Raw genomic sequence first — 72,089 nt, forward strand, 5'->3', positions numbered from 1 at the left:
TTGAAGAAAATAACAAAATAATGGCTCCAATATCTAGTCGATATTCAGCATGAAGATTAGAAAAAATACAGATTTTGATAAACCCTATTTCAAAGGAAAAGGCAGAAACGAGCCTATCAGGCATCATTGTTTCGTCACACAAGCGCGTAGTGCGCGTTTACATCTCGCGCTATAAATGGAGCACCGTTGCAATGTAAACATTAGTCTATCGATTTTCGTGCGACTTCTCATGCTGGACTTTCCTAGCGTGCTTATTGCCTTTCGGTAAAACTAACTTTATCGACTGTTTTGCATTTCGAACATTCGAAATGGGTTGTCATCTATCAAAGACTGCCCTATTTCCATCACCATCTGGACATCGAGATGGCAAACAACAACGACGACGAAGACGTCATCTGTGGTCGGGGCGTTTGCCATTCACCAATCGAAATATAGTAGGTCTAGTGAACACTGTTTTATTTGACTTTCTCATATTTTGTTACATTTTGTGGTACATGTAAAAAAAAAAGGCCAAATGAAAAATATCAGTTCTAGAGATATGAACAATACATGTGAAGGAAGTTTTTTTTTTTTTTTTTTTTTTTTTTTTGGGGGGGGGGTTTACTATTTTCTCTCATTTTTTTCAGGTGAGACCGATTCATCTCATTCAAGATGAATCTGAAGGCATTATGACGTCATCATCTCAAGTGCCTCAACCACGCGCATCCCCCTCACGCGGCATGTCATCACCATCACCCGTGATCCCCGCGGTCTTGGGCAGCACCGCCAAGCCTGCTGCGCATGTCTGTGAGTGGGTAGAGAGTGTGGATGCACGGATGGAGGAATCCTCCAGGGTCGGAGGATGTTCTTCCTTTGGAATCGATGGATGTGCCGGCACCGTTGAGAAGAAGTACTCCCAATAGTCCAAGAGCATTAGGTCAAAATAGGCCTTAACCTGGACATTTTTGGTAACAAGCTGATTTTTTCAGGATAGGTCCAGGAATATGTCTAGAATAACATACTAAAAGTCCTCATAAATCCTCCTTGAGCGTTTTCCGCAATCCAAGATGGCGTCCAAAATGGCCGCCTCTTCTGTTTTTCTCATAACTTTGCAAGTAGGTTTCCCCAAAACACACTTTAAATGTCTACACATATGTTTTGAAGTATGAGGAAGTCATTAGAATACATCTTAAGAAATGTTGAAGTACGCAAGTACCAATAAGAACGCTTGAGTTCTTCCAAAAGTCCAAAATGGCGTCCAAAATGGCCGCCATTTCATGTTTTTCTCATATATTTGCAAGTAGGTTTCCCCAAAACACACTTTAAATGTCTAAACATATGTTTTGACGTATGAGGAACTCATTAGAATACATCGTAAGAGATGTTGAAGCATGCAAGTACCAATAAGACCGCTTGAGTTCTTCCAGAAATCCAAAATGGCGTCCAAAATGGCCGCCATTTCCTGTTTTTTCATATAACTTTGCAAGTAGGTTTCCCCAAAACACACTAAATGTCTAAATATATGTTTTGAAGTATAAGAAACTCGATAGAATACATTTTAAGAGATGTTGAAGCACGCAAGTACCGATAAAACTGCTTAAGCTCTTCCAAAAATCCAAAATGGTGTCCAAAGTGGCCGTCATTAACAATTTTATCTCAAAATTGTTTAAATATATATCATTTATTAATAACCCGTGATATTTCATCCTGAAAATATTCAACAAACATTTCAATTAAAAATGTGGTTGCTGTCCATACAGTATTCAAATCACTTTGAATGTTAAAGTCTTGAAGTGTGCTCTTAATCGCTTATGACATTACGAGGGAAACACTTTATCATCAGTTTGATGCTAAACAGACAGGGCGACATATTTTGCCATATGGTCCATTTTCGTCACCTTTCGTCACCTTTCGTCACCTTTGGATTTTGGGACGAGTTCAAGTGGTTCTATTGGTATAGATATGGTTGTTTCAAATTTGCGAATAAGAATTTATCTAGATTCCTTGACTCCCATAACATTTATAAAGACATTTTAGTGTGCGTAATTGGGTTACTTAGTTGAAGGGTTATGAGAAAACAACAACAGGGAAAGGGGCATTTCGGGCGCCATTTTGAATTTCAGGATGACCTCAAGTGGTTTTATTGGTAAATGCGTGTTTTTAAAAAATATCCAATAAGTATATGATTCATTTCATTGAGTCGCAAAACATATATTAAGACATTTAAAGTGCGTTTTGAAGTACGTTGGTGTAAAAACGGAAACGGCAGCAATTTCAGACGCCATTTTGGATTTCTGGAAGAGCTTAAGCAGTTTTATTCGTTTTTGTGTGTTTCAAAATCTTCCGATATGTATTGTATTGAGTTCCTTATGCTTCAAAACATATATGTTTAGACATTTAAAATGTGTTATAGGTAAACCTACTTGCAAAGTTATGAGAAAAGAGGAAATGGCGGCCATTTTGGACGCCATTTTGGATTTTTGGAAGAGCTCAAGCGGTCTTATTGGTACTTGCGTGCTTCAACATCTCTTAACATGTATTCTAATGAGTTCCTCATACTTCAAAACATATGTTTAGACATTTAAAATGTGTTATATGGAAACCTACTTGCAAAGTTATGAGAAAAACAGGAAATTATTTGGATGCCATTTGGATTTTTTGGAAGAGCTCAAGCGGTCGTATTGGTACTTGCGTGCTTCAACATCTCTTAAGATGTATTCTAATGAGTCCCTCATACTTCAAAACATATATTTAGACATTTAAAGTGTGTTTTTAGAAAACCTATTTACAAAGTTATGAGAAAAACATGATGTGGCGGCCATTTTGGACGCCATCTTGGATTGCGGAAGAGCTCAAGCGGATATATTGGTACTTGTGTGCTTCTACATCTCTTATAATGTATTCTATTGAGTTCCTTGTACTTCAAAACATATATTTAGACATCTAAAGTGTGTTTGTGGGAAACCTACTTGCAAAGTTATGAGAAAAACATGATGTGGCGGCCATTTTGGACGCCATCTTGGATTGCGGAAGAGCTCAAGCGGATATATTGGTACTTGTGTGCTTCTTCATCTCTTATAATGTATTCTATTGAGTTCCTTGTACTTCAAAACATATATTTAGACATCTAAAGTGTGTTTGTGGGAAACCTACTTGCAAAGTTATGAGAAAAACATGAAATGGCGGCCATTTTGGACGCCATCTTGGATTGCGGAAAACGCTCAAGGAGGATTTATGAGGACTTTTAGTATGTTATTTTACACACATTCCTGGACCTTTCCTGAAAAAATCAGCTTGTTACCAAAAATGTCCAGGTTAAACTCTAATGCTCTTGGACTACAAAGGGATGTAGACGATGCCATTGAGCGAATCTTGACCCATGTTCCAACAGGTAAATGGTCATTTTCCAAAGAGATCAAACTTCCATGTATGGAAATCGAAATCTTATCTGACAGATAAATACAGTTTCGCTCATGTTGCTCAAACAATGGAGAAAAGGATATCTTAGTATCTGATGAATACTTTCAAAGTAAAGCTATTGTATAGTAACAAGCATGACAAGGTGTATGTCCTTCGCAAGAATTGGAGTATTCCTTGGCATTTGATATTTGATTTGAACATTCTTCTGATTCTTTTGTTGTTGGCAGACGTGTTGACATTTGACCACTCAGGAAGCGGTGTCACCACTACTTACCGAGCAAACCCCATCCCCGACATCCCGGGTACCGTGGTCAGCCCTGTCGATGATGTACATCCATCTGTCGAGCCATTCTACCCTTCTCGCGTCAGGACAACTGGACCTCCACCCAAACCCAGAGTCCGATGGCGTTCTTTCCACTGTCCAGAGAAGGTCGGAGATATGGCGAGTAGCCAGAGCCGTGCTTCCGTCCTCAGAAATGGAAGATGCCAGACGCGGAATAAGCATTGCAACGTGATGAAATTCACGGCCAAACCACCAGGACAGACTCAGGAAGACAAAAAGGTGAGATGTGATTGTAGGTGATATTCCCTTCAGAGATATAAAATCACTTGTCTTAGCTGAAGACTTTCGTATTAAAGTATATCTCTGAAAACTAGCATGATATTGTGTGACCAAGTCTTTGCTTGTTCTCTTTACAGGAGGAACGATGGGCGACCAGGAGAAAATTCTTCTGAAACAAGATTGAAAAGGATGGAGTGTCGCCCTCAGCCGGCCGTCCCTGCATGAGAGAGAAAGATGAAGGAGAGAGATAAGAAAAGTATTCTTGAGAGAGGATGTAATATACGACAACAGCGCATGAAGCGATGATTAGCAGACCGGGAATATTTGAAGGCACAGAGCACTGGTTTTGATGGCGATGACAGTACTCTGAGGCAGGATACTATACTGGCTAAGATGAGAGGGCGAATGAATAGCACACACGTGCCATGCCTTGAAAAGATCAAGAAGGAATATAGTTTGAGGAAAAGGAACAAGAAATGTTTGTAGATGGCCTACGGAAAAAAAGGCAAGAGAACAAAAAATCAATGGAGAACTTTGGTGCGCTCCTCAGGTCTTGAGGACACTGGTCTTGGATGGAGATGAGAGAACTCTGGTTTGGATGTAGATGACAAAGTGCTATGAGGCAGGAGAACGTAGGGCCTAAGAACAGAAAGAGAATATGGATCGCAAACATGCAGTGAGAAGAAAGAAGGAATGCAATTTGAGGAAAAGGGAACAAGAATTTGAAGATGGCCTGAGGAAAAAACAAGAGCACAAAAAGTCATGGGAGAATTTTCCTGCAGTCCTCAGCTCTTTGAAGAACATCTGTCACGGGCATATGAAAGTAGACTAGAAAGCTGCAAAGTGTTTGGAAATGCAATAAACTTTAATCAAAATTTTTATGCAAGGATGATTCAAACACTTTTGTTATGTTTTCCCAAAAGTTGTGTACGAACTGCTGAAGTGTGTACGATTTATATTTTGAAACCAAACTCTCCATTCAATCATCTTCCATCTCTCCCTCTCTCTCGTTCTGTGTGTGTGCGTATGTGTGTGTGTGTGTGTGCTTTACAAGTACGTGTAGTCATGTTTTTGTTTGTGTAGTTTAGGTGCGTGCAATTGAGTCGCTGTGTGTATCAGTTTGCAAACATATACATTTCTAGAATAAATCATTTCCTGTGAAACTGATTACAAAGTTCATACGAAGATTGAGAAATACACACACACACAAACACACACGCACAAGTACACCATTTTCTCTGTTTCTTTCTTTCTTTCTCTCTCCTCCCTCTCCCTCTTTCTCTTCAAACCTCTCCGACAATCTTATAACAACCCGTATACAAAGTCGCCGCACATTTATATTGTGCAAGAACAAGCTATTGTCAAGGCAATTTCATTTTCAAATTGTTGTCTTTATTAGAAAGATGTGATGCATTATTCTACTGATTTTATATTTTAAAAAAAAAATGTCTATTTACAATGACTCGCATTGCAACAATCACAAGATTCATTCCTATATACACCTGGAGGAATAAATGCTTGATTTCTTCGTTTTCTTTTCTCGATGGGTAGCTGACTGAAACTGACGAACAAGGTTACACACACACACACACATACACACACACACATATATATACACACACACACATACAAACGAAATCCAAACAAGTGCAGAAATGTTCAGATTAATTGCAAAAAAAAATCACATTAAAAATCATACAGCAGGATACAGATTGCACGAGAGTACTAGCATGCATCAATTTCCATAAATCAATTAATCTTCGTCTTCTTCTATCACCGTATGACATCAATTAAGTCATGATTACTAAAAAAAAAAAAAAATATTACTCTACCCGCAAATCTTACGCTCTGAAATACAAAACATTTTGTCTCCCCCCCCCCCCAAAAAAAAAGAAGCAATTCGCTGCGCAATCTCTTGTAATACGTAAGTAGGCCCTATAGGCCCATACAGGTATGACTATTATTTTTTTTTACGAATATTGCTTATAGGCACATGAAATTTCCCTATCGATAGTAGTCGTTCAGGTGGTTACTAAGTGAGTAAATCTCCATGCCACGTTAGTCTAAATCTAAACATTGGCAATAAGCAAATCATCCCTATGATAAAGAATTATCAGTTTAGGCGATGGGTAACTATATGTATGATAGTAAGTAAGGTAATCCAAGAAACGTAGATTTCAGTGGAGTAATGACACCAACAATTCATTGAACATACGAGAAATAAGATGTGAAAGTTTCACAAAGCACCCACGATTCGCAAAATGATATAATCTATACGTATCGCATGTATGGTTGATGCGATCTCGGGTAAAAGTCTAGTGAAGTTCTCGAGAAAAAATTGAAATTTATGTCAAAAATAGCACTCATCCACTCGACATCTTTAACAAAGGTGATTTTCCTCAAATATAATTATGTCATCGCATACATTGGGATGATAGCATTTATATCGACATCTCTATTCAAAACTTTAGACGGTAATACTACTTTCATTTATCGATTTATTAATTGACTTATTGACTCATAACATTTGTTGATTCATGTATTCATGTATTCATGTATTCATTCATTATTAATCTTTTATCAGGGTTTCCCATTCACCAATAAGTAGTGGTCTTCTATTAGGCCCTGAATAATATTTATAAACATGCTTTCATTAAATACCAAAACGTATAATACAGAAGAAATTCAAATAGAAGTCCATAATGAAATCTCAGAGATGAATAACAAAGTAACGTTAGTATGCCAAAACATGAGCTCAATAAAATGGCGATAGAAAAAACTGAGAAAAAGATTAATCAAATTGCTACCATGTCCATAAATCATTTAGATATTACAAAATATGCACTACATGACGTTTAACTGTATCTACAAATTACAACTCTGTTTACACCCAACAATCTTTTAAATGAACCGATGGCAGAAGTTGTTCTGATCGAATCATCTAGTCACCCATTTAAATAAATTGCTTGATATTAAACTACACGAGAGAATAGGTACTCATCTAAAAGGAGATCTTTCATTTTACTTATTGTTTAGTCATGTCATTACAAACATTCTTCAGTCTATGTTCATATCTACACAATTCAAAACATTGACACATTTATTTCATCTTAATACCTATTGCTTACAATACTAGTACTTTATGGACCCTACTCTAATATACATGCATACCATGACAACGGTACTCAATGGCAACGAAAGTGGTTTGAGGCGCCTGATACGCTGTAGAGACTACGCGAAGTGCAAACTACGTCACAATCCCGATATGTGCATTTCTGAGGTACTCTTCGAAGTCTCTAATGAAAAAACAAAAGAACAGAAATTATTCAGTCTTGAAGAAAATGAAATAATGACTACGATATTTATTCGATATTCAGCATGAGGATTCGAAAAAATACAGATTTTGATAGACCCCATTTTAAAGGAAAAGGCAGAAACGAGCCTATCAGGCATCATTGTTTCGTCACACAAGCGCGTAGTGCGCGTTTACATCTCGCGCTATAAATGGAGCACCGTTGCAATGTAAACATTAGTCTATCGATTTTCGTGCGACTTCCCCTGCTGGACTTTCCTAGCGTGCTTATTGCCTTTCGGTAAAACTAACTTTATCGACTGTTTTGCATTTCGAACATTCGAAATGGGTTGTCATCTATCAAAGACTGCCCTATATCCATCACCATCTGGACATCGAGATGGCAAACAACAACGACAACGAAGACGTCGTCTGTGGTCGGGGCGTTTGCCATTCACCAATCGAAATATGGTAGGTCTAGTGAACATTGTTTTATTTGACTTTCTCATATTTTGTTACATTTTGTGGTACATGTAAAAAAAAAAAGCCAAATGAAAAATATCAGTTCTAGAGTTATGAACAATACATGTGATGGAAGTTTCTTGTTGGTTTCACTATTTTCTCTCATTTTTCAGGTGAGACCGATTCATCTCATTCAAGATGAATCTGAAGGCATTATGACGTCATCATCTCAAGTGCCTCAACCACGCGCATCCCCCTCACGCGGCATGTCATCACCATCACCCGTGATCCCCGCGGTCTTGGGCAGCACCGCCAAGCCTGCTGCGCATGTCTGTGAGTGGGTAGAGAGTGTGGATGCACGGATGGAGGAATCCTCCAGGGTCGGAGGATGTTCTTCCTTTGGAATCGATGGATGTGCCGGCACCGTTGAGAAGAAGTACTCCCAAAGGGATGTAGACGATGCCATTGAGCGAATCTTGACCCATGTTCCAACAGGTAAATGGTCATTTACCAAAGAGATCAAACTTCCATGTATGGAAATCTTATCTGACAGATAAATTTATACGGTTTCGCTCATGTTGCTCAAACAATGGAGAAAAAGATATCTTAGTGTCTGATGAATACTTTCAAAGTAAAGAATTGTATAGTAACAATGTGTATGTCCTTCGCAAGAATTGGAGTATTTGATATTTGATTTGAACATTCTTTTGATTCCTTTGTTGTTGGCAGACGTGTTGACATTTGACCACTCAGGAAGCGGTGTCACCACTACTTACCGAGCAAACCCCATCCCCGACATCCCGGGTACCGTGGTCAGCCCTGTCGATGATGTACATCCACCTGTCGAGCCATTCTACCCTTCTCGCGTCAGGACAACTGGACCTCCACCCAAACCCAGAGTCCGATGGCGTTCTTTCCACTATCCAGAGAAGGTTGGAGATATGGCGAGCAGCCATAGCCCTGCTTCCGTCCTCAGAAATGGAGGATGCCAGACGCAGATTGAGCATTCCAACGTGATGGAATTCACCGCCAACTCACTAGGACAGCCTCAGGAAGACAAAAAGGTACGATGTCATTGCAGGTGATCCTTCCTTCAGACATGAAGTCAGTTGTCTTTGCTAAAATTTTTCGAATTAAAGTAAACCTATATGAAAACCAGCATGTCATACTTTGTGTGACCAAGTCTTTCCTTGTTCTCTTTGCTATTGTACAGGAGGAAAGATGGGCAACCGGGAGAAAATTTCTCTGAAACAAGATTGAAAAGGATGGAGTGTCGCCCTCAGCCGTCCCTGTATGAGAGTGAAAGATGAATGAGAGCGAGAGTTAAGAAAAATGATTTTGGGAGAGGGTACGAGAACAGCACTTGAGTCGATGATTAGCAGACCGGGAAAATTTGAAGGCACAGAACACTCCTGGTCTTGGATGGCGATGACAGTGTTGTGAGGCAGGATATTATACGGTATAAGACGAGAGAGAGAATTGATCACACACGCGCTGTGAGAAAATAGAAGAAGAACAATTGAATGAAAAGGGAACAGGAACTAATTGAAGAGGGCCGACGGACAGAAGGGCAAGAGACCAAACAATCGGGGGAAAATGTTCGTGCGCTCCTCAGCTCTTTGAGGACACTGGTCTTGGATGGAGATGAGAGAACACTGGCATAGATGGTGATGCTCTAGTGCTATGAGGCAGGAGAACGTGGGGCCTAAGAACAGAAAGAGAATATAGATCGCAAACATGCAGTGAGAAGAAAGAAGGAATGCAATTTGAGGAAAAGGGAACAAGAATTTGAAGATGGCCTTAGGAAAGAACAAGAGCACAAAAAGTCATGGGAGAATTTTCCTGCAGTCCTCAGCTCTTTGAAGAACATCTGTCACGGACATATGCAAGTAGACTAGAAAGCTGCAAAGTGGTTGGAAGATGCAATAAACTTTAATCAAAATTTTTATGCAAGGATGATTCAAACACTTTTGTTGTGTTTTCCCAAAAGTTGTGTACGAACTGCTGAAGTATGTACGATTTATATTTTGAAACCAAACTCTCCTTTCAATCCTCTTCCATCTCTCCCTCTCTCTCGTTCTGTGTGTGTGTGTGTGTGTGTGTGTGTGTGTGCTTTACAAGTCCGTGTAGTCATGTTTTTGTTTGTGTAGTTTAGGTGCGTGCAATTGAGTCGCTGTGTGTATCAGTTTACAAACATATACATTTCTAGAATAAATCATTTCCTGTGAAACTGATTACAAAGTTCATACGAAGATTGAGAAATACACACACACACAAACACACACGCACAAGTACACCATTTTCTCTGTATCTTTCTTTCTTTCTCTCTCCTCCCTCTCTCTCTTTCTCTTCACACCTCTCCGACAATCTTATAACAACCCGTATACAAAGTCGCCGCACATTTATACTGTGCAAGAACAAGCTATTGTCATGGCAATTTCATTTACAAATTGTTGTCTTTATTAGAAAGATGTGATGCATTATTCTACTGATTTTATAAAAAAAAAAATATGTCTATTTACAATGACTCGCATTGCAACAATCACAAGATTCATTCCTATATACACCTGGAGGAATAAATGCTTGATTTCTTCGTTTTCTTTTCTCGATGGGTAGCTGACTGAAACTGACGAACATGGTTACACACACACACACACATACAAACGAAATCCAAACAAGTGCAGAAATGTTCAGTCTAATTGCAAAAAAAAAAATCACATTAAAAATCATACAGGATACAGATTGCACGAGAGTACTAGCATGCATCAATTTCCATAAATCAATTAATCTTCATCTTCTTCTATCACCGTATGACATCAATTAAGTCATGATTACTTAAAAAAAAACCAATATTACTCTACCCGCAAATCTTACGCTCTGAAATACAAAACATTTTGTCTCCCCCCCCCCCCCCCCCCCCCCCCCGCCGGAAAAAAAAGAAGAAGAAGATATATTTGATGCGGTTTTTCGAATTCCTCCAATTCGCTGCGCAATCTCTTGTAATACGTAGGTATAGGCCCATACACGTATGACTATTATCATTTTTTAACGAATATTGCTTATAGGCACATGAAATTACCCTGTCGATAGTAGTCGTTCAGGTGGTTACTAAGTGAGTAAATCTCCATGCCAAGTTAGTTTTAATCTAAACATGTGCAATAGGCAAATCATCCCTATGATAATGAATTATCAGTTTAGGCGATGGGTAACTATATGTATGATAGTAAGTAAGGTAATTCAAGAAACGTAGATTTCAGTGGAGTAATGACACCAACAATTCATTGAACATACGAGAAATAAGATGTGAAAGTTTTACAAGGCACCCACGATTCGCAAAATGATATAATCTATACATATCGCATGTATGGTTGATGCGATCTCGGGTAAAAGTCTAGTGAAGGTCTCGAGAAAAGTTTGAAATTTATGTCAAAAATAGGACTCATCCACACGACGTCTTTAACAAAGGTGATTTTTCCACAACTATGATTATGTCATCGTATACATTGGGATGATAGCATTTATATCGACATCTCTATTCAAAACTTTAGACGGTAATACCACTTTCATTTATCGATTTATTAATTGACTTATTGACTCATACCATTTGTTAATTTATATATTCCTTTATTCATTTGTAATCTTTTAGCAGGGTTTCCAATTCATCAATAAGTAGTGGTCTTCCATTAGGCCCTGAATTATTCATAAACATGCTTACATCAAATACCAAAACGTATAATACAGAAGAAATTCAAATAGAAGTCCATAATGAAATCTCAGAGATGAATAACAAAATAACATTATTATGTCAAAACATGAACTCAACAGAATGGCGATAGAAAAAACAGAGAAAAACATTAATCAAATTGCTACCATGTCCATAAATCATTTGAATATCACAGAATATGCACCAGTTGACGTTCAACTGTATTTACAAATTACAACTTTGTTTACACCCAACAATCTTTTAAATAAACCAATGGAAGAAGTTGTTCTGATCGAATCATCTATTATTCTACCATTCAAATAAATTGCTTGATATTAAACTACACAAGAAGATAGGTATTCATCTAAAAGGAGATGTTTCATTTTGCTTATTGTTTATTTATTTCATTATAAACATTCTTCAGTCTACGTTCATATCTACGTAATTCAAAACACTGACACATTTATTTCATCTTAATACCTATTGTTTACTATACTTTATGGACCCTACTCTAAAATACTGTAAATGCATACCATGACAACGGTACTCAATGGCAACGAAAGTGGTTTGAGGCGCCTGATACGCTGTATATAGAGACTACGCGAAGTGCGAACTACGTCACATTCCCGAAATGTGCATTTCTGAGGTACTCTTCGAAGTCTCTAATGAAAAAACAAAAGAACAGAAATTATTCAGTCTTGAAGAAAATGAAATAATGACTACGATATTTATTCGATATTCAGCATGAGGATTCGAAAAAATACAGATTTTGATAGACTCCATTTTAAAGGAAAAGGCAGAAACGAGCCTATCAGGCATCATTGTTTCGTCACACAAGCGCGTAGTGCGCGTTTACATCTCGCGCTATAAATGGAGCACCGTTGCAATGTAAACATTAGTCTATCGATTTTCGTGCGACTTCTCATGCTGGACTTTCCTAGCGTGCTTATTGCCTTTCGGTAAAACTAACTTTATCGACTGTTTTGCATTTCGAACATTCGAAATGGGTTGTCATCTATCAAAGACTGCCCTATATCCATCACCATCTGGACATCGAGATGGCAAACAACAACGACAGCGAAGACTTCGTCTGTGGTCGGGGCGTTTGCCATTCACCAATCGAAATATGGTAGGTCTAGTGAACATTGTTTTATTTGACTTTCTCATATTTTGTTACATTTTGTGGTACATGTAAAAAAAAAAAGCCAAATGAAAAATATCAGTTCTAGAGTTATGAACAATACATGTGATGGAAGTTTCTTGTTGGTTTCACTATTTTCTCTCATTTTTCAGGTGAGACCGATTCATCTCATTCAAGATGAATCTGAAGGCATTATGACGTCATCATCTCAAGTGCCTCAACCACGCGCATCCCCCTCACGCGGCATGTCATCACCATCACCCGTGATCCCCGCGGTCTTGGGCAGCACCGCCAAGCCTGCTGCGCATGTCTGTGAGTGGGTAGAGAGTGTGGATGCACGGATGGAGGAATCCTCCAGGGTCGGAGGATGTTCTTCCTTTGGAATCGATGGATGTGCCGGCACCGTTGAGAAGAAGTACTCCCAAAGGGATGTAGACGATGCCATTGAGCGAATCTTGACCCATGTTCCAACAGGTAAATGGTCATTTTCCAAAGAGATCAAACTTCCATGTATGGAAATCTTATCTGACAGATAAATTTATACGGTTTCGCTCATGTTGCTCAAACAATGGAGAAAAAGATATCTTAGTGTCTGATGAATACTTTCAAAGTAAAGAATTGTATAGTAACAATGTGTATGTCCTTCGCAAGAATGGGAGTATTTGATATTTGATTTGAACATTCTTTTGATTCCTTTGTTGTTGGCAGACGTGTTGACATTTGACCACTCAGGAAGCGGTGTCACCACTACTTACCGAGCAAACCCCATCCCCGACATCCCGGGTACCGTGGTCAGCCCTGTCGATGATGTACATCCACCCGTCGAGCCATTCTACCCTTCTCGCGTCAGGACAACTGGACCTCCACCCAAACCCAGAGTCCGATGGCGTTCTTTCCACTATCCAGAGAAGGTTGGAGATATGGCGAGTAGCCATAGCCCTGCTTCCGTCCTTAGGGATGGAGGATGCCAGACGCAGATTGAGCATTCCAACGTGATGGAATTCACCGCCAAGAATGGAGGATGCCAGACGCGGAATAAACATTGCAACGTGATGAAATTCACCGCCAAACGTCCAGGACAGACTCAGGAAGACAAAAAGGTGAGATGTGATTGTAGGTGATATTCCCTTCAGAGATATAAAATCACTTGTCTTAGCTGAAGACTTTCGAATTAAAGTATATCTTTGAAAACTAGCATGATATTGTGTGACCAAGTCTTTGCTTGTTCTCTTTACAGGAGGAACGATGGGCGACCAGGAGAAAATTCTTCTGAAACAAGATTCAGAAGAATTTTGATCATCGAGAATTTTCGTGCGCACTTCAGCTCCTTGAGGACACACTGGTCTTGAAGGGAGATGAGAGAACATTGGCTTGGATGGAGATTATAGCGCTGTGAGGCAGGATATTATAGGGTATAAGAGCAGACAGAAAATGGACCGAACACATACAGTGAGAAAGAAGAAATACAATTTGAGGAAAAGGGAAAAGAACTTCAAGATGACCTTAGGAGAGAAGGAGAAGAGAACAAATTAAGGTCATGCGAGAATTGTCGTGCAGTCCTCAGCTCTTCAAGGACAGTTTGTCACATCACGCAGATTAAAGTAGACTGGATTTGGATCGAAAGCTGCAAAGTGGTTTGGGATGCAATAAAACTAGATTCAAACATTTTTGTTCTGCTGTCACAAAGATCTTTCACGAGCTGCTGAACTATGAAGAATTTATACATGTATTCTGAAACCAAACTCTCCTCGCTACCCCCTCCATCTCTCTTTGATCTCTTAGATCTCTCTCCCTCTCTGCATGTTTGTATTTGTGTGCGTGTGTGTGTGTGTGTGCGTGCGTGTGTGCGTTTGTATGTGTGGGTGAAGTGTTTTCAAGTCCGTGTAGTCATTTTGTTGTTGTGAAGGTGTGAGTGATTGAGTCGCAGTGTGTGTCAGTTTACAAACATATACTTTCCTGCAATAAACCATGTCATGAAAAGCAAATAACAAATTTCATTTGGGGATTGAGAAATACACTCACAAATACACACTCAAACATGCACACATACACACGCACTAACATACCATTTTTCTCTATTTCTTTCACTCTCCACTCCTCCTCTTCCAACCTCTCCCACATTAAGACAGCTCATATACAAAGTCGTCCTACATCAAATGTTGTGCAAAAAAAAAAGCTATTGTCATGGCAAGTTCATTTACAAATTGTTGTCTTTATTAGAAAGATGTGATGCATCATCTACTGATTTTATACAGAAAATGACTATTCACAATGACTCGCATTGCAACAATCACAAGACTCATTCCTACGCCTGGTGGAATAAATGCTTGAATTCTTATAATTTTCTTTTATCACTGATGAGTAGCTGACCAAAATTGATGTACATGGGTTACACATACACACAAACGAAAACCAAACACACACAGAAATGTTCAGTCTAATTGAAAAAAAAAAAAAAATCACCTGAAAACTTAAGACAGCAGGATACAGATTACATGAGAACAGCAGAAGGCATCATCTTCCATAAATCAATCAATGAAGTCATGGCAACTCAAAAAGACAATTGGTCACTAATACTTTAACCTATATGCTCTTCAATGTGATTATCTTTTGCAACGCATGGTACAAGAATTCAGCCACTGGCTACGCTTGAAGACCATTCCATGTGCTATCGGCATCTCCGTTCCAAAATTGGAAAACATGCAGAAACAAGAACCCATTTTTATGTGTTTCTGTCAGCGTGAGCTCCATTTGGCATTAGTTATGTTCGTCACGGATGAACTAGCTGACAAGATCTTTTTTTCCCCTAAAGTTCAAAAGGACAGTGAGCTTTGTGAGCCTAATGTCAGCCCAGGTCCAAAAGCAAAGCACTGTAACTGCTGTCAAGCAGCTTATCAATATTATCACGCAACAACCTGTAAATTTCCTACTGCAATGTACAGTAGTTAAAAAACAACAACACACATACACAATCAGAACCCCTAGTAACAATCTAGTGTCACTCAACCAAGACTGCAAACACACAAAAGTATCTTTAAAACGAGGCCAAAAGTAGAAGTTACAAATGAGGACATACTATCATTTCATTTCACACTTCAGCCTGAGATCAATACTGAAAGAAATAACACCAAATTGTTGAGCAAGATCATAAACATCAGGTTGGACGTATCTCTGTTAGGCTTGGAAAAGAAAAGAAAAAAAACAACAACAATGTTTGGCTCTCCAATCAACAGCATATGTGTGCCAGTCAAATATGATAATTGTACACATCCTACGCCTACACACATCTGGCCTTGGAACAGCCATGAAATGAGGTCAATTGTCTTGTAGAGCTTCCTTTTGAAAGCCGTTTTCCTACTGGCCATATGGAAAGGAACATTATGAGAGTTTACAGACTATCAATTCTGAGCCTAATTAAGGCTGAACAGTTTGTCCTATTTGTCCTAGCAGGAATCAGTTTTACCCATGTGTCGATTAATGAGTCATTGAAAAGTCCCAGAATGAATCATTAATTTTTCCTAAAACATGGTCGTTTTCCTAATTATGCATTTATAATCATGCTAATTTATGCATAGCATTTTTTGTGTATCAAATTTTAAGTTGTAAATCCCTTAAAAAAAGCTTCAAATGGGCTAATTTTTTGGCTGAAAACTCTTTGTAATATCATAAATGAATTTACGTATAAAATTGCCGTATCAAAATTATTTTGAAATGTATTTTGTTGTGTATAATTGCCAGGATACCAGGATAAAACATTCATCTGACACTTCCTGTAAAACTCATATATTGTACACACAAAAGCCATTGGAAACTACCATTTTGGTGACATTGGTCATGAAAATGTGATATATTTCAGGGGAAAAAAAGAAATGTTTTACAATTATTGCAAAATAGAATTTTACAATAATAGTAAAAACATTTTCAAGGGGGGGGGGGGGTTATTTACCTTTATCCCCCCCCCCACACCTTCATAATAGAACTAGGTATCGCAACAAGAAACCTACAATGTGTAGTGGTTTGTTTGTTTGTTTTTAACTGCCATGTGGAACAAACCAGAATGAATTTCCTGCTGCCAAAAAGAAATTTAACAGATGAATATGGAAGCATCTATGTCAAAGTCAATAAAATCATGCTGGCAAGTGCAAGTTTGAAAAGGAATTCAAGAAGAAAAACTCTTCAGCTCTTGTTCCTGTTCTCCTTGCCGACATCACCACGCACTCTTGACTTGCAGAAAATCTTGCCTGCAAGCATTGCTTCAGAGTTTGCACCTGATATGGCGTATTCCACATCAGGGACAATGATAACACAATGACCTTGTCCCTGTTGAACAGCTAACAGAATCAAGCTTGTCCTTAATATTCTGGCTGGCTGGACTGAAGTTTGAGCGCTGATGTCCTCTCTGGAGCATCTAGAGATCTTCCACACAGTCCTCTCTTCCTTCGCATCATGCGAACGTCCGCCTGTTCATTCCATTCCTACCACACTCCACCTGTGATCATGACAGGAACACTGGATACCTCGACTGGCAGAGGAGCTATAGAATGGTCCAGACTCGGGAGGTCTTTGGGGCCCTGCAGGTTGTCAGCCAAATTATAGCTAGCACTGCTGCTCAGTGGCAGAAATCGTTGCTTCTCGCCCGCTCACTTCCAGCAGTGCGATGACGTCTGAGAAAAGTCTCCTTCTCATGGTGTACACCATTGATGTACTCCTAGCTGACTTGGAAGAGGGATAACATATGCTGCTCTATCACTCGCTGAACTGTAATGGTGAAAAAGAAAATAACAAATACATTGTATGGGGGATTGTGATATAATCTCACTAACTAAATAATTTTCAACATTGCTGGAAGAGGCTTTTTTTTTTTTTCTGTGGGTAAAGTTAATCTTCAAGAATGTGGTGTCATGAAGTGCAGGGAATCAACTTGTCTCATGAGAGTGTACTCTGATCTGTACCTCTTTTCTCATTAGTCTATCTTAGTCCAGGTCTATCCTTAGCCCAGAGTACTGTAAAACGAGGAATGTTCGCGCGCATTTTAATTTCACCAATTTCGCGAGAGCCAAGATTCGCGAAATTAAAATGCACACGAAAGTTCTTGTCTACACTATTTGCATCGAATGTTAGAGGCAACTCGCAAATATTTCATGCTGCGAAAAAGGCCATCGGCTCCAATTCGCAAAAATTTCATGCTGTAAAAATACCGTGTTATACAGTATTCCCTAGCCCCTTTTCTCACTTGCATTCGCTGCCTTCTGAAGCTTTTAATCATTGCTGTTTACGCTTGCAAATTCTTATCCCTGTACACTATAATGATATTAATAATACTAATAAATGATGCATTGAATTTGCAGTACCCTGGTATATCATACACCACCCATATACAGCCCTAAAGATTGGTCAGTACAAATAAATGGATGGGTAAGATTAAACAAAGATACTAGACTACTTCAAGCTCCTTATTTCATTTTGAGTGCCACAAACACTATACCGGTAACAGCAGTTATACACCCAATGCAACACACAATGAAAACTGCTCAAGAAGTAGTCACATAAAAAAAAAAAAAAAAAAAGAAATGCACACATTTCAAACTTCACTTTATTTGAGTTGCAATAATGACCTTGTTTATGTCCCAACGCCATGGCCAGACTCAGCGGAGTGTGTCCAGACTCCATCTCGACCGTCATGTCTGCTCCTGAATCGAGAAGTAGCTGGACGACCGCTGGATGGTTGTGGTACACAGCATAGATGAGAGGAGTCCCTCCATTCTGCAATGGTGAAATATTCAAATGCAAAATCACTCTACAGTGTAAGGCTAAAATCACTAACGTTTAACACGAAACACTATACAAGTACTGAACACCAACTTCCAACATGCATCTCTAAACTACTTTACATTACAGTCACAGACACAAATCATATCACAAATTACGAACAAAATCTTACACTTTTGTTTTAACCAATACAATGTGCATGTACGTATATTGTACGGTAGACATTAACTTTAAAATTAATAAGATTAGATTAGGACAATTGCACATGAAACTGCCGGTTTTATTAACTGTGTGGATCATAAAGAGCGTCCACATTCAGACTGAACAGACGCATTTTTTTTTTTTTTTTTAACCAGAAGAGAGCAAGTAAAAACACGAATTTAAGCTATCAGAATGTGTCCACACAACCATCACACTTTCCCCCAACCAGAAGTGCACTAATTGCCCATTTCCACGTTGTACAACAAGAGGAAGTGTACTATCACAGTGATCCTTTACTGTCATTATCTCTGATAAATTCATGATTAACCACACCAGTACAACATCAGTATCTCACTTAGAAGATTCTTACAATTCTCAAAGCTTCTCTGCTAAGTGTTAGGTTATCTGTGCAGCAAGTAACAGCTACTTTTTTTTCTTTTTCTTTTTCTTTTTTTGCAGAAAAAAAGTCAAGTGGCCATTTATAATCAATCTTATTTCAATTTGTACAAAGTGCATACGTTCAGGTTTCTAACACTTGCTCTCAGCAGCTGGTTGTTCCTGAGACTGATATAATTATACAAATCCACACATCAAGTACTCACATAGTCGTAGACATCTACAGAGGCCTTCTTACTGAGCAGGACGTGCACCATTTCCAGGTTGCCGATGCTGCAGGCGAAGGCCAGAGCCGTCTCCCCGTCTGTGCTGGTCTTGCGCGGGTCCGCCCCGTTCTCCAAGAGGAACCTCACAGTGTCCGTCTGGTGGTGTTGACACGCCCACATGAGTGGGGTGTGTCCCTGTGAGTCCGCCTCATCGATGTCCATGCCTGCCTCCAGCTTGTCGGCTATCAGGGTCTGCTCGCCCTGGGCCGACAGCTGGTGAATGTTCTGCTCAACTGCATGAAACAAGAGGTGGGTGGTGAAAAGTCATATAGACAGCATTTCAACAATTTAGGACTGCAGTTGCTGTGGCCACAGCATCTACACATGCCATACTCTTGACGTACGATAATCTTTTTCTGCATGAAATGCTCTTGGTCTTCTTTTTACTCGTGTCCACATGTGTGTTCAAAATTACAATCTTGGTTTTGCACATTAACTCATATGCAGACAATGTATACCACTGAGACATCTATTCTGTTTTGGAAATTTGAGCAGTGGCATTTCTTTGGCCAATTGCATTCGCATCTATGTATGCACTAAATTTACGGTGATGTATTTTCTATTTTAAAGACTTGTTACACAGTGTTTGCTACCATTAACTATTGCACACCATACCAAATTACTACAGCTCCTACTACTTCTACTACTTACCACATTACTTCACTATAACTTCTAATTAATTTACGCTGCTGAGATAGCATACTCAACGTCATGCCAAATATCTCTGCCCATCATAACTGTTTGCATACATTAAATTCATGCCTAATATCTTGTGTTAAAATGCAATCAGATTTATACAGGTTCTGGGATATAAACCTATGCAACGCTATGAAGTACAGAGCACACAAAGCACGGCTTGGAACTCGCGGTGAGTGTATGTCAGGAAACAAAATGATACATGTACATGTAATGAGTATTAGCATTTCCCATCTCAAAATTTGAACATATTGTTGATAAAAGTTGACAATAATATCCACTCCCTTACATCACAGCCCTGGTGAATGATATTACATATACATGACACTACATCATCAATGATTTGGAACTGAACATAATTCAATTGATCAAAAAGGATTACATTAATGCATAGTATTGGTAGCACTGAAGTGTAACAGAGTACCTGGATCCACTTACCGAGAGTGAATGGTGGCGTAGTGGTCTGTGTATTGCCTCGCTTTGTGTTGGTAAATGTGGTAGATTGCTGCATGGTAAGATAAAGGGGGAAGGATACACAGAAGCCGTAAACTTACAGAGAATATCAGTGAGACTGTTATGTGAGCTTGTGTATACATGGAAGCCTGGTTCCGACGGATGGCGTACTGAAAAATATACCATCACAGCTGCTGGTAGCAATGCTCCAGCTTACCGGTGTCCTTGGTCCCCATTGAGGGGGCTCCCATTACGGCATCAAACTCCCTGACAAAGTATCAAATTTGACACAAACACACAGGAATAGTGCTGGTGGTACTTTGCAGTACATTACAGACAGTACTGCTAAGTAACCCTCACCTTCATGGATCAAAAAGAAATGACCTCGCTCAGGCAAACAAAGCTGTCAGAAATATTGTACCTTTTATTTGGGGCCCAAAATTAAATTGATGGTAGATATCTAACGTCACTAAGAGTACAGCTATATTTGAGGGCTTCATTACTGAAGAGCAAATAGAAGACCAATGTGATAAGTGCCAAGTTGATAAAACAATATCTTTAATAACTGTATCAAAATACACACTACAATGGCAGTTACACCCAGTCAGGAGGAGAAAAAAGTTTGTTGTCTCCTAGGTTGTTGCAAAAGCTCTAGATACCATACAAGTGTAAAGCTAGCACCGGTCTGACTGTTCCAGACCATTAAAAATTACTGTCAGGCCAGTAACTTTTGGGGAATTGCCAAATTTACTAGTCCGACATGACCAGTAAAAATAAATAAATAAATAAATAAATAACACTGTGTCAAGTCCAGTTGAAAGAAAAACGGTCTGGTAATTTTTTAATTAAATGCAACTGCTTGACAAATTGCCCTATATGATACTACATCTACATATTATAAGCACCGAATTAATCAGTATTAATCAACTCAACGTTAAAGTTTCATGAATTTGAAGGACCAACTGGTATACTTAAGGTTCGGACGAGTACAACAATTGAAAACCAGGTTATCTTCTGGTCTGACAAGGACAGGTCGGACCAGCAGAAAAAAAAAAAAAAATGACTACTGTGCAGCTCTGCATGCAGTATAGTTTGATTTGTCTGTGATAAACATCTGTACAAAATTACAGAACAAAATCCTTCAGGTAGAAAGCTCACAAGCAGACCCTCAAAAGTCAAGCTTTCTGTGTGTCAAGGCAGAGCAAGGGAGGGCGCTATCACCAAATGTTAAAGAGAGCTAGATTTTTTTTTTTAATGATACATCTTAACAATAAATTTGAATGGAATCCGTCAAGGGATGCATCCCATATATCACACACAAAATGACATGAATATAATGACCTTTGACTGTATAAAAAAAAAAGGCGGAAGTGTTGGGGGCAGAATCATCAAAAACACTAAGGGAGTCCAATTTAAGTTTCATCATTATGCATATATCCATGAGAGTTCTGGAAAACAAGGGACCCAGGGGTCTCATGCTCACTTGAGTATCTGAAGTTCACTTTCCATATATTTTTACAGACTGTTAACCAAGAAGAATAAACAGTAATGTAGCAAACCTGGGGAGCTTTAGGGGACCTCCAGGAGGGCATGGTGTCCATTTTAGAAAATTTGACAATGCATTTTCAAGAAGATTGAAATGTGAAAACTGGCCCCAGTGGCGGATCCAGGGGGGGGGGGGCGCACCCCTTGGTTTGTTTTTTGTTAAAGCAAAAGGAATAAAAAGAAAATGGGGGGGGGGGGGATTGGTTATTGGAGTTTCAGATTTGTTCATGGAGGATCCAGGAATGCCCCACCATGGTCGAGGGACCTCAAGTTGAAGCCCCAAGCTGAGTCCTAATTTTTACATCGTATCATCCACTTCTTGAAAATGCATGATCCAATTTTCACCATACGTGGTAGGACTTTCAGCTAGGATGATAAGACTTTGCACAAACAGGCACTATGCCCCACTTGGGGGCCCCCATTGGCCAAAAAACACCCAATTTGAGAATCTATTATTAAAAAAAAAAAAATCTTAATCATAAAACCAGAAATACTGTGAGTGCAAGTAAGTGCAAATGTATGTGCACATGAGTGAATAGCACTTTCTGTGTGGAGTTTTTTTCTTTCAGGCCCAGGGGTGGCCCAGCTGGGGTCTGGGGGCTTGGGGCTTCAACTTGAGGTCCCTCGACCATGGTGGGGCATTCCTGGATCCTCCATGAACAAATCTGAAACTACAATAACCAATGTATTTCAAAGCGTCTATCCCTTTTGGTTCAAGTGATTAAGATATTTTTCAAAAGGACACCATGTCCCTCCCCACTCCTTAATGGGGGGGGGGGGGGGGGCAGTTTGACCAACAGGGGGCCTCCTAGGGGGTGTAGTGCCAAACAAATTAAGATCCTATCACCTTGGGAATGCTACCTTCCATGTTACGTAAAAATGCAGTAATCGAGTTTTCATGAAGAAAACCCTGGATCTGTCATGAACAAACTTAAGACTGGGAAAAGTCACCAATGTACTACTCACTCATAGCACCAACTATTACAACCTCCAACACTTCTGGTCCTTAAGAAAATTTCGAAAGATTCCTAATGCCAGGGGGTGGGGGTAGGGTGCCCATTTGAACAAATAAAGTTCCTATCCCGCAGGGGATGCTACCTGCCAGGTTTGGCGAAAATCTGTCATGGGGTTTTCAAGAAGTTAAATATGCACAATGGACGTCAGACGATGAATAATCGCAATAGCTCACTTGAGCCTTTGGCTCAGGTTAAAGGCTCAAGTGAGCTAAAAATCCATACAGAAATGTTGAAGGTACAGTTGTAGGGCATACAAAAGAAATATTGATGGTGGCAACCTTTGACCCTGTAAAAGGCAAAACATTGGGAGCAGCACTACCAAAATTACAGAATTTTAAGATATGTTTATGAAAAATATCTGTACCACAATTTGAACAAAATCTATTGAGAACTGTTGCAAGTAGAGCGAACAAAAGCACACCCTAAAAAATCAATCTATGCCTGTATACAAACAGAACAAGGAAGGGCACCATCACCAAAAGATATGATTTTTCACAAAACACACCTCCATATGAATTTGATGAAAATCTATCAAGGGAAATGGCCAGTATCATGCACACAAATGTGGCACCGTGGCAGCATAAAAGCTGCGTAACATTAATAAAGCCCTTTTTACACTTTCACGGATCGCATCACAAATTTTCACGGATTGTCGATCCGGGATCATCCGTACAGTTTCCGGCATGACCGTGTTTACTCCATGAAGTCATCAGGCATTATCCTTGATCTTCCAGCATGTACATATGGAAAAAATCAAGCTTGCTTAATTTTTCATCCTGGAGATCACGGATGAAAATCAGTCCGCACTCTTCATTGTAGACACCGTCTACTCAGTGTTGCCTCTGTGTTCATTTCAGGACAATCCATATAGACACAGTGTTGTAGGGACGTCCGTACTAGCATTGGCTCTGTCTGGGATAAGAATTATATGTTTTGTCAATGCGAAGGAACATCTGACCATATACATTGGCATGTGACAGGCACAGTACTTTGAAGATAGCAACAGACGTGTCAAGATGTCCACAACCAGAATGGCCACCGAATCCATCTCCATCTCATCTGTGAGTGAACACGATGATGGAACGGATGAGGAGGAAGAACCCACAAAACAGATAACGACGGAACAGCCAGCTGCAAGTCACCCTTGTAACAGATGGAAAAAGACACTACCCCTGTTCCTTTCCGATGTGCAGGAGCAGGACATCATACAATGGTTCAGGTCAAATGAGATGTTGTATAACAGGCAGGTGAAGGAGTACAAACAGGTGGACGTGATAATAGATTGTAACAGGAGAAAGCTCCTGGCCTGGATTCCCCATGCACCTCAAAACAGCTAAAAGTGTGGCTCAATTCAATGCCTACACTACACACCTGGGTAAATTGACAAAAGAGAAAGTCTGGACAAGGAGTCAAAGACTACACAGATAGAGAGAAATGGATTCTTGAGAACTTTGGATACCTGACATATCATATCAAATGTATTGGCGCCGACAAAATGAAACAAAGCGGCCAGGTACTCAGTATCAAGACCTTCCTTCTATTATACATCAAATTTTTGATGCGTTACAACGAAGACAAGAGAGAGGTCATTTTTTTTTCCAGATATCAATTTTCATTTTCGAAAAGATTATGCTGCTTTGTGATATCAAAATTACCATTTTTTTTGACACTCTCAGAAATTTTGAGAATGATTTTCAAAAACTGTCCTTCCTACATGCTCTGTCCTCATAAAGAGCTTGACTGGTCAATCTACTTTGCATCACTTTTTTTGGTCTTTAGTCTAGATGTCAACTGAGAAAACAGAACGTATCTTCTTAAGAGCTAAAAAGATATAACTGAATGTGATTGAACAACAACGTATAATATACCAGCAGTTGCACTGCTTGCAGTCTACAACGTTAAGAATGCATTCTAAACATTGCGGAGTAAATGTTCAAATTTCCCTGTAGGACTATATGGACATAAAGATATTTGTTATCATATTACTGTGTCATGGTCTTCCATGGTCTTTCATTGCAATATTATGTCAAGTGCATGCAACAACATGCATTAAAAAAAAAAAAATCTGCACTGATCATTATTCCCAGGAAAGACTTACCCTCATTGGAGAATAACTAGATTTGCTGGAAGCTTTGCTCGAAGATGATGACCTACTTGGGCAGATTCTCTTCACCGTTGGGAGCAACCCTCGGCTCTCTGCGGCAGAAAATGACAACAAATTCTGGTAACTTTATGAATTACGATCTCACAGACATTGTAGTGACACATCCAAGTATGTTGTGTGTGTCTGTGTCTGCGTGTGTGTGTGTGTGTTTGAGTGTGTCATTACTGTTGTTGCTGTTGCTGTGTTTGTTGTTGTTGATGTTTATTACCTCCGCCAAGGGAGGAGGTTAAGTTTTCGTTACCATTAGTTTGTTTGTTCGTTCGTTTCTTCGTTCGTTTGTCTGTGTGCAAAAATAACTCAAAAATTTGTTTAATGGATTGGGATGAAACTTGCAGGAAAGGTTGAGAATGACACAAGTAACAAACGATTAACTTTTGGTAGTGATCCGAGAATTTGGGGGAATTTATGGAGGATTTTTGATATTTTGGCAGACCTAGGGTCAATGAACTTGGGTGTTCAGGTTGCGTGCATTTGAGGTTTGCATGCGCGCACTAAAGTGTGTGCTCTAGTTTCTGCTAGGGAGAGGCGCGCCGTGCAGCTGAGGGTTTATGACGTAACAAAGGCTTCTATATTGGGAAATTGGGCAATTTTTTTTCAGCATACATGTATGCCTTTGGGTGGAAATCACTGATCTCTATGGAAGAGCACAAAGAGATTTTAAAAATCTCTTTGGGAAGAGCAAAATCATTGGTGGAAAGTAGCTGCTTGGCGGGGATCTGCGCTCTCAGAGTGCTTTTCTAGTTGTTGTTGTCATTTTAAAGGGTTCGGAAAGTGGGATGTTGGTCTGGTGATACCTTTTGCTTTCACTTTCTGAAATCTTGGACATTCATTTGGCTGCACATTTATGCCATTTGGGGAACTCAGAAGTGAGTGAACTAGTAAGACAAGCAACTGATTTAAGGAGACATCAAAGGAAGAAACAGAATGTGGATTGATTGTATTTGTATCAACGAACATGAAAAAGGAGTATGCCTAGTAAAGGCTGGTGATGGGCAAACAGGAGGAAAAGTTGACAAAGAGACAAGACCTCCAACACTGATGGGGTTCAAAAATTGATAGCATACAACCCACACCTGCAGCTACACAAATGCTGTGTAGCAAATGCTTTCTACGAATACCAAGCTTAACTTGATCATAAACATTTTTTTCCCTCCTGAAGGAACACTGCTACAATATTCACTGGTGAAATCAGTCTTGGTCTGGGCAATTAAATTGTATTCTTAAGTCAAAAATTGCAACTACAAACCTGGAAACATCACAGCCTGGACCTCTAGATCCATGCTTGCTTGGTCTTGGTCAGAGAACGAGTTGAGCACACTGGAGTACTGGGACATGTTTAACCTGGACTCCTCTTGGTGGCTCTCGCTTAGATCTGCATCCCTCCTTGTCGCCATGACGAGTGATGATGGATTCCCCCTCTCGGATATCTGCTGGATGGGGGTAGTCGTGCCGGCATCTCTTGTCGTTACCATGACTACGTTGGCTGGGGTGACCGACTCTGATGCCAGCTGAATGGTAGCAGCATTGGCATCGGCTTGGATGTTCCCTTGCGTTGTGATGAAGACGCCCGCTTGCTGGATCAAGTCGCTGGACAGGTGGATTGGGTTGGTGGGACCTCCGTGGCCAACTGACGCGGGGTTGAAAGTCAGTGTGGTGCCAGTGACCACTGGGATTGCTGCATTCAATTTCTGGATGGGCGAGTGGCTGGTCACTCCTCCCAAGATGGGGCTCGAGTTGGCTTGGACGGGAATGTATGTTATCTGAGTGGCACTGTTCTGAAGTTGTGCTGTATCCATGGTGCAGTCTGCATGGGTATGTGAATATCAAAACTTTTGAAGAGCCATAAACTGTGGTATGATCCAAACTTCTCAAGGGAAAGTAAAACTTATTATACAGCCATCTTTAGCAGTATCAGAAAAGTGAAGACCATTTTGTGTCAACATATTTAGAATTTTCCATCTTTTCTACCCACTGTGACTTTACACATTTGGAGCTTATTTCAGAAAAAAATTAGCATGTTAAGGATTGTTTTATAGATAATTTGACATAGACTCTACACAAAAGCTACACGTATCAATGTAGCATAATCAATGATATCCATCGTGATCTAGTTTCTATCATCACTGTCATTTTGTACAAATTTAAATTACAAAATAAAATCTGACATGCACTTTTCTGCTTTAAAAGATCAATCCAAACAAGCTACTTTGAACACCGTCTGTATTTCATGAACCACACACGCAGCTATAGCTAGACAGCCCTAGCTCAATGACATATCATTAATATTCTTCAAAGAAGGTAGGGCATAAATGTAAGGCTGGGACTTCCTTGGCTTGGAATCATTTGTGACCTGTCTGAACACGGTGTCAAAACCAACAAAAAGTTACCAAGCAGCATTTTTGTTGTTGTTGTTGTTGTTGTTGTTGTTGTTGTTGTTGTTATTGTTGTTGTTTCACTTTGGTCTGACTTTAAGATTTTCAGCTTGAACAATTGACTTAATGTTCTCAAGTTTCAACCGTAGGCCCCTACTAATTGATTAATTAATTAAATTAACATGTTTAATTAACGTTAAACGTTTACTATAGTATAGGCCTATAACATGTTAATTTCAACTTGTAAGTTAAATTTCATATGTCAAATGGCAATGAAATGCTTCTCAAAATCATCATATCTAACGTTAGCTAGATTCTATAACAATCAATGCAAATGTACATCAGCTGATAGGGTCTTTAGACGGACTTTTTTTTTTAGTTTTAATATGGGTATTTATTGAACCACCAGCTTGCAGTATGAACTGATGAAGGCCCCTGCCCCTGCCTAGGCAGCGTGGGCCCTGGCCTGGATGCCACCCTACTACCTGGCAAAAAGTGCTATAGTGACAGCATCAGAGGTGTGCAGCAGAAATCGCTATGCTGATGATGACAATTGAATTAGCTGGACACCTGCACGCACCTTGCAAGTACAAGTCTACTTTGTTTTTCTATAGACTAACCATGATAACTGTGGGTTAGTACATGTAGGGGCAATTAATTGTAGGCCTACTAGTGCTACTTACCATCAGTTCGATTGGTTGCTGGTAACAGAGAGATCTCAGCCAACTTCTAGCCTGGGAGTTCAGTCAGTACCGTACCGACGTGACAGGATCAAGGAAAATGATCACGCGATTCATGTTTCTCATAACATGCAATCTCATAGTCATAGCATCATGCATGCTACTACTGTAAGTACCTCGAGAGAGAGAGAGAGCCCTCTCGCGGTAGCGACCCTCAAACCCGGTTGAGCCGGGACGCGTGTTTTTTTTAGACGGCACAGATTGGGGAAACTAAAAATCTATCAGGGACCCTATCCCTAAACCTAACCCTAATCCTAATCCTAACCCTAACCATTAAACCCTAACCCTAACCCTAACCCTAACCCTAACCCCAACCCTAACCCAAACCCTAACCATAACCAAAAACCCTAACCCAACGTTTTTCCCATAGGTTTAACACGCACCATGCCCCAATCTGTGCCGTCTTAAAAAAAAACGCAGCCGGGACAAGTCCACATCAAAACAATTCGGCATTATGATTTCGGCGCATGATCACAGGATACAGAATGTCAGATCAGGGGCGGATCCAGGAATTCTTTAAAGGGGGGGGGGGGGGGCGCAACTATCATTTCTGGTGCCACTTACGGGTTTCATTTCATTTTTTCTTTTTATTTCTCTTGTTTTTAACGAAAAATAAAGGGGAGCGTGCACCGGTTGCGCCCCCCCCCCCCGATCCGCCACTGCAGATATTAGTAATTCCCCAGCTAACATTTGGACGTTTTCCCGGATGTTCTTGAAATGTTCCAAGTTCGTTATTTGGACATTTTGTCAAAACGTTTTCAGAACGTCTTTTTGTGGAAGGTTTTCGACGTATCTTAAAGGGGCATAGTCCCGGTAGTGTAGATGGCGCTGTTGATGATACTGCCGAAGATTACCGAAGTAGAGCTGTCATCAAGAGTAAAGTGCGTAGGTGTTGCTAAGTAACGTTGCCTTTGTTGTCTTCTCTGCGCATCGCGCAGTCTCTAGTAATGCCAGGGTGCGTGCATATGTGCTTGTTATTATGACATCACAAAAGAAGTTTGCTAAAGCTGTCATCCCCCTCAGCCGAATCATGAGCCGAACTGTGATCGGACCACTGACTACAGTGAATCGGACTTCTTCGGACTCGGGGAAAGTGGGCCAAAGCGTAAGCGCCAAAAGAAGTCGATAGCGTAGGTCTCTATAGGAAACTTGCGCCGTGCGCCCGCGTACTCATTTGACTAAAACACGGGGACCATGCACCTTTAACTGTTTCAAATGGACGTTATAAAAACGTTTTTAAACGTTTAAAAAACCAATTAAAAAAAAAAAAAAACCTTTCGGAATTTTTAAGGACCTGCAGAAAACCTTTTGGACGTTATTGACCGATTCTGTGACGCGCTATGTGTATTTTTGGCATGGACGCAGCCATAGTGGGTGTATCAGCCAACCCCCCCTCCGCACCCCTCCCCCCCCCCCATTACCCCTCTCCCTACAGCACGCGCGCAGAATGAAAAACTGCTTTAGCCAATAGGCGTCTCGTACTGAGTGCGCGAATGCTTGCTTAGTGCGCGAACCTTTGTTACAAGTGCGTGATAAACATGTTGCCCGGGGGTGGGGGAGAGCAGGGGGGTCGGCTGATACACCCATTATGGCTGCGCCCTGTGCCGTAAAATGTCTGCTGCCCTCAACGAACCCGAATCGGTCAATAGACGTCAGTAAAACCTTTTAAGAATATTCAAAACGTTCTGTGGACGTTCTGCGGACTTCCAGGAAACCTTTGAAAACCGTCTAGAACGTTCAAAAAACGTTTTAAGAACGTCTAAAAAGTCTTATGACCCGTTCCAGAACGTTTAGAGAACCTTTCATATCCGTCTAGAACGTCCAGGAAACCTTTTAAGAATGTCTGTTTATTTTTTAATGGGTATTAAAAAAACAACATAGTTATTAGATTATACAGGGCACAATCTGGGATTAATGTACCCTAATCCTAAACCTATGTAATCCTATCTTAACCTGTTCCTATGTCCTACCACTTATACCTATACTACATCCTGTTCCCAATTGATGAATGTTGTTGTTGAGTTTATTGGCGTTTTTCAGTCAGACTTGACTATTTACGCCACTCTGTACGGTGAGTTTGCAGCTGTGCTTGTACAGTGGCTGAGGCTGGGGGTGGGTCTTTGATGAATCTGTATCACATTTGATGAATCTTTTTGATGAATCTGATGAATTCTGTATCACAATTGATGAATCTGTATCACATTCTTTATATACCAGCAAAATGTTGTAATGCATGAAGACATATTGTCGGTTACTAATATTAAATCACACACACCTTAATTAGGCCCATTAAAATATGAAAATACCTCTTCATAACACAATTTGAAACTGTGAATAACTGGATAATGACGTATATAGGTAAGTTTATTTTTAACACAGAAAGTTTGAACCCAGCATAAATATTTAGATTTCAATGTCTTTTATCTATTTCCACTAGTTTTCAAATCTCATATTTTCTTATTTGAATATTCATAAATAGGCATGAATATTCATGAAATAAACCAATGACGAACACGTAGCGGACCAAATAAAAACGTTTTTAAAACGCCCAAAAGACGAAGTCGACGTAGCAGACCTAATAAAAACATCCGAGTTTTGTGGACGTTTATAAAGGACGAAGACGTAGCAGCCATAATAAAAACATTTTGTAACGTCCATTGACGTTTTTAAAACGTTTTCCAAAAAACCTGTGCTTTGCGGTAAATGCGAAGTCCCATGCACTTTGACGTTGTATGTACGTTTTAAAAACGTCCATTTTATACGAAGACGTACGAAACCTCAAAAAAAAAAAAACGTTTAGGAAACGTTCTGAAAACATTATGTGTTTGCTGGGTCTATGGCAAGACAATGACCTCGACTTCACAACTCATTTGTGGAACCCATCTACCCTGAAATCTTCTTACACACATGCATATGCCATGGGGGGGGGGGGGGGGGGGAGCTTGACCGCTCAAAGGTCCTGACTGCCCTGCACCCGGCCTCCCCTCGCCCCCGCGGACCCGTATTTGCGTGTATGTGTGTGTGTGGGGGGGGGGGGGGGTGGGGGGGTGGGGAGCAGGGGGCAACATAGGCCTAGGCTGGTTCAGTTGCCACGCCCATAATTTACAAAATCATTTTTGAAGTCTTAGCGAAGGTACAAAATTCTATTCACTTTACAGGAAAAAAAAAAATACAGTAAGGGCCTATCTATTATAGGCCTATACTTTCGTTCTGTTTTTTAAACACTGGTGGAAGAGATGTTTGTCTAAAATTGATAGGTAGATTATTACAAAAATTTAGTCGACTCAGTCAAATTTTATTTCCCGATCCAGCAAATATATTACTCTCTCGCCCTTGGTGACGTAACCCGCTCTATCCATTATAGAGGCCTATGTGCTAAAAAAAAAAAGAAAGAAATACACACACACACACACACACACACACACACACACACGGAAACGAAATACTAATTTGTGCATTTCTGCATGTGCTCGATGTTGTGTCTGATGTGAAATATTCCAAATCATGCATATAAAGCGCTCCCAACAAAAAAAGTGTGCAGGGATACTGCAACTTCTCATTTACAAATGCTGAAATCCAGAATGCAGGTGAAATTTTTTATACCGCATATGGGGCAAACCTCTCGTAAGTTTTCTGATTGCATGTACACATGAGGTTTGATTATATCGTATATGGATTACATTTTGTTGCCTGCAAACTTCTTTATGCAAATCAGCAAATCAGGGAAGACACAGAGGCCGGGGAACAGGAGGTGCCCGCCGGAAGCGGGGGGAGGGCAGTTGCCCCCCAAATAAATGTTGGGGGGGGGCAAATCCCCCCCCCCCAGTGCCCCCTGTAGCAAATAACTAATCAATTATTTAAAGACCAAAATGAACAATAAAGGCATTTTTCTTGTCTAAAAGTTGTCAATTTCATAACTGAAAATGCGAAATTTTCGCCCCTAACGGGGCGAATATTAATAAATAACAATTTACATCATCTTTACAGTAATGTTAACTTATGAGCAAATTTAGTGTATACATGCATGGTAGCCTCGCATCCTCGAGTGTGCCCCCTGAAACATACCTTTAGTAAACCTTACCTTTTTCCTTTTCTTCTCTGCTTTCTAGCAGTATAAGAATAGTTTTTATTGCTCGAACTACGCGATCACCTTTAAGCTTTTAATGAATACATTTCAGACGAATGGCAAAGTGAAAGAGGCTCGCTCGCTCTGCCCGTACTTAAAATAAAATGAATAGTTTTCATAGTTATGATCATAGTCCATCGCAGTGATTTCTTTTATTACGTTTAATTCCCCAAAAAGTGATTTAAAATGCTCTGTAAATGCGACTTATATATACTCTGTTTTTACAAAAAGTTAGACCGATCTCACACCGTCACATATATGTGCCAGTAATGTTATAATCATAGTCCTTTGCAGTGATTTTTTTCCCTATGTTTAATTCCCTAGAAATTTGCTTTTAAATAATCTATAAACGCGACTATACTCTGTTTTTACAAAAAGTCCCTACCGTGGGAGGGACTTAACTCCCTCCCACACCCACTCAGTCGCTTCGCTCCTTCGCCGAAGATCTCACACCGTCACATAATGTACCCCCCCCGTATGTTATGATCATACTCCTTCCAACTGATTTTTTTAATATGTTAATTCCCTAGAAATTTGCTTTTATAAACGCGACTTTTGTACTCTGATTTTACAAAAAGTCCCTACCGTGGACCCTCCTCCCACACCCTTCCCCAGCGCGGTCGCTTCGCTCCCTCGCCGAGGATCTCACACCGTCACATAATGTACCCCCCCCCCCCATGTAATAATCAGTCCTTCGTTTGTAATAATCAGTCCTTCGTATTTATTTTTTTTACTACGTTTAATTACTTAGAAATTTGCTTTTAAATGCTCTATAAACGCGACTTTTGTACTCTGTTTACAAAAGGTCCCACCGTGGGAGGGGGGATCCCCCCTTCCACCCCCCCCCCCCCCGCTCGGTCACTTCGCTCCGTCACCGAGGATCTCACATCGTCACATAAATGTGCCCCCGTCGAGATTTTGCCCCCCCCCCAAAAAAAAAAAAAAAAACCAAACAAACAAAAAAAACAAAAACAAAAACAAAAAAAACAAAAAAAAAACAAAAAAAACCCAAAACAAAACAAAACAAAACAAAACAAAACAAAAACCAGAAGTGTTCCGGCGCGCTTGGTAGGCCTAACATACCTTGACCACCCCCCCCCCCTCCATCCCTCCCCCTCCCTCGCCAACACGCACACACACACACTCAGTATAGAGTGACTGAAAGACTTTCCGCGGCCCCCGAATATTTAGCTTCCCGGGACAAAGTAGGCCTATACCAGGGGCGGATCCAGGAATTCTGTATAAGGGGGGAGGTGAAATCATATTTCTGGTGCCACTTCCGGGTTTCATTTCATTTTTTTCTTTTCATTTCTTTTGTTTTTAACGAAAAATATAGGGGGGGGGGCTTGCGCCGGTTGCGCCCCCCTCTAAATCCTCCACTGTATACTATGACTTGAGCTGTTCCTGCAGTTATAGGGCCTACACTACTTTTGATTTACAAAAAAAAAAGTGCCTGAAATCCGGGAAAAGCTTTCATGGATTGTTTCTACCAATTGTTCTTCAAGAATAGGCCTATATCGGGACTCTGGATACGCATCGTCACTTGGGCTGGGCAGTGACCACAAAACAATGCCAATAAACAGGCGGCGAAGTCATGTGACAAAAATCTTTTGGGCTTGAGAATGTCCACATGAGTAGAAAAAAAAAAGGCTATAATAGCCAGTCAAAAAAAAAAAAAAAAAAAAAAAAACCGATTGAAGCTCTGTTTCTTGTTATTGTTGTTTTCAAAGTTCTTTGAAATATGTAAGCCTGATGACAGACTTTGAGAGCTAATAACCAGGACAATAAACAATTAAATTGCAAAAAAGAGATAAACAATATTTTTGCATGGTTAAAGTAATGTCATCATCAAAGAAAGAAAAATAGAATTTTTCAATGATACTGCATTCTATAAGGTCTGCCGACAATAAATAATTTATCACAAATGTTTTCATTATTTTCCTTCTTTTCCAGCAGCTTTAATCTCAAATATTTGAAATTGTTACATAATTAAGGGGCCTGTATTTTTCTAATTCAGACTCTTCAAACAGTTTGCTACTATTGGGCCTATTCATCCCCGTGTTATCACGCATTCGTCTGGCAAAGGCTTTTGATTCAAATGTCACTACGTTTTAGCAGTGCCGATGTGTTTTAATAAAGGCCGACAATTTGAAGGCCGACTGGTACGGCATCTTCGCGATGGATAACTATCGGATTTCCACACAGACACGCATTACACAGCAGCAGCACGCGTTTCTGCACTAAAGGTGAGGCACACACACATACAGTACACAGAAGTGTTGTGTAGTCTCATCTGACACATAATTTAAACCATATCTCCATCATTTGATTTTGAATTCAATATATATGCACCTTCATGTGCTCATAATATTTCTTTTATTGCACTGAAGTGGAGTATTCATGCGAGTACGAATGGTACATTTTCTAATCCAATTTAATCAAGTATTTGTACAGGACGACTGTAATTAGACAACGCCCCCAATCTTGCCTTGTTCTTGTAGAATTGTCACATACTCGTGAGCAACATGGCTGACGACAGGGAACCTCCTCCCCTTTTCGACGACGACGAAAAGAGTGAAGAAAAAGTGGCAGAAACAAACAAGGTTTGAAAACGATAACCAGTAATAGCAACCTTTTGAAATTATGAGATTGTAAGGAATGTATGTGCGTTTGTAAAACAATATGTTGAGGTGCGCGGTGCGAAGTGAAGTGCAGTGGAGTGCAGTTTGACTGTGTCTGTGAATGATGAGGTGAATCATTATTGCTATAATCTACTGCAACTGGCAGAGCTGCGCTGCTGGTGCATAAGTAGTGGTTAGTAACGTTAGACAAACTAACGTTAACTGTGTGTTAGGAGTATTAAAAAGTCGGAAGAATTTGTCCAGATTTTGTAAGATAATTATGTCGAAGTTTGACTAGAATCATTTTTAGTAGTGCCAAAACTGTGAAGTGTGTCAGTTCAGTTGACACAGTGGGTGATTTCAAGTTCGGTGCTAGTGCTAGTGCTAGTGCTATCTCAGCACTAGCACCGGCGATAAAACCAAACTTGAAATCACGTCGGTGTTGGGAGTTGACCTCAAAATTATGACGTATTTCCGGTTGCTGGTGCTGGGCTCGGTGTTGAATGTCGTCTGCTGAACCGAGCTCCGCCGATTGTGTTAGCGATTTACGTGCTTTTTCGCCATTGACTAACACTAGCCCCTAGGGATTTCAACATTTTCGTCATTTCAAGTTCGGTGCTGGTGTTAGCGTTGCCTTGCGAGACTCATATTCACGTCCATAATTAATAGATGCACGTTTTACGTGCAAAGTCTATGCTAATGCAGTGGTCGCCCACGTAACGTACACGAACACTCTCGACATGGCTTCATAAATCTGAGCCTGGGAGCAAAATTAAGATAGTTGTATTTTGGGGAGTGGATGAAATTTGTGGCATTTTAATATTTCTTCCCCACTATGTCCCTAAAACTAAGCAATTTTGGCTACATCTTTTAATATTTGACTGTAATCACGCGCAATCACTTTTTTCGTCGCGCAATTCTCGCGGAGCTCGCGGTGCTGTGATTCCAACACCACCTAGTGCTGGTGATCGATAATTTTGATCGGTATCGCCTCGTTAATCTGACCGTCGGTGTTGGAGCTCGATTTAACGCTGTTATTCGGGGGCTAGCACTAGCACTAGCACTAGCACCGAACTTGAAATCACCCAGTGTGCTCTATTTGTTGTTAAATCTTGCCGATATTATATTGATTATACTAATTTATAGGCCTATCCGCCTAAACTTTTTTTCATGTTATAATATTGTATTCAAATTTTATGTGTTGTGACTGCCAAAGATTTTATCTTTTTTATTGTGTGTTTTATACTGATTCTATTTCTTCCATGCCCCGGGAGGGGCGTTTTAAGAAATAAAATTCATTGTCACTGTCATTGCCACACTATCATGATTATAGGTTTTGTCCTGTATTCCAAATGAGTGGAACTGTTGTAACGTACATTAGTGTCTGCAATTTTGTACTTGTGTAACGTTAGTAGTGTTGTCATATTGACGTAATAATGGTAGGGTTCCAAATGGGAAAAGACTTCCTTACTTCCCCCATCCCCTACTAGTGTCTACTAACAGTGGTAATTTTTGCGGTGTGGAAATTTTGCGCTTTTTGCGCAACCAGAGCCTTCCTAGAGGCAGAACAGAAATATTGTTGTGCTCTTTTTTATTTTTGTGCTATAAATAGCATCTCTGTGGAGATGCTATCAGAGATGCTATAGCACAAAAATAAAAAAGAGTACACAAATATTTTTACATGTTATGTTACAGTAATCAACATCCTGACTCCATAAAATCAATGTAGAAATTCATAGTCAATAATGTATAAAATTATGTGATTTTACATGCGATGCTTATTGTTATGTTATTATTAGGATGCCAAGGTAGATACAATTGATACAATCTACACTGTAGCCCATCACCCATCATGGTATAAATAGAGCCATATAACGTTTGTTAGATGTTCAACTTACCTAACAACTAAAAACAAAAAAGGCAATTGTTGGATTTTTAGGTCAAGGGGGTAACAGAAAGGAAGAAATACAGTGCTACATATATAGTACTACTAGAATGTTTATTCTCACTGTCCTACACTGTCCATTGTCCAACTTTGGCATTCAATAATGGAATTGTAGATGATAAAGAGGCTAGATAGTTAAAATATTTCATTATAGAAATATTGTATGGTCATAATTGTCGAACAACTTCTGAATTTCAGTCACCAAAATGTGAAACAATGTTCTATCATAATGTCATCCCCCCCCCCCCCCGCTCCCATTTTGAATAGAAAAGGAAGAAGGGCCTTGAACAGAAATGTTTCTCTGTAAAAGTATTTTCATTTACATGTACTTCATTTCTAAATGTAATCTAGCTTTTCCTTTATCAATTTGGACATTATTTGTATCTTCTTTTATCCTTTTTGAATTTTCAAGGAGTCTTCAGAACCTGCAGCTCTAGAAGAAGATGATGATCTCTTTGCAGGTGTGTATGTTATTAACCCATTGAGGAGTGGCTGATTTTGCTACAACAAGCATTTCCCATAGGCACCTGCCCGAGTATACTCAGGACTCGTCCTCAACGGGTTAAACTGCTGAATAAGATATCTTGAGCCAAAGCAAAAGCAGCAAGTGACATACATGGTACAACGTGTATGTAAATATACTGCATTTAATGTACTGTGTGTTGATGGAATTGAGATCAACAAAAAGATTACTCTTGATGTTTACAATCATTCTAGGGACCCCCCCCCCCCCCCGATCAAATTCAAAATCATACAAGTGTTTTATGCGATCTTCATTGTGTCAACTTTTGTTACTGAGAAGAATATTTTTGTGTGTACTTGATAAGGGCTTTGATGTTCTTACTGGACTTGACTAAAGATGTCAGACTTTTTGAATACAGATGCCCCATCATTTTACATGATGCTATAAAACGATATTCATATCTACATGTACAGTATCTCTTCTGATCTCTGTATACAATGTTGAGAAATATCAATCAGGTGTTTAAACTACATAATTCTGTCACCACACTATCATTCTGGGAAATGAAGGAATTCTCATAACTTACAAGAAATTGTCAATGATCCTTGCATTCTGTATGAAGGCGGTGGAACTGAGGTTTCCCTAGATGACCCCCCAGAAGGGGACTCATCGCAGCCAGCCAAGCTGGATTCCGAACCGGCCAAGCTGGACGCGGAGCCCTCGTCTCCTCTCGCCAAAGACACGGAGCCATCCGACGCTGCTGCAGTGAAGGAGCCGGAGGGAGCTGCTGGGGGAGATGGAGATGGTAGCCAGACCAAGATGGAGGAAGAGGATGTGAGTTGTGCCCTTCTTCCGGTGTTTTCTGTCCTTTCAAAGGGGCATGAACCATGCACTTCCATCTGCATCAGTTGGTATTGCTAGACTTTGCATTTTGAACCTGATTATTGAAAGTGGCATTACTGTATCCAAATATTGGACACTTCCACTCCATTTTTTGTTTGTTTATTTGGTACTTTTTTAAGATCATGAACCATATCATGCCTCTCTTTGCATCTAGACATAACAATTTTCACCTGTTTCAGTGGCATTACAATCCAAATGTGGGCTCTGCCAAACTGTAGTTTACATGTATAACATATTTCTTTTCTCTTGCCCTTTTACAGGATCATGAAATGTATGCTTCTGTTTACATTGTTGGTTAAGTTGGTGAAGTGAGACGTTGCATTTCTTCCGCGATAGAGTGGCATTATATCCAAATTACCAATGAGAATGTTGCATTTATCAAAGTCACACAATAACATACAGTTACAGTACCTTTCACACAAACAGCATGCACAATATATTTACATATTGTACAAGTATACAGTACCTGCGCAACCACCTGACTTGTTCAGACATACTCTGTACAGAAGTCTTATAGTTTCCCCAGTGTTTTATAAATTTATCAGATAGAACTCAGCATTAGATTGAGAGAAAGTGGTCTTTCAGTACTTAATTAAAAACCATCAGAAAAAAAAAACCAAATACATTTGTAATCAACTCTCCTCTCTTTCTTCAGAAGAAACCGCTTGCACGCAAGGTAATGTATCTCTGCCGTGTGTAAGGAACAAAGCAGGAGTGTATGGTGATGGTTAACACATGCTAGTGCTGAGTTACAATACAGTTTGTGACTCTGGGATATAGTACTGCGGTGCTGTGGTCTTGAATCTGACACATTACTATGTTGACCTCTAGAATAATGCTTAACCTGTGACTTTCCTCTAAAAATTTTCAGAAATGTTGATAATTAACAATTTTTATACCCCCGCCAAACGAAGTTTGAAGGGGGTATATAGGAATCAGCGGGCGGTCGGCCGGTCGGGCGGTCGGTCGGGCGGTCGGTCCGTTGCAAATCTTGCGTCGTGAACTACTTCCTCAGTTTTCAACCGATTCCCATAAAACTTGGCACAGGTGTGTGCCTTGGGTTGTAGATGTGCAAGACGTATTTTTTGACAGTACCCAAAAGTACGTTGCCATGGTAACGGCATATTATGGGCAAAAATGGGTACAAATCTTGCGTCGCGAACTCCTCCCACAGTTTTTGATCAATTTTTATGAAATTAGGTACAGATGTTCATCTGAATATGTTAATGTGCAAGACACATATTTCCGCAGTGGCAAAAAGTGCGTTGCCATGGTAACGGCATGTTATTGGTAAAATATAGGGCAAAATGCTTCATGGCAAAACTGCTTCATCAGTGTTCTTCCAATTCTCATGGAATTCATATTGAATGTTTGTCTTAGGATATAGGTCAGCATGACACATTTCTTGACAGTGACAAAAAGTATGTTGCCATGGTAACAGCTCACATATTATGAGCCGAAATGATGGAAAATTTTGTGTTGCAAACTACTTCCTCAGTTTTTGCCCAATTTCCATGAAACTTGGTACAGATGTGTGCCTTTGGTTGTAGATGTGCAAGACGCATTTTTTGACAGTACCCGAAAGTACGTTGCCATGGTAACGGCATATTAATGGCAGAAGATCAAGGAAAGATCTTGCGGATTTAACTACTTCCTCAGTTTTTTGACCAAAGCTTATGAAATGTGGCACACACCTTGATCTTGGTGGGAAGATGTGGAAGACATATTTTTCGGACGTGTCGGAAGCTGCGTTGCCATGGTAACGGCATATAAATGGCAGAAGATCAAGGAAAGATCTTGCGGATTGAACTACTTCCTCTGTATTCGACTGAAGCTCATGAAATGTGGCACACACATTGGTCTTGGTGGGAAGATGTGCAAGACATTTTTTGGACGTGTCGGAAGCTGCGTTGCCATGGTAACGGCATATTAATGGCGGAAGATCAAGGAAAGATCTTGTGGATTGAACTACTTCCTCAGTTTTTGACAAAAGCTTATGAAATGTGGCACACACAATAGTCTTGGTGGGAAGATGTGCAAGACATATTTTTCGGACGTGTCGGAAGCTGCGTTGCCGTGGTAACAGCATTTAAATGGCAGAAGATCAAGGAAAGATCATTCCTTGGGTAAGACTGTCGTCACGGGGCGGGGGTATTAATCACCTTCAGTGATATTTCTAGTTTTTATAGTGCTTGCTGTGATGTTTGTTGTAAAAAAAGAAAAATGATAATGATATAGATATGAAATGCATCGAATATATTTCCTTTAATGAAAGACACTACCCCACAATGAGGCGAAGACACTGTTTAAAGGGTGTGTACAGTTCTGGTTGAGGTGAGGATTTAGCTTTTAACGTTTTGTGAGATATTCAGAAACCTCTCTATAAGATGTCAAAGAGCATGCAATTCTAAGGGGTATCAAAAGTTTATTTGATGAAAATCGGTTTTGAAATGGCTGAGATATCCAAAAACAAGGTGAAACAAAGAGATCCTAATAAAGTTGTGGCATGTCGCCTTTTATTATTATCACTTTTTTGGATATCTCAGCCATTTGAAAACCAATTTTCATCAAATAAACGTTGAATCCTTCTTAAAATTACATGCTCTTTCATATTTCATAAGATTCTTTTCATTATCTCACTTAGGAATGTTCAAAACATGAATCCCTGACCTCAACCAGTACTGTACAGTCCCTTTAAACTGTACTTTCGTCATCCTACTTATCTCACTTGATAAGAATATGTTGCCCTGCAGTGACTCTTATGGTAATATCAAACCTTAACCTTGGAAAGAGTACTGCATGCATTTAATGCAAGGACCATAACTTCAATCATACAGTCCCATTTCACTCCCATTAAATGCCTGAATCTGGTGGTATAGGAACTGCCAGTGCAACTAACACAGTAGGACTAACAGGCACCTTGTTTGTTCCTTTAGGAAGCTTTGTTGTGTGTGTGCAATCTTCTCTAAAACATGTTTGGTTTGAGAACTAATCATAATTTCCTTGACAAAGTGGCTTTTCCAAATGTAGTTTAATAAGATATGCTGCCAATAAGCACCAACACATTGACTTAAACAGTCAAGCTAACTGTATTTCTCCAATGTTGTATTTGAGCAGAAGTATGAGTAAATACAAATGTATGCTATATTTCATATCAATTGTGTTGTTTTCTGAATATAATGAATCCAAATTGTGAAGATTTTATACTTATGCTCCAGATAAAGATACCTCAAAGCTGATGCTAATAATATATATTAAAAAAAAATCCACACATTTTCCTGTTCAAGCAAACATCAATGTCTCCTATAAACACATTATTTTATTATTCATTCACAGCCATTCATCTCCATATGGAGCAGGTTTCTCAGTGAGTCTTAGCATGACTCATTTCGGAAAGGAAACAGTTCTTGCTATTTGATGACATCTACTTGCATGTGTACTTTGGGACCAATCTTTATTTTATTCTGATGTACTTTTTGTATTATGCAGGAAGTGGATGACGATGAGAGCAGGGATAAATTTGACCTAGAAATTACCATAACAGAACCACAGAAGATGGGTAAGTACCGTCATATTCAATCCATCTTATAATATATCCCCACCTTTGTAAGTAGTTATAATTGTTTCCCCCTGTAAGGGAGTAAATGTAGTGCAACAATTTAAGCTTAAGTCGGGTGTGCTAATATCAAGATCATATCACAGCTTAGATGTTTTTTATGCTTTAGATTTGAACGTGATATAAACTTGCAGTGTACGTAGTTTGATGTGAAACTAAACCCGTATACCACAGTCAGAGCATTGTGACTCAAACTTAGTTCATGAGAATTAATCATTGCGAGGGTTTGTGAAATCTTGATTTGGCATTACAAGAACTGTTTCTCTCATGTATCCTTAAAGGGCTGTGTGAGAAGGCTCTTACATGGCAAGTGCCTTTTCATATTTTCTTGCCTAAATGAGTTCTACTTCAGGAAAGTGGCCTTCTAATACCCATCTGGTGTTATATATGCATGATGATTGGCGACATAGTATTGATACTTTTTAGAAGTTGGGGGTAACATGTAAGAAGGTGTCCTTGTATAGTAGGGAACTCTTGAGAAAGGGACACACAAGGTACAATGTATGTATGTGTACCAGGTATTAGATATCATCAGGATGATTAAGTACATGTATACTTGGCTGTCATCTTGGTATATGAAAACAGATCAATAATCTGAATGATGTTGAAGGAGCTATAGGAAAGTTGAGTAAAAACTGTTCAAAATGTAGTGTGTCATCTGACACTGTTTTGAGAGCCCCCCCCCCCATAATGTCACACGTGGTCATGTGCCTTTTGTATCTCACATATAATAACCTATATTACTTTGCACACAAAATGACCCCCCAAAATGTGATTGAATATCTCAAATTGCACATTTCCTTTTTCACAACATGACACTTGTCTTTGATTTGTGCAACATGTTGTGGGATTCTTAACTATTTAATCCATGATGAATTCATAGGCTTTCAAAAGGCATGACCCTCACTGTGCCAAGTATACAGAGCGCTTCATCCAGTTTTTAGAACAGTGTGACATCACTATTTTTCTTTGAGAAAGTACAGTGATCTTTTGATAATTAGTGTCTGATCATCCCTTTTCATGCATTCCTGCATATTAGTCCAGATCTGAATTAATAAATTCACTCAGTCAATAACAACACATTTTCAGCTGAAGACCATAAAGAATTAATTGTTTCAAATGTAAATTGGTTTGAATACATGTCACACTTAGCAATAGCTCCATCAAATCTGCATCCAAGGTTAACTTTTGAAAGTTTGTGTAACTAGTAATGAGCCACTATATTACACACTTCCCCAGATATAGCCTGCAATCTGCAATGAGCTGTTCAGCAGTGCGCTGCATACAGTTTATGTGTGACTACTTGAGGACACATGTTTGTTTTGCTTGTTTACAGGTGATGGAATGAGTGCATATATGGCTTATAAGGTTACCACAAAGGTAAGGGCGCCACATGTGATTTATGTTCATTATGCATGTATTCCATGTGTTCATATTACATACTTGTATCGCGACTAAGCATGCAGGCTCCACATTGTAACTAGCGTTTTAGCATATGCATACCAATCACGTCATACCATTTATTTTACTGAACAGTTTGCCGTGTTACATCGGCTGAATATAGTGCATACTGAAACATCATTTCTTCTATGTTCAGCAATTATAGTATAGTGGTGGCTAAAAAGACAAATCTATAGCTTAAATTGCTTTGCTGCAAAATACATGAGACAGCAAGAAATACAACGTCGAAATTGAGGGGGAAAAAGCATAAGAAATGGAGATTTTCAACACAATTGAATCTGTACCCACTATATGATGATAAGTTTGGGAGAGGACTTACAAAGAAAATTTGAATGTAAAGTAGAAGTTCTTTTAAGAAATCATTGGTACAATGTATTTAGAGGCATTGGCCAGTATTTCATTATGTTTAGACACTTCAATGTATATAGATGTAGGCAATGTTAATGCACTTGTATTGCTACGAGAGTGACATTCATCCTCTGTGGAAATGTTGATCACCATTGTTCTGTAATTTTTGCTATATCTTCTACCTGGTAGACTAATGACCCATCATTCAAAGGCAAGGAGATGTGTGTCACAAGGCGCTTCAGCGATTTCCTTGGCCTTCACCAGAAACTGGTTGAGAAGCACACATGCAAAGGTCGCATTGTACCCCCAGCTCCAGAGAAGAGTGTCGTAGGTCAGTTCACAAAGTTGGTATTTCATGATACTATACCAACACAAGAGCACAGAAATAACATAGTGGCGCACATAAATATCGAATAGGTCGTTATGTGATGTGATGAACACATTAGCATCATTTATTTGTGGCTGTCTTTGTCTCAAGTCTGGCAATTTTTGAATGTTGGGTATTCAGGTATATCTGCTTGGATTTAGATGTAAAAATTTGGTGAGAGTGCAAAGTGAATGCATCTCTGAAATGCCAAGGGAAATGAGATTTTTATTTAATTTATTTATTTGTTCATTTTTTAGATGGGATCAAAATGTTGATTGTACATAAGGCAGGATAAGGTTACAAGGTAAATGGGGAATCAGAGTCATGATTGTATGCTTGATAGTGGGAAATTTGCATCCTTATTCAAAATTGCGTCGCATAACAAATTACACTACGAAGAAACTTGATACAATTTGTAGCTTATTGCACTGTCTGTGTATGCACTTGATGTTTAAACAATATGGGAGCTGAATAGTATCAGCATGCCACAAAAACCCTGCCATTCACCCAGTGACCTTAAAGGACAAGTTCACCTTCATAAACATAAGGATTGAGAAAATGTAGCAATATTAGTAGAACACATCATTGAAAGTTTGAGGAAAATCAGACAATCCGTTCAAAAGTTATGAATTTTTGAAGTTTTTGTGCAGTACCCGCTGGATGAGAAGACTACTGCAGTGTATGAATAACTTAGATGTCACATGCGTACAACAATATAAGGAAAATATAAAGAGAATTTCACAAAATTCCATCTTTTGAAAAAAGTACACATTCCCCTGACTCGTTACCGACAAATGTTATGGGTAATATTTTTCCCCCTGCCTTTAGAAAGAGGCAAGTCAAGTGCTCTTTTATTATGCGAAAAAAGTGAAAATATGTTGAATTTTCTTTTACATTTTCTTTATACTGTTGTACGCATGTGACTCACAAGCTGTAGTAGTCTCCTCATCCAGCGGTTCCAACACAAAAATTTAAAAAATTCATAACTTTTGCATCGATTGTCCAATTTTCCTCAAACTTTCACTGATGTGTTCTACTAATATTGTTGCATTTTCTCAATCCTTATGTTTATGAAGGTGAACTTGTCCTTTAAAGAAGCTGAGAAACTACCAAGCACAGCCAAACTTTAAATAGCGAGTATCTTTGCTTCTTTGCTTCCAGGAATGACCAAAGTGAAGATGTCCAAGTCGCAGGAACAGACCAACTCCATGGAGTTTATCGGGAAGAGGAGGGCGGCGCTGGAGCGGTTCCTCAATCGCACTGCGGCTCACCCCATCCTCTACACCGACTCTGACTTCAGAGAGTTCCTTGAGAAGGATGATGTAAGTCATACTGGAATGCATAGCTACCAAGTGTCCTGGATTTTGGAGGAGGCTCCCAGGGGGTGGGGGGATATTATTTCTTCATGTCCAGGCAAATGATGTGAAACTTTCCCTGATTGTGAAATTATATTTGCCAATTGAGATTTATGTAGATTACAAGTGTTAGAATGTTACAAAATGTTTGAAGCTAGTGAATTACTAGATTGGAATGTGAGTTGATAATGTTGTAGGCAGGGCTGCACACTAACCCATTTTTTTTTCTTCTTGTGTGACCTGTTGGTCGGGCCGGTAGGTACCCATTTTTTCATTTACTGGTCCATTCCTGTTACTGGTCATGGACCGACAGACCAGTGCCATTGTGCAGCGTTGTTGTAAGAAAGTGTTCCCATGCTATGTAAAAAAAAAAAAAACCACACACACAGTGCTATTTTTCTGTCATTAGTGTAGAGTTCATCAGGAAGTATGCTGATAATGTAGTCACTTAGAGTGACAAACTTCATTGAAGACATGACTATACGGTCCAGGTCTATATGTAGGTGGAAGTTTGCCAAAGAGCAGTCTCAGTCCAATGTACAGCAAGACACTTTGAAATGCAAGGAATATGGTAAAACCAATGAAAACTTGCATGTACATGTAGGAGCTGTGTATGTGCCAAAGCCACTCAGCAAAAAAAGGAAAGGAAAAAAAACCAACAATGCCACATGACTTTTTTCATGAAAGCCTTTCCACTCATTTAAAATGCAAAGAATTTTAGTGATATTTGATCATAATGAATCTTATGTGAATTGTTTTTAGATGAATTGGATATAGTGTACTCCCGTTATACCAAAATTCCAGTTACAACGAAGTAACAATTCAGGCCGCAGCATTATCAACTCTATGTAGTTTCATTGTTTATTTGTTCAGTGATAACGAAACTTCGATATAACGAAAGAAAAATGGCAGTCTCAAGGAGTTCGTTGTAATGGGAGTCCACTATATTGTAAAGGTTTAAATGTAGGGTAACATGTAGACAATAGTCAAGATATCTAAGTGTAAGTATGTAAAGTACCATGTGGCTTAGTAATACCAGAAATGGTTTGCTGTTATTATCAAACACCATATTTGATCTTTATCACTTGTTTGTATGTTACTGAGAAAATATCTGAAATGTTGTACATATTCCTGTGTCAAACACAGTGGCCGACATAATAGAGGAGGAAAACATAGCATACATTAGCCTGTGTAGACAAGTACACTATACACAAGTAAGATAAGAAAATTATTTAGGCTCAGAAAGAGGGAGAGAGAACATAATATTACGAGGGAGCCTATTAAATAGTCCAGCTTGTAAGCTGTAAGTTCCTTTTGGAGAGACCCAGAAGTCTCTGTTCAGTTGATGTGGTGTGTGGATCAAGTGATATCTCTTTTCTCTACTCTTTGTGATCCCCAGCTGCCCAAGGCCACCAGTACGTCGGCTCTGAGTGGGGCTGGAGTCATGAGAGCTTTCACCAAGGTGGTTGACAGCGCCTCCAAGGTCGTCTCAAGGATGAACGAATCCGATCAGGCAAGCTTGCTCTAGAGGAAATTTTGTGTTTATGGATTATGTTGAATTTGTATTTATTACCTCTTCTAGGGAGGTTATGTTTTTGCTACCACTAGTTTGTTTTTCTGTCTGCAGCTTTTCAAGAAAAGTTGAAAATGACAAAAGGAACAAATGATTGCACTTTGTTGTTGATCTTGGTCAATGTAGGGATCCTGCAGGTGGAAATGAGCTGCTTGGCAGATGTCTGTACTCTTTGAGTGCTAAAGTCTACTTAGCATTTTGATAATCGCCTATAACGTACATTTTACTTTGGGTGTATTTGAATAGACTGTGTCGTAGAAAGAGATGCTATTTGGTTCTTTGTCAAAACATTTACCTAGAAGTACAACTGTATGCAACAAAGTTTTGATAATTATGTCATTGACTTCAAAGTGAGTAGTTTAAAATCAAATCAACGATTGAAATTTATTCCATGGACTAAAACAAGAGAGTGTATATTAAGCATGCATGGGATACACATTTTTTAGGGTGTTAGTATGCCTTGCTTATTAACTTACTTTTACTCATCAAAATCAATTAATTTCATGTTCTTTATGATCAAAATAGTGTTGCCGATGATGTCCATAAAAAAGAAAACAATAAAAAAACCAAAAGTCGAAAACAATGAAATATATAAGAAATTTTAAAAACAATAAAATACATAAGAAAAAAAGTTTGATGCCGCCGTTTTTTTAATGTACACTCAGTAAGAATCCTACACAGAGTACTGTATACGCTATATATTTCGCGGGGGTTTTATTTTCGCGAATTTCGCGAGTCGGGAGCTATTCGCGAAATTAACAACAGTCAACACGCAAAAATATTACCTTCCAAAATGAATCCCTTGCCTTGATGATACGAACATTTCAGTACTAGTATACCATGTCATGGCTTACCAAACAGACCAACATATACTGGCTAAGCTTGTGTACGTACATATTTAAACACGTCTACGTCTACTTACGAATACTGTAGAGAGCCAATCCATTATGGCAAGGGGACCACTCGTCAGAAATCTAGCGCGATGGACTTAACCACTTCAAAAATGTTGAAATCTAACTTATAGTTCGCAGAGTTTGGTAAGTTTTTTCATGCAGTGTATAACGAGTATCATCCTTATTTGCTAGTAAGTTGAAAATTCACACTTTCTTTGCCACTTCATATTTTCTCTGGTCCCCCAATCGCGAATTTAACCACTCGCGAAAATGTGTGACGGCGGCAATTCGCGAAAATTTATGTACGCGAAAATTATAGCGTATACAGTACCTTAACCAAAAATTAGCAGTTTTGGACCTTTAATTACCAATTTACAGCCATTTTTTAAAATTCATGCATAAATTAGCATAGTTAATTTATTAAGACAAGTCCACCTTCATAAACATTAGGATTGAGAGAATGCAGCAATATTAGTAGAACACATCAGTGAAATTTTGAGGAAATTCGGACAATCTGTTCAAAAGTTATGAATATTTTCAGTATCTGCGCAGTCACTGCTGGATGAGGAGACTAATACAGTGTATGATGTCACATGCGTACAACTATATGTGACCGTGCATCACAAAACAAACAAAAAGTCGCACCCCTTGATTTTACGTGAGAACTCAAGAAGGGTGAAATGGGTGAACCGGGTCAATGTTTAGTTTTCCATATTTTCTGAAAGAGCTATTCTTCTTCTACATTATTCCTGAGTGGGGGATCATAAATTGAATGGGGAATGGGAAAGTGGGTTTTTCAGCAGTTTTTCTACAACCCTTTTTTTGGTAGAGTATTGTGATCAGGTTTTTCTTAGAGCCACCTTTTATTTCTTGAAAATCCTTTGCACCCTCTTCACTTTCAACTCTTGAAAGGATGATGCTACTGCTCTGAAAGTTGGCGTTTATCATGGTCAGAATGTGGTAGTACACCATGCTCAATTTCAGCTTAATCTGATAATCCCTTAATTATTGGTGCTATACAGTGGTTAACATCATGTTTATGTCCCAGTCATGGCACAGGTAGCACGGCTTAGTAAAGATTAAGCACTTGAATAGACCCTGTACTTCAGAGCCTATTTTCTCAGTTAACACTTTCCAGAGTGTGAAGAGTGTGTATAGGTTAAGAGAATCCATTTTAATTGAGTTATACATCATTTTAAAGCTTAGAGTCTGCTCTTTCAGAATCTACCCTTAACTAAAAATCCATGTCTGGCGACTTTTTGTTTCTTTTGTGGTGCAGGGTAACATATAAGGAAAATAAAAAGAGAATTTCACAAAACTTTACTATTTGAATAAAGTGCACATTTCTTCGACTTGCTACTGATGTATGTTAAGGGTAATATTATTCCCCCTGCCTTCTGAAAGAGAGAAGTTGAGTGTTCTTTTGTTATGCGAGAAAAATGGAAATATGTTGAATTTTCTTTGTGAATTGAAGAAAAACTTTCCTCACTGTTTTCCAGAGTTTGATCTTTAAAAATGTCCACTGTTTTACAATGCATTATCTGTTGAAGAGCTGCATTCAGCAGAATTACGTAGGAAGGTCACACATGAACAAATAGCTGTTGAAGCTAGCACAATACAAAGGAGCAGAATACAGTAGATAATTATGATCGTGTGAACATCACAATGTTATGCAAGTTGTGTCCCATGAGTTTTTCAAAAGGATATTCTAAGTTTTCAGACTGAAGGATTTATTCCTCTCTTAAGAACCTTATTCATGGTCATCTTTAATCAAGGTAGACTCTTAGGGAGTGCTTTATTTGTGGCTATGCTAAAGCTTAACCCTAACTAGGCCGGGGGGGGGGGCCTCTGAGGCCCCCCTCAACGTTCCGCGCGATGTATCGCAATCGCAAAAAGCTATCGCCGCGACGTTTCATGACTTTTTTCTTTCGAGTCTCCTGCATCTTTTGACACCAAATTTGCAACGCCCGGGCGCGCGGTTCCGAAGTTACCCATAAATATGTACATGCATGTCAGACCAAAAATTGCTCAAAAACGTTAATTCGTGTACAATTTCAATGCAAACTGTGCTTACTGGCAAATTTCATAAAAGCATGATTATTTGGGTGTTTTATTGATTAAAATCAAAATGAATAACAAATTTTCTTATTCGGAGCGATGTCGCGGACAAATTTCATCGAAAAAACAATGAAAAACATAAAGTCGAAAAAACAAAGAAATACATAAGAAATTCAAAAAACAATAAAATACTTAAGAATTTTTTCTGATATCACAATCTTTTTTAATTACTTTTGCTAAGGACACTAAAAAGAATATTTACACAAAAAATGTGCCTGTTTTGAGCTTTTTTGTGTGATTTATACCAAATAGTCTGATTTTATGCATCATCATGCAGAAATTAGCATAATTTAGCATAAATGATGATTTTTTGAAAAATTAACTTCATGGTATTTTAGATTACATCATAGGCAATGTGTGTGCCAATTTTCGTTGCGATCGCGCGGTCGACGGCCGAGATCTGGAGGGGGGGCCTGGGAGGCCCTCCCCCCCGGCTCTATCAACTACCTAAATAGCCCGGCCTAGTTAGGGTTAAGCTTTGTCAATGTACTGTATGAATGAAAAGAGCTCTCTGATAGAATTTAAATATTACTTTAGATTTTATTTAGTATAATCTGTAACTGTGTTTATGTTTCATGGTTTCAATTGTTAGTGGTTTGAAGAGAAGCAGCACATGATTGACAGCCTGGACGCACAGCTAAAGAAGCTTCATACCAGTGTAGAGAGCATGGTCACTGGACGGAAAGGTGAGAAGAGTTCATCCAACTTTTCTGATCCTGATATGCCAGGTTTAACTAAATGGGGGGAAAAAATCCATCTGAATTACAGGCATGCATGGAATTGGGAAATCAAAATCCCTGTAAACATTTGTGACCCGCTACAACAAAAGGATCCGAAAGTCGGAGGAGGACATTTTTCTGAAAATGGCATGACATTATTCCCTTACTCTTCTACTTTAATTTCATATATAACACAACTCATAAAAGTACTCGGTTGCAGAGATACCTATGATTTTATTAGCGCATGTCAAGTGGTTGAGGAAATCAGAGTTTCGAGAAAAACGCCTTCAAAGTTTTCCTACCAATGCTATCATGATCAAGTGGAGGCGAGACAGTTTTCACCGCTTGACAATCGAAGGCGTGCTCCTAGAGACCTTCGCAATGTTCATTCAAGCTTAACACCAGCGGTCTACGCGCGACCAATCAGTAATCAGGATGCCACGCACTGACCAATAAGATCATTCCCTCGTTGCTAGGGGCGGAGTCTAGCTGCGGCACTAAATCCAAATCTTCGGACATGTCTCTGTTACGTTGAAAGTCAGAAAATCATGGCCCACAAAAACGCTGATTTCTTGCCTTTCCTTTGATCATTTAGCTTTGAAATTTCGCCAGATGATAGACAAAACATTAGTCTACAAAATTATGCCAAAAATAGAAATCTGATTGTTTTGACCAATTATGATGGTGTGACTTCAATCTCGATTTTCTCGGCTCAGCCATCAGCGACTTTAGGATCCTTTTGTTGTAGCGGGTCACATTTGAACAGAATGTGTGCCCACATGCTATAAGAAAGTCTTACTAGTACCTGAATGGACACCATCAGGCCGTTTGACTGAGGTACAGAGATGTGTACAGAATAAAGTGCAGAGCAAGAAACTCTCTGTATTTTCAGGACAGTCAAAATTGTTGTGAGAGATGTACACTCTGCTTTTACTGATGGAGTTTGAATGTGTTCTTGTCCTTGGCACCATTGCTTGGAAATGAACATCCTAGCAAATCTGATTTTTTTTTTTCCCCTTTTGTCTATCAATATCAGACTTAAAGGGACTGTACAGTACTGGTTGAGGTAGGGATTCATGTTTTGAACATTCCTAAGTGAGATAATGAGAAGCCTCTTTAAAAATATGAAAGAGCATGTAATTGTAAGAAGGATTCAATGTTTATTTGATGAAAATTGGTTTTCAAATGGCTGAGATATCCAAAAAAGTGCTAATAATAAAAGGCGACATGCCACAACTTTATTAGGATCTCTTTGTTTCACCTTGTGTTTGGATATCTCAGCCATTTCAAAACCGATTTTCATCAAATAAACTTTTGATGCCCCTTAGAACTGCATGCTCTTTGACATCTCATAGAGTGGTTTCTGAATATCTCGCAAAATGTTAAAAGCTAAATCTACACCTCGACCAGAACTGTACACACCCTTTAATGTATACCTGTTCAATCTTGGTTTTGTGTAGAGTCATGCCCTCTCTTTCTACACAGTAGCTCTAGTTTTCTTGTTCCATACACTGCGTGTGGTTAATTTCTTGCCGCACCTTGATTATTATTAAGGATGGCTTTAACCTGTCACTATTATTAGTATCTCATCAAGAGCTTGGGAGGAATGGGAAGAAGCAAGGGCAGGAGATATATATAGCTAGATTGAGCAGTCTCTCCAAAGCAATTAAGACACATTTTAACATTGTTGATGCTCCAGTGAAGACAACATACGTGTATATATTTCTAAACTTAAACCAAAGGTCACCAGGGGTTATGCCAGTGTGTATCGTTTGTTTCATGCTGTCATATATAGAGATGTGGAAATTAAAAGAGCAGTCAGTATACAGTATTTAGCCCTTTTCTATGCTGAGAGGAGTACTGTTACAATGTATGATTACTTAATTTGTGATATTCCCCTCTCCCTTTCTCCATTTCTATCAGAGCTGGCCAGCACCACCTCAAGCTTTGCCAAGAGTGCAGCCATGCTGGGCAACTCGGAGGAGCATACTGCCCTCTCCCGGGCCATCTCCCAACTAGCTGAGACGGAGGAGAAGATTGAGGCGTTGCATAGCAACCAGGCTGCCACAGACTTCTATGTACTCTCAGAGCTCCTCAAGGACTACATTGGACTTCTTGCAGCAGTGAGGGTGAGTATAAGGCTATCCTTTTAAAATTTGCATACATGTAGCTTCCATTTGGTTCATACCTGCACCTTCTTTTAGGGGATTTTATTTTGTTATGTAAAGAGGGGCCAACAGTGCATGAAATATTCTGCTTGATTTCTGTCTAGTAAAGTATGATTTATCTTTTTCAGCAAAGAGTATTCTTGCATTTAGTATGATCCTACAACATTGTCATTTTACAATATTTATCATTATTGTTGTAAGTTATTATCACTGCAGTTGTCCAAAGGTTATTTTATGTGTTCTCTTTTCTGAATGTTATATTTATATATTTATATGGTTATATATAATTCATAATTATGTGTAATTTCTTGACCAGAGGATCAAATAAGTCTTCCTCATGAAAGAAAGCTGTGTATTTCTACCATTTCTTTTATCTATTTCATTTTTTTTAAATCCAAAGTAAACATGTACCATATTTCTGTGTGACTGAATCCAACCTCACTCATATTTATAAATCCTAGGAGGCATTCCGTGAGCGTGAGAAATCTTACCTGACATGGCAGAATGCCCAGACAACGCTGTCCAAGAAGCGAGATTTGGAGGCCAAGCTCAAGGTCAGCGGCAAACCTGAGAAGCTTCAGCAAGTCCAGGAAGAAATCAAAGATGTAAGTTTTTTTGTTTGTTTGTTTGTTCATTTTTCCTTTCTTTCAGTACACAAACAAAAAAATTGAGATGAATACAAACTGTATAAGTACTTTCAATGTAAGTGTAATAGTGAAATAATTCAAAATATTTGTTTTCACACTACGTATCTGAATACAAGTGATTCATTTGTACATGTGTAACTTTCCAGGGATGTGATTTTTTCCCTTTTTTTTCTTTTTTTTAAAATTCTGTTTCGAAAGGAGAGATACAATCTGTGATGAAGCCTTTCTGAACAAATATCATAAATACTCATGTATAATGTAGTCATATTTGCATGTAGAGCGCTTTGGGATTTATGCTTTCATAAAGTTTTTAAAAAAAGTACTGAAGATGAGTCCATCAGAAAGAATGCCTTAGAGGATGATTGTAGCATTTATTTTATTGGAAGTCCCTTTCCGTATTGCTAAAAGGGAAATAAAATAAGAGAGAGTGCGATATGAGCAGGGGAAGTTCAGCAGTAGTGCTCTAAAATCTATCATTATCTCTGTATGGCCCTGCCATTTTTTGAAAGGTTAGTATACCAAATGGCAGATGGCAGTTGACTGTGTGATAAAAGAGATGACTGTCAACCAACACTTTGTGTGGCTGTTAGTAGTGTTCAAAATTCTATTGATGTTTTTTTTTTCTCTCTCTCTCTCTCCTGCAGTGGACAAATAAGGAGGTGAAAGGTCAGGAAGACTTTGAAACGGTTTCCAAAACACTACGAAGAGAGATCAAGAGGTTTGAGGTAAGGCTGCCATGAACCAATCCATCAGCTGTGCCGAAACTCATTAAGTGATGTACAGTAAACATTTTAGTAAATTTTGCTGTTATTTACAGAGAGCGTCCATTTACAGAAATCTGGGCCCAACATGCTATGCTTGAAGGCTGACATGTGATGTTATGAAGACTTTTAAACACATGCTCTTGATTTTTCAATGAATTGAAATCAGAGTCATGTAATTGAAGACTTGGGGTACCAGAGGGAACATTCATTTAGTGTGTGTGTTCCTCGGAATGCAAGTCAATTTCGTCAGACCAGAACTGTTACAGTATAGTGTTTTTGTACCAGGTTTTTGCTTTGGCCGAGTTTCTGCATCCAAGTTGTGCAATTGTCAATCCATTGAGGATTGTTCTTGATGCCTGAAGATTGCATGACATATCCACTTAACATGATATCTTCATATACTTCTTGAGTACTAGCTTCAACTATGTCACCTAGATGCCTTAAAAAGATGATGACTAGCATGGGAGAGAACATGTAGAGTACATGTTCTGTAAAGGTGGATATTTTAGGTGTGAGTAATTTTTCGCGCTTTCAAGTATTTTTGATTTCGCAGAATCAAGAAATTGACATATACTGGAGCATATAGCAAGCAAGAATATTTGCATGCTTTTACTTTCGGCAAGTTTCTGGTTGCGCAAAAGGGATAAAATTCCAACACAGAGAAAATTTCCACGTTTACACTATGAAAAGTATTTTTATATGCTATTGAGGAATGTTACAGCTGCCAAGTCCAGAGGTGAACTGATGGGGTTTGCAATCTTCCATGAATGTACTTTTCTTTCACTAACCCATGTAATATTCATGTACCTAGTTGTAATTTGACCTGTCATCAGCAACTTTATTTAGTACTAGGTATGGATAAAATGTAGAATTGAGAATTCTATTAGACTCTGAATATGACATTCACCCATGTCAGTCACACCTGATTTTATGACTTGAATGATGTGAATTAGCTTTGTTTTCACTCCAAAAGTAACAAGTCTTTTCTGTTTGCTTGCATCCTCAGAGCAACCGTGTGCGTGATTTCCGTACAGTGGTCATCAAGTACCTCGAATCACTGATGAACCATCAGCAACAGGTAGGTGGTTCAGATTGGTCTGGAGGAGCAGCTCCACAGCATGTTCAAATTTTAGCTTGATGAAATAGTGTGAAGTAGAGCACTAAAATAATAGGTGCTTTCTCAAAATCAGGCTAGATGCAGAATTGATGGAATTTTAAAGCTGCTCATATATTTTCATGTGCTGATGTTAAAGTTAAGCACAGATCTTTAAAATTAGAAAAGGTTATAATGTCATTAGCCAACAAGCCTGCCATTGAAGTGCATGCAATCCCTACTGAATTGAAAACTTGACTTGTCACATCAAGCATGTGTGAAATGCAAGAACTTTACAATGATAAGTTTTAAGGAGAATGGGTTACAACTGCTATATCAACCCAAAACGTGAGTTTTGCTTCCTTCACGGAATGATCTCCCAACATGAAGTCTCATATCTACCATAGTCTGTGATACTGAATTTCTGCAGCCCGTGCTTCATTTGTTCTGTCTGTTCACAGTTTACTGGGGCATTTCGAATTGATGGATGTTCTATGTGACAAAACATTTATCATTTTGTTACAATGCAAATAACAAAGTAGTTTGATATAATTTGGCCCAGTACAGCTTTCTCCTACTGTAAACTCTTTTTTTCTCTTTGTCTGTTAAATTCATCTCCAGCTCATCCAATATTGGGAAGCTTTCCTCCCTGAAGCCACAGCCATCGCATGATTGAGTCCCACCTGGCGAGGCCGAGTTGTGCACACCCTTCTTTCGTAATGGAAGAAGCCAGAGACAACTTTGCACAAAGTGGATGGGAGCGAAACTGGACACATCCATTTCTTTCATGGGGGAGGGAAGGGGGTGGGATTGCCATCATAGTGAGTAATATAATGCTCACAGCAGTGTTTTCAAGGACTGCGCAGTGCAGAAAAAAAAAACACCTCACTTTACCATCACCAATGTATCAAAGACAGGTTGCAAAAAGAAAAATGTTTCCAATAGAATTACATGTGTCTTTGTAGAATGATTCCAGGAAAGGGACATTGATTACTTGTACCGTAACTCTTGAAAATCATTTCTGTGAAATTGCTGTGGAAGAAAATAACAGAAAACATATCCTATGTATATATCAGCATTGAAAGATAACTATATTCTTGCATCTTTTATTTACGAGTTTGATTTCAAATATAGTCTTTTTTCCCCCTCCATTTTTCTAAAAGTAGCTATGGTACCTTCCACATTCACACAAGTTGTCTATATTACCTGTTAAAATAATGTGTGGTATTTTGCCTTCAAGTTTCTGTAATGTAGAGGAAAAATTAGATCTGCTCTGAATGTGCATGATCCAATGAAAAGATGTGTATTTTGTGGAATAAATGTGAATCACTGAATAAAGAATTACTAGTATTAGTATGTCACACATTTCGCCTTCAAGTTGGTGATACTGTTTGGTCACAAAATAGTGTGGTAACAATATGTCATGTAATTGTGGAAACACTTGGCACTGTTATGTGTCTTCTTCTACAACAGTCATAGATTATTGCATTGAGGTTGTTATATGCCAAGAAACTGTATATGCTATGACTGTTAGGTGGATCACATATTCATAGCCTGACGTTTGGGAGGAAAAATAGAACAGAAAACCTGAAGCTCACTTTCATATCTAATCTAAAAGAGTAGCAAGTCAGTTTAATAGTTGTTTTTTAAGATGTTGATAACTTTTGGAGGGAGAACGTGACCTATGTTCACCTGTAATTGAGGAGTGCCCATTCCAAGACTGTAGCTGTCCGCAAGTGCTCTCTATCGTGTTCCATTTCTTGCATACACCACTTAATTCACTCACCAGCATGCTAACTTTTTGAATAAAATGTCTTCTAAAACCCCCATCATGAATGGATAGTGCATGATTCAGTAGCATGATGCACAATGATGATATTGCTTTGCATTGGTCCTGCGCTCTTCTCTCATTCCTTCAAGTGGAGCATGCGATTTGAGTTGACTGAATGCCGACTGGTTTTTCTGCAATAACTCAGCAGTTTTGAAATTCATTCATACATGTACACTGTACCCCATTATTCACAAGGTAATGTGGATTTTAAAAAAATGAAGACGACAAACGAACGCACACATATGCACCACACTCGCATGTACTGTATGTACACAAACTCTGACATGAAATCATGGTCATGCACCAATTACACATCAATAGTCCTGAACCACACAAAATGTTAGGGGGCAAACATTCTGAACTGACACTACACTGGGTCACATTGAGTGCAAGAGTGGAGATCGCATGAACCTACGTGTAATGAAGTTCTCATGTGTTGAGTTTCACTGACAAATACACTGAATATATCTCTTTGCCTATAAAGTGGAAGACGGAGATGTTTACATATGTCATTTTTTTTTTCTCAGACGTGTTTCCTTTGCATGTTTTGTGAGTGCATGTTTGTATGCATTATGTCTTTGTTTTCATCTGATTTTCTTCCCTCAGTATGTTGCTGAGAGATGTTAAACAATCCAGTATGTGTTTATGTGAATGTTGGCAGTTGATGAACAGTTATTAATCTGAAAATGTTGTGACAATTCTGCTTGTAAGCAGAGGTCACAGTGAGGCAAGCTTGTGTGGTAGATAACAGACCATTTCTGTCCTGTATGCATGCAGTGCTTGTAAGACAATTGTGCCGGGCTGTGTGCTCCACTCTACTGTCTAATGTCTGAGAATTGCACTGAGATTTCCAATCTGGAAGTGCCAACGTAGCATAAATGCATGAATAGATTCATTATGTTACACCAACCCTCTCACCCAGTTTTGATGAATAAGTGGAAAATGACCATGTGGTGTACTGTTCTCTAATTGTGCAAAGTCTTTATGCATTTGTGAGAGAGTTCTGTTGACACAGGTGGCAAGATAGTTGCTTCAGTCCAAACTGATTTATATATTCATACTAATTTGATGCACCTCAGTTTGAAGAATGAATTGAAAAATGAATGTTTCATGAAGATTTCCACACCTCTTTGAAGGTTACACACATATTCACGTGGTCTCATTTATCAGTCCAGGGAGAACCACTTCACACTTCAATATTAACACTGATTCACAATTTCTTAGAAGTGAATCATGTCCTTTGAAAGGCTACATTTTAACTGTGTGATAACCTTTGTAAATCTAAAAGGTTCCTTATTGCCACACTGTCATGACATTAGATCTAGATACGTTTGTAGTTTTCTTTTTTAAAGTCATTTTTGTTACCACATTCCATCATTATTCTCAGTCATACATTATTGTACACTGAATTCTGTGTTTTCTAAATCTTGTGTGCTGCCATCATAGTTCTGTTCAGAAGCCATTTTCGTTTTGATAAGGCAGAAATGTGTCATGATATTTCATACTCTTGTCTGCTCATTTGAAATTAATATTATGCAATCCGTGTTTGTTTGTTTTTTCACTGATGCATTCAGTTCCATTATGTGTTCCACTCTTTATTGTTGTTGTTTTGTTTTTTTTTTGTCTCTAATGCCTCAGAAGCTTCCAGACACACAAGAAGGGAAGAGCAAAAGCAGTGTCAGTGTTGGTGCAAATAGGAACTTTATATCCTTGTAACATATTGTAAGTAATGTCAAGGTGGAAGTGCTCAAAAGAATACAAACATCAGAATTAGCTTGGCCCTTCTGATACTGGAATTGCAGACACATTTCAGGACATAGAATTATGTCAAATTTATACTTTGTCTCAAGATCATGTCAAAGTGTTTTGTAGTTAAGTAGATACTTAATTGTATTTTTTTTTTTTTGGTTTTATTTTGCACATATCTTGTAAAGGAAGAGGAAAATGTTTATGACAGAGAATGAAAACATGTTTTTGCTTATGTAGTAAACTTTGAATAAACTGTGGTAATACAAATGTTGTGCATTGATAGTTTAATTCACGCTTCCTTTCCTTTCCACATTATGGAAATCCCGTATTGCCTTCAATTGTGTATTTGCAGTGGCATGTTGAATACAATGCAGCAAGTTGGTAGACCAAATCAGATGTTGAACTGCTAAAATATCAATCAGTTTTAGTGTATTATTGATGTGTGTCTTTTATGTAGCATGCATGTGTTGGGGTGCTGTGAGGATGTGTATACATGTGTGTGTGTGTGTGTGTGTGTGTGTGTGTGCGTGCGTGCGTGAGAGAGAGAAAGAGAAAGAGATAAATGCATATTTCTTTATTTAAGAATTTGAACATCAAATTGAGTAGATTTTCAGCATGGAAAGATAACTATAATCTTGCATCTACACTCAGCAAAAAAAAAAAAAAAAAACAGAATGAAAGTAAACACTTTTTCGAGTTCATAATTTTCATAGAAGATTTAATTGAAAAGCAATGTATTATATACCATATCAAAGGTAATTTCATTGGCTATCAATCTAGTAGGTCAATATGAAGAGAAACTTTACGCATGAGGGAACACATTTGTTTTTGTCCTCCAAGGCACAAAAGTGAAAATTGCAAATATTGACATACACTGTATTGGCTTTCATTAGCAAATCCTCTTTAAGATAAAAATGATAACGAAAGACCAGTTTAACACAATGAGAAACATGAATGAAAAAGCAAAAATAAGTTTTGGTTCTCTCTCTTTATAACCTCAAACAAAATTTAAATGGGAAATTTAAAGGGGAAAATAAGAGTATTCTGTCAACTCGAGCTTCAAATGACAGAGTAAGGGCACAAAGATGATTTAATAAACAGAATATCTTTACATCATGCTTCAATGTATTAATTTCAGAATTCATTACACAAGTTCAGGAACCGAGTATTTTTCAACAATCTTCCTAATTTGAGAAATCAATTAAAATCCTAACCATTTTGTTAATATTGCTTCTTCTCTCATTTCATTTGAATTTGGATTTGACAGATAATTCTTAATTTTCGTCCATTATTTTCAGCCTTTGTTGATTTTTTGGATATAGAGATCATGGGAAGATTTTTTGAAAACTTGATTCATGTTTTTTATTGTGTTAAATTTGTCTTTTGTTCTTATTGCTAAGGGGTCATTCACAATTATCAACATTTTCACAAGTGTACAAACCATACACTTTTCAAGACCCCCCCCCCCTCCCCCCCAAAAGTGTACGAAGAAAATGTTGATTTTTTCCCCCACATTTTATAGCTACGGTCACAAAGGTCCTTGCGAACGCCGTACGAAGGACTAATTTGTACAGCCACAATGGGACAAAAATCATTCGTATGGCGTTCGCAGGGCCATTTGTGACCGTAGCTTTATTTTCACTGTGTTCAGTTCTTGCTTGGTCTGTTTTTTTTTCCAGTTTGTTTCCCTCCTTAGTTCTTGCTTGGTCTGCCTTTCTTCAGTTTGTGTCCCTCCTCATCCTGGTGCTTCAGCAGTCGATACCGAGTGGGATACTTCTGGTCACACACTGGGCATCTGTGGCTGGCCTTGTCCTGATTGGCATCCCTCAAAGCACGTACTCCACCGTGGATCAATTTGGTGTGCTTCTCTTCATCGGCTTTGCTGGTGAAAATGTATCTGAAAGTAAAGGAAAGAGAAGGCCACATTAGTTTCTGTATTTAGAGCACAAGATCAGGAGGGCAGAAATATGCAGAAATAATGTGCCCATGGGGCAATTAATACACTGCTGGGAGATAGAAGTGTAATAATTTGAATAGCCACAGCTAGGATGAAAAAGTCACTATTATAAAATTATATATATCTGCAACAACATATTCTTCAGTCACAGTGTAGGTTACTGATTTCCAAAATGTGGTAGCCCACTGGGTTTATTTTAAAATGTAGAGCAACCACACAGTTCTGTACTATGTTCATGTATTTCAGGGCAAATCTCTTCTGTGATGGCTGGGCTATATTAAACACATAGAGTTTATTATTGCTTTGATTTTTTAAAACTCTTTCGCCCCTGTTGTCCAATGGTCTATGCATGTATTGTATCAGTAGCAATTCAATTTTTATTCCAAATATAAAAAGGAAATGAATGAGCAACAACAAAAAATGGAGAATATGAAAGATATTGAATACATGTACAGTATAATTATATTGTTTTGAATTGTGTAATTTTAACTTGTGGAAAAATGAACTCGAAATGAATAAATGAGCAACAAATAAATTGAGAATATGAAAGATATTGAATACATGTATAATTATATTATTCTGTATTGTGTAATTTCAATTTGTGGAAAATGTACTTGAAATGAAAATGAGCAACAAATAAATGGAGAATATGAAAGATAATGAATACTTGTATAATTGTGTTTAATATTTCATATTGTGTTTATATTTTGATTTGTGGAAAAATTAACTTGAAATGAACTTGAAATGAACTTGAATGAGCAACTAACTAGGAACTTTAGTCCATATTTCAAGATTGTATAGACTTCTGTGTTCTGTGAAAACACACCAGTGCAGAGAAAATAAAACTAGTGGTGTGCTGAGAAACCTATTCAAAAATGAACTATAGATCACTGATATCATATACAGTGTCTTTTATTCACACTGCATATGACATTAAACAGTAGTAAGTAAAGAAAAAAAAATTATTAGAAATTATATGCAGCACAATAATCATACCTGCAGTGAGTGCAGCTGCGAGCTTCAAAGTTCTTCAAGTGCTGATCTGGACTACTGAAGGCCAACGATCTTTCCAGCTGGCGGAGTGTCTTGTAATGGCCTGGGTGTTCAGGGTCAGGGGTTATTGGAGGGAACAGCCATTTGTCACCACTTGGCATCTTCCACACTTTTGAAGCCCGGACTCCATCTTCCATGCACTTACATGTGCTTTCTCCACAACTGCCCTTGCGGAAGCACACAAAGCCACTTCTCCTGTCCATATGCGCAGAGATGTACTTCCACTCATCATGGGCCTCAGACAAATCTGAAGACTCCCGGATTCCACGTAGACTGGAGTGGAACATGTTCCGAACAACAGTGTATGTCCCATTTTCATCACCTGCGTTGGGTAACACAGCTTTAGAAGTGATCCTGAATCCATCGTGGACTCTCCCATCCCAGTACATGTTCAGACGGTTCAGAGCATTTTCGAACACAATTGTCTCCTTTTCCAACTTCTCGTCAGGTGAAATACTCTGAAGAGCAGGTGGAACCGTCTCACCTGGCAGGCATGCCGGGAGAGACACACCTGCCAGAAACTTCGACAATGGAGACCAGAGGTGCTCAATTGGATTGTAGCGAGAGAGACCAGCTGGCATGCACGTACTGATCAACATGTCATACTTTCCCTCCTTCCAAAGCTTACCAAGGAAGAATTCATTCAGATTCGTTTTAGGTGTCCAATCTGGGCCGCCGTCAGTTACAAGTACCAAGATGGGCTTGTCTAGACTGGGATTGTCCTTCATTATCACTTTCAGATCATTCATATGGTCTTCGATAGTTGTGGAAGTGTTTTTCACAGTCCGATTGAAAACCCAGAGGGGACCAGTGGAAGGGACTTCCACCACATCTCTGCCACATTTGTCCTTAGTGCTTGGGGCTTCAGCCTCTTTCATCTGAAGTTGCAGGTAGCCATCAGGTTCGATTAGATAGCCAGGGACTGGAAAATCATGGTCAGCATAGTGTGGGGTATCATCGCCAGGAAAAAATGTTCTCAGCTGGTGGTATCTGGACACAGCTTGTCCTCCAATATGGATCTTGGCCTTGCTGTCACATGAAAATGCTACACATTCATCTGGATACATTGCACACATCTGTCGCACGTTCGAGACAGTGGCAAAATATTCATGTGCATTTGGATTGTCTTTGCTGACATCACATGACTTCGTCCCAACACGTATATCAAGTGCGTCCTTGTGTCTGGCAGCTTCCCTTGAGTTGACTCTTGCAGGCTTCATCAAGTAGTACACTTTCGTCCGCGATATAGTATCCAACCCCTCCACATTTTCCAGAAGGTGTTTGCGGACATCATCGAGGGTGACTCCACAGGAGGTTGCAGTCCCAGTTCGCCTGCGTATGTGTGCACCAAAACCATGTAGCTGTACAAAGTTCATCATCACATCAAGCAGCTGTGGGTACTTTTCTTGCAGTGGTGTTTGTCCTGATTTCTGATAGAAAAAAATGCCATCTTCTGAACCATTATCTGACTGCTGCGTGCTTGGCAAGTCCTCGGTCTTATCAACAGAATCCAGGGTTAGGACCTCATACACAAGATTGGGTCTGAATACCAACTCAACATAGTCTAGAAGAACGTAATGTCCCCCTCTGGCAACACACAGCAATGGAAACATATCCAAGAGTTCATCAACAGCATTCTTGAGTTTGTCGTCTGTCAACTTGAAATGTTCAGCTAAAACATGGCCTGGTATCCCCAGCATGTCAGAGCGATGGCACATGTCCTTTAGGCTAGGGAATGAGTACAACTGCATAGCATTCAGTGGATCGAAGAGACTTTTGTCCCCATTGGATTCCATATCGGTAATTTTCTCTACAGCTTTCTCCCAACTAAGGCCTAGAGAATTCCCGGCAAGCAGTTTATATTCAGAGTTGCCCGTCAGCCGATTGAACCTCCTGGCATTCTGTGCTCGAACACTAGCCTGCAGACTGTCAATTGCTGTTTCTAGGGCAGTCTTTGCATTGAACAGAACAGGAAGCATTTCCAGCATTTTCGTCAGTTTCTGCTGACAGGACTTAAGCTGGAGACCAAGATTCCCGCTTACTACTTTTAGTTGCGCAAGCTGTGTCAAATGGTGCGACAGTTCACTGATACTGGACTCTGCCTTCTGCTGCCTTTGTGAAACAACAGAACCTTTCTTCACAAAAATTTGCTGTTTCTGCCACGAAGCAACTAGAGGGAAATAATCTATAGCTGAAGCCGACACTGACGTCAGAGCTCTCATAAATTCTGGATGAGATTTCACGTCCTCAGTGAGTAGTTCCGTTGAAGAGATTTTCAATTTTTGACAGAGGAATGATACAGCAGTTATTTGTCCATCCAAAATGTGATTTTGAACTGTGCTTGTATTCATCTGAGAAGAACCAACCGTTTCCTCTGGCACCTGAACTGTCACAAGAACTGGCTCTTTTTCTGGCTGGCCATTGTCATGCAAATCTTGATCCACAGTTGCTGCCTGAAATAAAGACAAATCATGTTCAATGTTAGTTTTTGAAAGTGGGTCAAACATCAAGGTCAAGGGTCAAAAGTAAAAAAAAAAAAGTTTTGGTATAATGTGCAAGGTCTTGCTGCTGGTCATATACAATATGAAAGCCATATCTGCTCACATTCAAAAGTTATGACCAAGGTTAAAGCGGAATTAAACCCACCTATGTGCATTTTTATTATATGCAGAAAAATCAGAGAAAGAAAATGGTGAAAGTTTGAGCAATATCAGATAATCCATTCAATAGTTATCAATTTTCAAAGTTTTACCAAATCTGCGTAATGGCCACCTAGGGGATCCTTGAGTTGGCCACTGAGCCAATTTCTGTGATATGGACAACTCTCCATTCGTTTTGTACACATATTTTCACAATTTTTTTAATCAAGAGTATACATTTCCCCCTTGCTTGTTATTCTTATTCTTGCTTATTCTGTCCTTTCATAAAAATGAAAAATAGTGGTAATCTGTGTGGAGAGTTGTCCAAACTCTAATACACTGATATTAGGAGAGTTGCCAAAATCAAGGATCCTCATAGGTGGCCATAACGCAAATTCTTATAGCAAAACATTGAAAATTGATAACTTGAAAAGATATCCGATTTTGATGTATAAAAAAAAAAATCACCATTTTCTTTCTCTAATTTTTCTGCATATATATATTGAATGCAGATAGATGTCCGAGTTTAATTCCCCTTTTTATAAAAAAACATATTGAGTACTTGACCACACCAAGATGTTAAAAAATTATTAAGAATTATGTACCAAAAGAAAGAAAAATATTCTGTAAAATATGAGCCCTCATTTGTCACAGTCATATGTTAGAATGGCTCGCAGGAATTTTTTAAAGGCAACATAAGCTGCTAATCCTTAAAATTGGCAACATTTAAAGATTCAAAATCACTATTATAGGTGCAAATTCGCAACTTTATATATTGGAAAGGATTGCCAAGTGTTCATATTTTTATATTGTCTACACAAATCAAGTTTCACTGAATTGTAATGAAATTAGAAAATATTTGTTGCCAATTTGATATTCATTTCCAAATGAGATGTGGTCTTGTACTCTGTGGGTTCAAGTTTCTGTGAGACAGACAGACAGACAGACAGACAGACAGAGTGGCAGACGGATGCATGAATAACGTTCCCTTCCTTTCCTGAAATAAAGCAGGAAAAGCAAAAAGAAAAAAAAAATACCCGAAATCAAATGTGCAGTTATTGGCTATATCGTGTTACTGGTCTCCAGGGACTACAAGGAGTTTGTGCCAACAATTCCTACGACTCTTTCAACTTCATTTGTACTTCAAATTTGATGTCTTAAAAACACATTAATTTTTTGTTGGAATAAAGCATACATGTAATCATTGCTCACAGAGCAAAAACATTCAACAATGCTGGTTTCGAACCCCCAATGCATCGACGAGCATAAAAATCGCTGCCCTCAATTTTAATATTGAGCTGTGCGAGATTCGCTGCCAGGGTGGGGTTGTCTACAAATATACATATCATCATTATGAATTGCGCACTGGCCGTGCACAGGACTCATTCTATTCAGATTTTTGTGTATTCATCTGTGCCACAGAAAGAATTGCCCGCCAGTGCCGTATGTAGTCCCTGGTCACATTTTCACGATAATGCCTGTTTGTTCAATAATCATGGGGGCTGAAAGTGGGGATATTTTTTATTACAATAGATCTCTACTTCTCTTGAAAAAGAGATCTGGTAGCTCCCAGCGACTAATCATAAAATTTCTAGGATGACAATATGTGCACACTACACGCCACCGTGGTGCACGGCGGCACCTTTTCCAACTTTCAAATCTTGTTCAAACAAATCTAGATCTAGATCTATACCGTATGTACACGGGAGAGAACTGGGCCCCACAACATTCAGCTCAATAAAATTAAGTTTTTCTTGCTATTGCAAGAACAATCAACAGCTTCAAAAACCCATAAACTATTCCTGGATTTTGGTATTAGCTGTTGATTATTCTTGAAATAGGAAGGAGAACTGAATTTCGAGTTTACCAAGGCCAGGGGGCCCCGAGTTCTCCCCTGTAAACGGTAGACATTACTGGTTGATCTATTACTTAGACTATTCTAGATATGTAGGCAAATTTTCCTAGAAATAGTTTGATTTTAATTTGTATCTGAATATTTTCTACATTAATGCAATTTATGATGGTGGAATATGAATTCAAATGAAATCTCTTACTTCCTCAAAATGGTCGTAAAGTGCGGCAAAAGTCATTAAAAATTGTGCGCAGAGTAATAATTGAGCGGGGCTGAGCCAGCCGCACCGCCGGCTGAGCCCGCCGGCCAGTAGCGCCGGGCGGCTGGGCCACCGGTCCGTGTTGCACTCCCAGTCCCACACTCTACAGCCTGCTTCAGGCCTGCTTCATAATCGGGGTAATTCTTCGGCATGTAAACATTGAAATACAAATTGCCATCAAAATATATGATAGAAAATCTGCCTACATACCAATAGAAAACAATTTATACACGAATCTCAAATTTTACTGAAATTAGTTACCTTTGGAACGACTTGGAAGAACGATTTGATCGTCCCCTTCTGATTTTTAACACGCTCCATCTTCAGCAGGGCTTTGTCCAGAACTTCAGTGAAGAGAACACATTGCGTAGACGCAGTGCGCCACAACTTTTGACCTTCCAACACGGCATCTGCTCGTTTCCGGTGCTCATTCACAAACACAAAAGCATTTATGAAGTTCATATATTTGTTAACGGGATTTTTGTGAACAATGCACCCTCGCTTAAGGAGGAATTCTGTTAGATTTTCCGGGTCAGTAGGTCTATTGTCCCTATTGTTCGCCATCTTTGACATTGTTTCCACGTACGTACGTACGCGCACATTTTTCTACATAATAATATAATATACCTAGATACCAAAGATCGCATGCGCGCGTATATCGACTACGCGACTTTCGGTGGCACAACTCACCAACCTTGAACATGAAGAAGGTGCGTAACTATGCATTCTTCACTCGCTGTTTCATTTCGGATCCAAAGTCGGTGATTCGTGTATTAACCGAAAGTCGTGTAGTGTGCGGGGGCCTAAGATAGCTATCTCTCGGTCATAAAGTGAAACGATGCCGCGAGAAATTGTGGGATTTTGATGGAGTGCGCGAACTATTCGGTCAGCGTGGAAAGTTTCCAGCGAGACGAGAGGCCGGGCCCGTGATCAGACGGGATGGGCGCGAGAGTATGGATCGACATTTTTTATAATTTGAAAAGCGTACGCCGGGTGCTGACCCCCTCCCCCCCAGCGTACGGTTTGTACGCTCGTGAAAATGTTGATAATTGTGAACGGCCCCTAAATTGAAGAACAATTACACATCAATGATTTGCTCATTTCAGCAATTTTCACTTTTGTGCCTTGGAAGAGAAAAACAAGGGTGTCCACTCGTGCATAAAGTTTCCCTTGACTTTAATACCAAGTTGACAGCCAATCAAATTCCATTAAATTTCATATTATGGTATATAATGCATTAACATTTAGCCCGAAATTCTGTAATATAAACTTGAAAAGGTGTTTACTCTATTATTTTTTTTTTTTTTTTGCTGAGTGTATTATGTACCTTGTATTATGTACATTGTCTAAGAGTTCAGGTATCTGGGGACTTGAGGATTTTTCCTTGACTTTTGATCCTTTTATATTAAGTTTAAGAAGTGAAATTTAGCACTTTCACTTGACTTTGATCTTTTGACACTTGACCTTTTGGCAAGAAAACTTCCAAGAGAATTTTGGGTGATACATGCCTACACTAAGTTTCAAGAAAAATCCTGCAGGAATTGCCAAGATAAGAGGGAAATAGTGAAATTTTAAGGAGTTGACGTTGACCTTTGACCCCCAATGTTGGTCATGACCCTAAATTCCCTAGATAATTACCGTCGGTCAGTACATGCATATATACTAAGTCCAGTGAAGATACCTTGAACCATTGGTGAGATATGGAGAAAAAAGTGAAAAATTAAAATTTTCACTCGACCTTTGACCTTTGACCTCACGACTCGAAACTCTCTCTGGAGAATCTTTGTTTGGTAGTTCGTGTACACACTAAGTTTCAAGAAAATGCCAGTCGCCATAGCGACATTTCTAGTTTTTGATATGCCAATGACTATTGGGGAGAACATTACCTATGTTTACCTTTAATTGAATATAGTGTCCATTCTCAGGCTGTAGCTGTTGCCAGTGCACTTTGCCGTGTGCATACACCACTTGATTAATTCACAAGCATGTTATATTTTTTAATAAAATGTCCTCATCGTGAATGGATAGTGCATGATTTAGTGGCATGATGAACAACGATGATTATCAGTGCTTTGCTTCAGTCATGCTCGTTGTGATGCGATCTTGACCACCAACTGCTCTTTTCTGTAATAACTCGACAGTTTGATTTTTTTTTGATCCGTTCGGTGTACTATGTTATTTAGTTTAATGTAGAATGCGAAAATAACAATGACAACAAACACACAAATACACACTATACTCACAAGCAAGTACACATACTTTGACATGAAATCATGGTCATAGACCTATTGCCACACATGTTTTATAGTGGCAAACATTCAAAAGCACTTGTCACATTGAGTGTGATAGTCGAGATTCCACCTAACTAGTTGTGTTGGGGTTCCTATGTCTCGAGTTCTACACTACACATACAGACACACACACACACACACACACACACATACACACACAAAATAACACCTTGGATGACTGAGACTCTTCTGAAGTCAGTATTGGCGCCAGAACAGGATGTGTAAAAAATACTTGCATAAACAAAATGAAAGCAATGGCAAACAATATTCAATGCAGTGGCGAAACAAATTAAATGCTCACATAAGAAAGTTAAAGAGGATTATTATCAAGAAGTATGTATTACTGTAGAAAAAAAAATGATATCAAATGTACAAAGAAAGAGATTGATTCACTGATAGGTAAAAGGAAAGTTGACAGTGAGAAAACCCTGATTAAATGTGACATAATATCAACGGAAAGACCACATGACATTGTAAATGCATTTACGTTTAATTGACTAGAATTGGACTATAATTTGCAAAATACAGGATCCTGAAAGTCGTTTTAAGAGTATTTGTCCAACTCCATCAGTACAAGCATTCCGTCCCACAAATGAAACTGAAGTATGCAATATGATTAAACTATTCAAGAGTAATAAAACCTCATTTCGGTTCTTTATGTTCTTTAAGATACTTGAAATGTTTATTCATATCCGAGTGATAACATTTCTAGATAAGAAATGATATTTTGAGTAAGAATCAATTTGGATCTCGTATTGAGTACTCAACATAGATTGCACTGATGGCTGACATGTGTAATATATATCATATACGGTTGTCAGATTGTGTATACATTTGAAGAGAACTCCTCCAGGACTGGTATTTTCGTAGATTTATAATATTATGTTATCAAACTTGAGACACTATGATATTCGTGGAATAGTTCATGAAAGTTTAGTAGTTATCTCTCAAATCGCTTTCAATATATACTAGTACCATTACGTTTAAATCGTCTGTATTAAGTCCAAACAACTTTCCTGTGGTGTTCCTCAGAGCTCCTTGCAATAATTGAACCTTTACTCTTCATTTTATACATTGACACTGAGGATTCATCCCCAATGCTTTCTTTTCTTCATTACGCAGACGATACTAATTCATAAAAACAAAGATTTGTATGAGCATCAAAGACAGGCCAATGATAATGTGCAAAAGGTGAGTGTATGGTTTCGTGCCAATAAACTGTCACTTAATCTGCAAAAAAAAAAAAGATTAACTACATGATATCTAGAATTGAAATAGATTTTAGGATTACCTATGGTTGAGAACACTAATTCCTTTGAGCTTATGTATACTTGAAGTTAAGTTGGAAGTATTAGTATCACATAAGAGAAGTTGACAAAAAGGTATAAAAAGCAATGGTTTTCAGGCTCAGTCACATTTTGTATTTAAATGTCTTGCGAATGTTGTATTTTACACTTATCAGCCCCGAATTCTTTTACTGCAATTTGGTATGGGCAAACACATGCCCGTCGCACCTTAAGATAACAAAGTGTCTACAAAATAGAATTCTTCAAATAATAGTTGGTGCATCCCCTATTAATGCTATCATACACAATACTATCGGGGCAGGCCCATATATCACCATTTTATTTATTTTTTCCATTCATGTTTCTTTAAAAAGAAATACAGATGAAGAGGCACATTCAGTTTGCTAACTGCTTTACGTGGCGCCCTGTGTATACACAAAATAAAATAACGATATATTTTAGTGACATGAATCACACAATTACAGATCAATGACATTTTACATGACCTTCATCCCTTACAAGTTGAGATATAGGACAAGAACTGTTTATCAATAATATCAATTATTCCTTTTATAATAATACCGCATAGATGTCATATTCCATCATGTAAATGCATATTTGTATTTATGATTGATCTTACTGGAATAAGTGTATCTAAATTGAATTCACTTTAATTGAATGCGGTCTGTAACGAAAGAGTGTTCATTTTGAAAGATTGATAGAGAGGAAAAGAGGGGAATAAACACTCGATAATACATGCTAACCCGACGTTCGAAAAGACCTCATGATCCCCAGTCTGATTTTAGAGGCATACTTCGATGTCTCACGTATTCATGTCAATACATTGTAGCTCAAAGGTCATTTTTGGCAGTTCTTTGGCAGTTCTTTGGCATACCGAGCTACCGAGCGGGAAGGACGGGCCCATACACACTTTTCATTTCTACTGCATTTTCTTTGTTGTTGTTGTTTTTGTTGTTGCTGTTGTTGCTGTTGTTTGAAGATACGTTGTACTACCTCATGTACAGTACAAGTTTCAGCTAAAACTGTATTATGGCTGCGAGTAACCTTGAATTAGATATCTGGGAACTCCGGAAGGAAGTGGAAACTTACAAACCAGGCTGCAGTGTTGCCTGCCCAGACCCGATCGAATTTCCTGACGAGACCTATATTGGTCTCTTTGGGAGGACGGGTTGTGGCAAGACCTCATTGATAAACTCCTTGAAGTATGCAACAAAGGGAAAATTGCGGCCCACAAGGTGGCTGCAAGCTGGAAGCCAAGAAAGCGCCGGTGGTCACACTATGTTTCGTAAGGTCGTGAGTCTGGCAGGGCCCATCTTAATCATTGACCACCGCGGGCTGCTGGACAATCTGGACACCAAACCAGCAATGGCGGAGATCGCTGCCCAGCTTGGTGAGGAAAAACAAATTAAGCCTGTCCCCGAGAGTGATAAAGTTTTTCTTCCCCGTAATTATTGTTGCATGCAAGAATAATTACGGCAAAAGTGAAATACTGTGTTTGACCTGTCGCTGTCCTATCATACGCAAGCATAGACAATAATCATCCTCATTTTGTACCAATATAAAGTTTACTGCATGCAACATGGATTTATTTTTTTAATGGTATAATACAGTGTACTAATGGATATGTTTGTTTGTGTCGTAGGGGGCTGACTCTTCGTTATGATTTGTATTATTCTTGAAAATTGTGTCGATTTTGTGACGACACGAGAGTAATCTCTTTTCATTCGCTGTCTACAGCTAAAGAAGGCAGGAAGGTCACTGAAAAAACAACAACCTGACAACATACGACATAAG

The 72,089-nt window shown here is 39.0% G+C and overlaps 3 protein-coding genes across 3 annotated transcripts; 1 reads left to right on the forward strand and 2 right to left on the reverse strand.

The window, feature by feature from the left end:
• Nucleotides 1-17,082: 17,082 nt before the first annotated feature.
• Nucleotides 17,083-28,214, reverse strand: LOC139745540 (uncharacterized). Its single transcript, XM_071655931.1, has 7 exons — nt 28,121-28,214; nt 26,312-26,869; nt 25,000-25,097; nt 20,326-20,392; nt 19,132-19,424; nt 18,175-18,322; nt 17,083-17,317 (listed from the first exon to the last, which is right to left on the reverse strand). The coding sequence occupies exons 2-7, from the start codon at nt 26,859-26,861 to the stop codon at nt 17,268-17,270; spliced, it is 1,206 nt and encodes a 401-aa protein (XP_071512032.1). The 5' UTR covers nt 26,862-26,869; nt 28,121-28,214; the 3' UTR covers nt 17,083-17,267.
• Nucleotides 28,215-34,806: 6,592 nt separating this feature from the next.
• LOC139745541 (sorting nexin-2-like) lies at nt 34,807-56,416 on the forward strand. Its single transcript, XM_071655932.1, has 14 exons — nt 34,807-34,906; nt 37,282-37,330; nt 37,955-38,166; nt 41,725-41,794; nt 43,188-43,231; nt 43,850-43,991; nt 45,189-45,349; nt 46,782-46,895; nt 50,559-50,652; nt 52,609-52,814; nt 53,315-53,458; nt 54,145-54,225; nt 55,271-55,342; nt 55,979-56,416. The coding sequence occupies exons 1-14, from the start codon at nt 34,829-34,831 to the stop codon at nt 56,027-56,029; spliced, it is 1,518 nt and encodes a 505-aa protein (XP_071512033.1). The 5' UTR covers nt 34,807-34,828; the 3' UTR covers nt 56,030-56,416.
• Nucleotides 56,417-60,584: 4,168 nt separating this feature from the next.
• On the reverse strand, nt 60,585-63,681 carry LOC139745550 (uncharacterized). The gene is made up of 2 exons (XM_071655945.1): nt 61,891-63,681; nt 60,585-60,834 (listed from the first exon to the last, which is right to left on the reverse strand). Exons 1-2 carry the CDS (start codon nt 63,663-63,665, stop codon nt 60,630-60,632), a joined length of 1,980 nt encoding a protein of 659 aa, XP_071512046.1. The 5' UTR covers nt 63,666-63,681; the 3' UTR covers nt 60,585-60,629.
• Nucleotides 63,682-72,089: the final 8,408 nt, after the last annotated feature.

Source organism: Diadema antillarum, unplaced genomic scaffold (assembly GCF_040938485.1).
Source record: "Diadema antillarum isolate AM-2024a unplaced genomic scaffold, OU_Dant_1.0 seq00001274_RagTag, whole genome shotgun sequence".
NCBI classification, from domain to species: Eukaryota; Metazoa; Echinodermata; class Echinoidea; order Diadematoida; family Diadematidae; genus Diadema; species Diadema antillarum.

Excerpts from the sequence above, each read along its gene's own strand:
- LOC139745550 (XM_071655945.1), bottom strand. The coding sequence starts at position 63,665 with ATGTGCCATCGCTCTGACATGCTGGGGATACCAGGCCATGTTTTAGCT. Across the intron at positions 60,835-61,890 it reads CGCAGCTGCACTCACTGCAG|ATACATTTTCACCAGCAAAG; the intron begins GTATGATTATTG and ends CTTTACTTTCAG.
- LOC139745541 (XM_071655932.1), top strand. The coding sequence starts at position 34,829 with ATGGCTGACGACAGGGAACCTCCTCCCCTTTTCGACGACGACGAAAAG. Across the intron at positions 41,795-43,187 it reads AACAGAACCACAGAAGATGG|GTGATGGAATGAGTGCATAT; the intron begins GTAAGTACCGTC and ends GCTTGTTTACAG. Across the intron at positions 43,232-43,849 it reads CTTATAAGGTTACCACAAAG|ACTAATGACCCATCATTCAA; the intron begins GTAAGGGCGCCA and ends TCTACCTGGTAG.
- LOC139745540 (XM_071655931.1), bottom strand. The coding sequence starts at position 26,861 with ATGGATACAGCACAACTTCAGAACAGTGCCACTCAGATAACATACATT. Across the intron at positions 20,393-24,999 it reads CTAGTTATTCTCCAATGAGG|CAATCTACCACATTTACCAA; the intron begins GTAAGTCTTTCC and ends CTTACCATGCAG. Across the intron at positions 17,318-18,174 it reads GGCGTTGGGACATAAACAAG|TTCAGCGAGTGATAGAGCAG; the intron begins GTCATTATTGCA and ends TCACCATTACAG.